At 39.1% G+C, this 71,513-nt stretch overlaps 6 protein-coding genes across 9 annotated transcripts in view; 4 read left to right on the top strand and 2 right to left on the bottom strand.

The window, feature by feature from the left end:
• LOC127635384 (eukaryotic translation initiation factor 5A-1-like) overlaps nt 1-19 on the top strand; it is a 5,898-nt gene extending 5,879 nt beyond the window's left edge. For both annotated transcript variants that reach the window (XM_052115379.1, XM_052115378.1), the window contains exon 5: nt 1-19. This exon is cut by the window's left edge and continues 2,504 nt beyond it. The gene's annotated coding sequence lies outside the window, so the exon portion shown is untranslated.
• Nucleotides 20-801: 782 nt separating this feature from the next.
• LOC127635385 (60S ribosomal protein L22-like 1) lies at nt 802-2,889 on the top strand. Its single transcript, XM_052115380.1, has 4 exons — nt 802-854; nt 1,788-1,892; nt 2,427-2,548; nt 2,633-2,889. The coding sequence occupies exons 1-4, from the start codon at nt 846-848 to the stop codon at nt 2,775-2,777; spliced, it is 381 nt and encodes a 126-aa protein (XP_051971340.1). The 5' UTR covers nt 802-845; the 3' UTR covers nt 2,778-2,889.
• Nucleotides 2,890-17,199: 14,310 nt separating this feature from the next.
• Nucleotides 17,200-28,480, top strand: LOC127635368 (probable cationic amino acid transporter). The gene is made up of 7 exons (XM_052115352.1): nt 17,200-17,497; nt 18,733-18,969; nt 19,911-20,128; nt 20,250-20,396; nt 23,038-23,246; nt 25,711-26,561; nt 27,711-28,480. Exons 1-7 carry the CDS (start codon nt 17,200-17,202, stop codon nt 27,917-27,919), a joined length of 2,169 nt encoding a protein of 722 aa, XP_051971312.1. The 3' UTR covers nt 27,920-28,480.
• Nucleotides 28,481-28,623: 143 nt separating this feature from the next.
• Nucleotides 28,624-35,009, bottom strand: LOC127635382 (claudin-11-like). Its single transcript, XM_052115375.1, has 3 exons — nt 34,656-35,009; nt 32,875-33,039; nt 28,624-31,623 (listed from the first exon to the last, which is right to left on the bottom strand). Exons 1-3 carry the CDS (start codon nt 34,879-34,881, stop codon nt 31,358-31,360), a joined length of 657 nt encoding a protein of 218 aa, XP_051971335.1. The 5' UTR covers nt 34,882-35,009; the 3' UTR covers nt 28,624-31,357.
• Nucleotides 35,010-35,731: 722 nt separating this feature from the next.
• Nucleotides 35,732-54,500, bottom strand: LOC127635102 (polyhomeotic-like protein 3). 3 transcript variants are annotated; one of them, XM_052114889.1, is made up of 14 exons: nt 54,367-54,500; nt 48,873-49,079; nt 48,252-48,341; nt 47,920-48,075; nt 47,192-47,305; nt 44,421-44,670; nt 42,789-43,624; nt 41,671-41,830; nt 40,846-41,096; nt 40,571-40,703; nt 39,672-39,786; nt 37,695-37,803; nt 36,992-37,262; nt 35,732-36,738 (listed from the first exon to the last, which is right to left on the bottom strand). In XM_052114889.1, exons 2-14 carry the CDS (start codon nt 49,050-49,052, stop codon nt 36,578-36,580), a joined length of 2,826 nt encoding a protein of 941 aa, XP_051970849.1. In that variant the 5' UTR covers nt 49,053-49,079; nt 54,367-54,500; the 3' UTR covers nt 35,732-36,577. The 3 variants fall into 3 exon arrangements, with proteins under 3 accessions (XP_051970849.1, XP_051970851.1, XP_051970850.1); XM_052114891.1 differs by lacking the exon at nt 48,873-49,079 and adding an exon at nt 48,744-48,814 and having other exon boundaries at nt 54,367-54,479; XM_052114890.1 differs by lacking the exon at nt 47,192-47,305.
• A 10,214-nt stretch (nt 54,501-64,714) lies between these two features.
• On the top strand, nt 64,715-66,722 carry zgc:194621 (uncharacterized protein LOC795037 homolog). Its single transcript, XM_052114892.1, has 5 exons — nt 64,715-65,019; nt 65,185-65,243; nt 65,437-65,520; nt 65,854-65,927; nt 66,012-66,722. Exons 1-5 carry the CDS (start codon nt 64,715-64,717, stop codon nt 66,054-66,056), a joined length of 567 nt encoding a protein of 188 aa, XP_051970852.1. The 3' UTR covers nt 66,057-66,722.
• The last annotated feature ends 4,791 nt before the right edge of the window (nt 66,723-71,513 follow it).

Below are 71,513 nucleotides of genomic sequence, written 5' to 3'. Positions count from 1 at the left end.
GGTAGCAATTAATATGAACATCATATCAGAACATCAATCTTTAGAGTCATATTAGAAATATGTGCCTGTTTAATTTTTTTCAGTGCAAGATTTCTGCTGCAGGTAACCTGCAAATTAACTGGCAAATCAGGTTTTGCCCACGTTGCCTACTGAGGCCTCACCCAACTTTGTCTTGGTATGTCTGCTCTGTGATGTATGATTGAGTCATGCTTTGTAGAAATGCAGAGCCTAGTATCTGCCTTTAGACTGTATTAAGTGTTTGTATACATGAGAATTTTCCATATTTATGGTTAAGTGATTGTCTTGGGGAGGTAAAATATCTGTTTGAAGAATCATCATAACAAAGACTGGGTTTAAGACAGTTGAACGCATGGAAGCAGGATTAATTTCATTGTGCTTAAATATGACTCTTTATTCTTCTACATGTTTAAATGGGAAAGTTAGTGCTACACCAAATTATTTTAAGTACTAGTGACATACAGTGAACTAGTACGTTCTAGATAATGTAATAAGTTCTAGATATTGCACGAAATATTATGGGAAATTAAATTGATTTAACTCGTTTCCAAATATTTCATAAGTGACTGTTGAATACAGTGTAAAAAAAATAACATTCAGATGCACTTGCATAACAAAATAGCATTGCTATATTTAATTTAAACATTGTTTAAAATTACGTGGTTTCAACATATTTAACAAACCATACAAAATAAACCTGCAAATCATAACTACTCAAAAGTCTACGTTGAAGCCACGCCGGCCGTCAGCCAATAAGAGGTGAGGAAACTATGACAAATTCATCGCACGGACAACGTCACTTCCTCTCGCAACTTAACCTCACCAAAATGGCACCGGTACGTGTTGTCTGGTGTCCGGTTTTTACCATTAAATGGGTTTAAAGTGTTAGTTTTTATTAATTGTATGTCAGATGTGTGAAATTTGAATATAAAATGTATGCCCAAGTTGTTTATTGGAGATTTACTAATGTTTACAAATTCATTCAAAGAATTTGACTTCCTGTGGAAAGACACGTGGATTAACCTTTTAGCGTGACAGAACCATTTAAACAGACTTTTATGCCTTTTACAGAAATTACAGTAACTGTTGACAACGGCAATAAATGAGTAGGTTTGTAAAACAAATATGAAGAGTGCAATATTTAAATGCTTCATTTTAAAGAAGTAAATATCTCGTTTCCCATCGCACCAAAATGCAAAGAGTTGCATTTTAAAATGATAAATTATGTATACAAAACCCAGTAATTTTAGGTTTAATGTTTGTAACTTATTGTAATTTAGTGCCGAACTTCTGGAATTATGTTTATAAATGAATGATACAAATTTTATATTATACATATTTATTTGGATAGTGTGAACTTTGATATAATAAGTGCAGAGAAAAATATCACCTTGTGGTAAACTTTTTTTTTTTATACATAAATGGTTTTTTTTTTTTTTACTTTTAAAATACCACACGCTTTTAAAATGGAACTTGTTACATTCTGATGCATTAAAAGTGCTGGAAAATTCACAAGCCAAAAACTTAATTTTTATGTTAGACAAACATGGTTCTATAGAACCCTTATAAACTTTTATTTTATCCTCTTTTATTGAATCTTGTCCTGTTTCCTATTTTAAGTTGTAAGCCTTTGATTTTTAATTTTCTCAGTAGGTATTTAACAGATTAATTATAATTTAAATAATAATAATTAAAAATACTTAATTTAAAACAATTTTACATTTAAGTGTGTTATTTATAGCTTGTACTATTAATTGTTTCTTACTTAGAAAAGGCAGCCTGTTGTGAAAAAGAACAAAAAGGGTGCTTGCTGGAAGTTCACCCTGGACTGCACTCACCCTGTGGAGGATGGAATTCTTGATTCTTCCAGTTTTGTAAGTTGGATTAAAGAAAATAATCCATCATATTTACAGATAGAAACACAGCACCTATATTGATGATCAGGGTTCCCACAGTCATGGGAAAAACTGGAAACATAAAGGGAAATTACATTTCCTGACCCAGAAAGTCATGGAAATTAAAAGCATTTCTATGCATATTCATTTTTATTTCATTGGCTAGACATTACTCTTTGGCCAAAAAGATCCTGGTATATGGCACATTTGTACACTAAGAATTAAATAAATGTAAATCTATTCTAAAAATTGTTACCTGACATATACATTAAAATCTGCCCCAGCAATATTTATAAAATTAGTCTTTACTATCCTAATGTTTAAATAACTGGCAAATCCATGGTCAAAAAGATGTGGGAACCCTGGATGGTGCTATAATTAATTTGTGAATTGTTTGAAATGCATCCTGATAGTAGCATCCCTAATGTCGTGTCACAAACTAGGGTCCCCTTCCCTAGTTTAAAGCCTAGGGCTCTCTTCCCTAGTGTGGTCATGTTGTTTTATCACTAACAGGAAACCTTTCTGAAAGAGAAGGTGAAGGTAAATGGCAAAACAGGCAACTTGGGAAATGTAGTGCACATTATGCGTCAGAAGAACAAAATCAATGTCACGTCGGAGAAGCAGTTCTCTAAAAGGTGAGATCGGGTTCATCAACGGGTTCTGTTGTTGGCTTTCAGTATTATTGTTCTAAAAATAAATGGCAACCCCCTATTTTGTAGGTATCTTAAGTACCTCACCAAGAAGTACTTGAAGAAGAACAACCTACGAGACTGGCTAAGGGTGGTGGCGTTGGATAAGGAAAGCTATGAGCTGCGCTACTTCCAGATCAGTCAAGATGATGAAGAATCTGATGCTGATGAATGAAGATTCTGTCTTGAAATGTTTAATGGATGTGACAGGGTACTGTATAATCGATCACATCTTCAAATGCAGGACTACATGTTTTGATATACCTGTAAATAAACAATATAAACCCTGAAATGTAGTCTTTCTTGTAATTCTTGTACATTACTAAGTCATGGGTTAAATGTTTAGAAATTTGGTCTTAAATTAGTTTTCTTCATCCTGAGTGAACGGTTTATGTAACAAACTTGATTGCAAATTTAGGTGCCATGCTGCCAGTAGTGTCTGATAAGGGAGTGTGACTATATCACCTATGTAATTATGAAATTACCTGTTAATAATTGCTCTAGTAAAACAATGCATGCAGGAGTGAGGTTTCTTCAGTATAATCCACACATGCAATATTCATTGAATGAAGAAACAGATGCTGCAGGTATGAAGGTTAACATAGGTTTAGATTGTAAAGAGTTTTATTAAAAAGTAAATGTGATGAAAGTTGACATTTTTAGTTTAGAAGCTTTGGTCCAGATATAACAATGCAAACTACATTTAATTACTTATAGGCATTCTTAGAAGTCAGAGACTCAACAGCATCTTTGTTCTTTTGTAATTCATAGTTTGGGACGGGTCTTTGATGTTGGTTTCAGGAAATAATATAAAAAATCAATTGTTGCTTTGATTTTTATTAAACAGAATCAGAAATACTAATTTCAAATGTATTTATATGTATATGTCTATTCATATAAATTCATCTATATTCACAGGGAGTGATGATCTATAGTTAAACATAGTGTTAACTTTTGATTTCAAGTTTACTCCTGCAGAGATAGCTTTCAGATCTTTCATCATATTCTTCACCTAAGGACAAAGGTTTCAAATCTTATCAGTAGATACTGTGTAGTGGTAGAGCAATAGAAAGGTCAGGAATGAAATACATTAGCATTGTATAAAGTCCTCTGAAAGCAGAAGCCTGAGAAAAAGTTGAATAACACAGAGCACTGCTTGTTTCAAGTATGTTAACTACTATTGAGCAAAAAGAATAGACTGAAGCGCCGCTATGTACCAGCACATGGAGGAAAAGTATTAGAGAGTGATTTCGTGCCACTTTAGCAAGGCTCCTGGAACTGGAAGTCCTGGGGGTAATACACAAAATAACAGCGGAGAAGGTCCTTAGAAAATCTGAAGTCCATCCCAACCCTTCTGAAGATGTAACCAACTCAACAAATATGCAACAGTGACAGCATCAATACCTGTGGATACAGACTCTTATAGACTAAAACTCAGGCGCAGTGAACCTGAAGAGGCTGTCCACGTCACTAGGAAGAGCCAGTGGATTTTGGTGATGTTCAATTCATTCATCTTGAGGATCTGCTTTATCACCAGGAACTTCACACAAATATGGAAATTCAGACAAGGATTAGCTCGGGCTTCAGTGAGAGTGGCTTTGGGACGTTTTTACCCTTGGTGATAACGATACTGTCAGCTCTCCTTCCACCTCCTTGGCCTCTTTAAGATCCAAGAATTCCTTGGGAGAGGCAGAAAGTTTAAAGGGTGATGGAACTTTATGGCCCCTACCCATATTATTGCATAACAAAGAGGAGATGAAGTCAAGCCCCATTTGTCCAATCAGGTGATTCCTGAAGCTGGCTTCCTATTTGTGGCAGATTTGTATCCAGACTCACGCTGGCTTGAAGTTTCAGACATTCTTCAGCCCAAAGTTGTTTTGCAACTAACATACCGTTCTGATCTTCTAGGGCACCAGGGCATGAAAGTGTATCGCTATCCAAGTTCACTGCATGCTGTGACCCTGCAATGCCCCCTTTATGCTCCTCATAGCCCCCAGAACAACAGGGGAAAGAATGAAAGACATTTTTGAGGAAGTTCAAACTCAAGTTTCTTGAGTTCGTTGAACTCAAGCTCTTTGCTAGGACAGGGCTCTGCCCATCCCTGGAAGATTTCCACAAATTGCTGCTGCCATGCAAAATCCACCTATTTATCATCCAACCAACTCTAGAATCACAGATGTGAAGAGATCATTTTGAAATGGCCCGAATTCAATGCCATAGCCATACTGCTGCACCAAGAGATGGATGGATACATTCACGGCTAAAAAGAAGCATGCACAGCACAAGCTTCATAGGCAAAAACAAATCATCCATTTATTCTTTTCAGTCCACAAGTCTGCAGAGAAACAGAAGATGAAAATGCATGTTAGGCTTTAATGACCACTGCATCCATCATGGCAACCAGACAGTCTGCAGTTTTGACCAACCTGAACATGTACAACCAAAACATTGATGATGGAGTCCAATACATTACTCTTCAGTGGAAGTTAATCCATGATTGGGAAAGTACCCAGCCAAAGAGCTGTACTGAGGAGAGACATGCAGTATTAGAGCTGTTTTATGGACAAATGTAGACTTAAGTATTGACTGCAACATTGTGGATTATGAATCCGACTGGAGTTAAAAATGTATTAGCAAAGAGCTAATATGAATTATGATATAAAGCAGCAAACTACAGAAGTATTGCTCAGCCATGCTGCATCACAATGTTTAACATAATTATCAAGAAACTGATTTAACACTGTTAAAAACAATCATTGCCTAAAAGTGGTTTGTGAAACATGTTTGTCTTCTGAAATAGTATTTTATCAATTAAATTAATATTTTGATGATGAGTCAGTTGCATTTTAGATCCTCATACAGACTTGCCCATAACAAAGACTAGAATAGCTTCACTGTCCTTATTAGAAAAATCGCATTGTCCTTTCAGCTCCTAACTGGAATATCGAATATTTTGCTTATGCTTTCAAATTAGCCAGAAAAAAAAGGCATATTCACGTGCATTATTTTGTTTTAAAAAGTAGTGGGGACAGTTTGCAGGGTGGGTTATGCCGGTTGTAACGTCACGAAACTCATGAATATTAATTAGGTAAAAAAACTTAAATAAATATTTCACATTATTAACTTTATCCATAAATCTGACATTGTTTGTCCTGGGATTGTGTTAGTCAGTGGATAAATACATGGATCAACAACTTGTTACACAGGGTGACTGATTGGTCTCCAGGCAACATTTTTATGCCAAGATTAGGCTACATCAGTGGATGCATATCATAACGACAAAATGAAAAATAACTTTTCAAAACATAATAGTGTTAAAAGCATAGCCACAAAGCCTAAGTGCATCTACAAATAAAGCACGCATCCATTGTTTCCAGAACACGTTGTGTATTTTCAGTTTCAATCTTTATTAATAAATGATTTATTTTTCAGATAAAAAATAAAGAATAAAATAAATCACAGAAGAAGTGAAATTGCAAATCCTACTATGGCGAAAGCATAGCCCATAACGCCCTGTCACGCAACCTGATTAATATTCATGAGCCAAGTTAATTCGCCACCAGCAGTAGCACATGCTCGTGTTATCCACCAGATGTCGGCAGAAATCTAAATTATAGTTTCTATAATTTCAACAAGTATTCTAACTAACTAAGTAATACTGCAAGGAAAAAAACACCGACGTTTAGGCATTTTGTCTACTTTCAAAATCGAACAAACTTTCCCGATCTATCTCACATGCAGTTGATCAGACAAGGCTGGAAACCTTAAGCTTTAAAATGCCCAAAATATTTCCCCCCCTTATCTGGTCTGTAGTGGGCAAATAAACAGCTTTTCTTTTTTTTTTTTTTAAACTTTTTTTTCTTTTTTGTAAATGAATATTTTTCTCCTTGTGGCAAATGTATTATATTATAATAACAATACGCCAAACTGAAAATTCCCATCTGACTACTATAGCTGAATGTGGGAATCAGGGACTCAAACCAAAGAAAGCATGAACTGTTTTTTCCAAATATTACAATAATTGTGTTAAAGATTAAGGCACTTTTATTTGATTTTACATTTTTATTTATATTTATTGAGTCTATAAACCCTTGATCAAAACTTCCATTGCTAAAATGTACCCCATATCACTGCTTTATCAGAAACAAATCAAAATAAGTTTGGTAATCTACATTAGCCTGTAGTGTGTGTCCAAGAAAGCAATTAACTATGTCTACTAACTAAGTATGTCTATTAACTAAGAGTTTTTATCAGCAGCAATTTCCTAAATGCCTATAATTAACCCCTTCCCGGATGTTGATGCTGTCTAACCAAAACCAAATTTGTCTTAACACATTTAATAATGCTTATGATTAATTGTCATAAAAACACATAGGCTATGCAGTTATGAGCATGTTTGCTCATTTGTGCTAATCAGGTTGAAATATTGTCTGCACAATTTGCATTTGATTGCCTATGCCTTAAAGGAATAATCCAGGTTCAATAAAAGTTAAGATCAATTGACAGCATTTGTGGCATAATATTGAATACCACAAAAATGTCCACTCATCCCTCCTTTTCATTAAAAAAAGCTAAAATTTTTATGTTACATTGAGGCACTTACAATGGAAGTGAATGGGGCCAGTTTTGGGAGGGTTTAAATGTAGAAATGTGAAGGTAATAATTTTATAAAGGCACTTACAGGTATTCTTCTGTTAAAAGTCATGTATTATTTGAGCTGTAAAGTTGCTTAAATCGTAATTTTTACAAACATTTTAGGATTTGTTGACCTTATATTGCCATGGAAACAAAGTTGTAAAATAACGTTGTACAGAAAAGCTTAGTAAATGATTTTATCACACTAAAATCGTGTTAACACGCATATTGTTTATGTCTTGTGGCTTTTTAAACAGTGAGTATTACATGTTTACGGGTTGGCCCCATTCACTTCCATTGCAAGTGTTTAACCCAGATTTGTATTTTTTTTATAAAGAGAAGGAGGAGCAAATCAAAACGATTTTTTTGTGGTAATCAGTATTATGCCACAAATGCTTTCAATTGAGCTTAACTTGTACTGAAATATTCCTTTATGAGTTGAGAAGTACTTAATATTACATTGGCTCCCTTTTACATCTTAGCATTGCACTTATTCTTTAAAACTAAACTTTACTTTACTGTTTAAATACTTTTATTTGAAGGTAATTCTCTAGGACAGTGGTTCTCAACCCTGTTCCTGGAGGCCACAACATGGACATTTTGTATATCTCCCTTTTCTGACACCAATTCAGGCTTTGGAGTCACCACTAATGAGCTGATAAGTTAAATCAGGTGTGTTTGATTAGGGAGATATACATAATAAGATGTGCTGGGGGGTCTCCAGCAACTTTTCCTGAAAAAGGACAATAAAGTATACAAACAAACAAACAAACAAACAAACAAACAAACAGTTGCGTACCACTCCAGGAGGAGCAGAGGAACATTAAACACTATGAAAAATATTGGCAATATCATTTCCCATTAACTTATTTAATATAAAATACTACTAATCTCGATCCCCCTCAAACATTCTATAAATCCTCTTATTCATAGTTTTCTTGATGAACCACTGGGCGCCGCCATAATGATTCTGATTGCCGCTGGAATGACTTTGGTTCAGGTGATCTGTATGGGGATACAGTATCTGACGGTAACTTTCTCCGCTGTCAGAATGCTTTGCCCCATGCACAAACGCAAGCCTAACACTTCCCTACCATACCATACCCGTACCCTACCCTAACACTATTCTATACCTACCATAACCCAAACCCCATACCCTATCGGGACTAGGGGAAAATGACTGGGAACACAATTCGATAAAACACATTGTCTCTACATAAACGAGTGAATCAGATGAAGAACAGGAATTTGAAGTGTTAATTGGAATAAAAATGTGTTCTGCTCAACATGTGCAGATTCATTGCTCTCATAATTTCTCCAATTCCCACTCCTTGATTTGTATGTCTTGGCACTGTCCAAAGACGGTCATCAGGACTGTAAAGATGACACTATGACACATCATGACACTATGTTTTTTATTTAATTATTTTTTTTTGCAAATATAATAAGCATCATATTATCCAGTCCTCGAATCTGATTGGACCAGCTGTGTTCGAAGATTGCACTTGGATTCTTCACAATTATTCACAACCTTATTCACATTAGTGCCATGTTTGATTCTGAATGGGAATGAAAACGAGGCTGTGAGAAATAGACTTACCATCTCTTCAGTGGTATAATCACACATGGTATAAAACTGGATAAAGATCCTAGATGTCCTCATGCTGTGTAGAGTTTTTTATCTACTAAATGTTCTTGGAAAGATGTTTTTTCAATGTTTTGTCCACGGAATGATCAAGATACACTTTAAACTAGTCAAAAAGATATGATCATGTATAAAGAGATACATATGGTATGATATACAATATTGAATGTATTAATTGGTTAACATGAATTTAATGAAAAACATTGCATTGAGATGGATGTCCAATGCTGGTAAATTAATTGCAATCATAGTTGGTTTTATGGCTCTAACCGCAGAAACTCAGTGTATATAGTTCGACATGAATTAGCATGGGACCACTGCAGATGTCAAAATTGGTTTGTTTTGTTCAGTGCAACTGACCTATTGTTGCTAAAACTGGTTATGTTTGCAGAATGAGCATGTCCATTGAGTGTTACCACACAACTGCAAACATTTGTTGTGCATTGTAACAGTCAGTCACCATGGCAATACTTTTGTTTCCTGTGGAACCTGAGATCCACATGAGTCTCAGCCACTGATACTGAGTGGCCGGGTAATTAAAAATTAATTAAATGGCAAAGAATGATGCATCACTATAAAACTCATGGCTTTGTTGACTTATTTCTTCTTCTTGTATTTTTATGAAATGCCATTTTAGGAGGCTATTCAACCTGATTAAAGCTTAAATTGGTTAAATAACTGTATACAGATGGCCTGTTTCCTATTTATAATAATGCATTAATATAGTGTAACAATATGGTGCCAAGTAGACTAATTCCTCTTCAATTTATTAATAAAAATGTTTTTCAATCCATTCACATCGATAAGGCTCACTTTCAGGGTATGCACTTTTTTTGTGTTTGTATTAAATGAGCACACCCATAAGGAAAGACCCTCATCTGAACTTAAAACATCTCAGGCTATTTGTCTTGGTAAAATAGCCCCCAGATGCCATATTTAATGTGATATCCTCAATCTCACCAGGGAAATTAAAGTGTAGTCCACACAGACCACACAACCAGGGAAGCTTTGACGTAGGCAGCTGTTGAATGGTGGACGCATCTTTTAATAATGAACTCTTCTCTGATCACACGGAGAAGCGGTTAAATAATTCACAACATCTCCACGTCATGTCCCCTGCTGTCTCCACAAGCTTTGCCTGGATTCTTCCCTTACTGCTGGACATAATGGAGTATACAGTTTAAAATCCCCACTGGTGAGTTTTACCCTTTTTTTTTTGCCAGGGAAAACTGTTTTCAATTTGAAACTGGACACCTCTGTTTCTTTTTCAGAGAGTACAAATGTAGAGCTATTTGTTTTACCACTAAAGCATATAAAGCAAATGTTGGCTTGACTTTGGGTCTATGTCATGTTGGAGCAAATTGTACTCGTTATGTGTGTTTTAAGAACTCAATTCACGTCTTACTGCTAGCTCAGCACTCCACAGTGTATTGCAACTTGGGTCGCCAAAAAATTCCAGCTCTCAATGGACAAACCTCATAAGAACCTCATCAATATTTTATTTGGAAAAGTTGAACAGGTTTGACCTTTTAACTTATTTAACATCCCAGATAGCTAGCTAGCCTACTATTTAACTGGATGATTTGGATTAAATTAAAAAAAGAATAAAAAAAGAGGTTTTTTTTAAATGTTTTAGTTTAAATTTGGAATTTGTTGGAGGAAAATGCTAGATATATCTGTGCTAGTAACCTGTTGAGGATAAATGGGAATCATATTTGTTGTCACAGGAGTTGCACGACGGTGGACTTGGAACTGACCAAGGTGCTGAAAGTCGGTCCAGAGAAGTTCGGATGTGATAAACAAATGTAATTGCAATGTTAATTAAGGAATTTTAATTGACTTAATAAATATCAAGTACTACTAGTCTCGATATCCCTCAAACATTCTATAAATCTTCTTATTCATAGTTTTTCTGACCAACCTGGCACCGCCATAATGATTCTGATTGCCGCTGGACAGTTTTTGAATCAGGTGTTTAAAAACTGTCCCCCCCCCATCATATCTGTATGGAGGGAACAGTATCTGATCGGTAACATTCTACGCTGTCAGACAGCATTCCTCCATCAAAAAAAAAACTAAGCCTAACCCTTCCCTACCCTACAGTACCCTATCTACCCCTAACCCTAACCTACCATACCCTACCTACCCTAACCCTACCATTAAACCTAACCCTAACCTACTATACCCTACCTACCCGAACCCTATCATTAAACTTAACCCTAACCTACTATACCCTACCTACCCTAACCCTGTCATTAAACCTAACCCTAACCTACTGTACCCTACCTACCCTAACCCTACCATTAAACCTAACCCTAACCTACTATACCCTGCCTACCCTAACCCTGTCATTAAACCTAACCCTAACCTACTGTACCCTACCTACCCGAACCCTGTCATTAAACCTAACCCTAACCTACTGTACTCTACCTACCCTAAACCTACCATTAAACTTAACCCTAACCTACTATACCCTACCTACCCTAACCCTGTCATTAAACCTAACCCTAACCTACTGTACCCTACCTACCCTAATCCTACCATTAAACCTAACCCTAACCTACTATACCCTACCTACCCTAACCCTACCATTAAACCTAACCCTAACCTACTATACCCTACCTACCCGAACCCTATCATTAAACCTAACCCTAACCTACTGTACTCTACCTACCCTAACCCTACCATTAAACCTAACCCTAACCTACTATACCCTACCTACCCTAACCCTGTCATTAAACCTAACCCTAACCTACTGTACTCTACCTACCCTAACCCTACCATTAAACCTAACCCTAACCTACTATACCCTACCTACCCTAACCCTGTCATTAAACCTAACCCTAACCTACTGTACCCTACCTACCCTAACCCTACCATTAAACCTAACCCTAACCTACTATACCCTACCTACCCTAACCCTATCATTAAACCAAATCCTAACCTACTGTACCCTAACCCTATCATTAAACCTAACCCTACCGTACCCTACCTACTCTAACCCTACCATTAGACATAACCATAATCTACAGTACCCTACCTACCCTAACCCTACCATTAAACCTAACCTACTATACCCTACCTACCCTAACCCTGTCATTAAACCTAACCCTAACCTACTGTACCTCCTACCTACCCTAACCTCTACCATTAAACCTAACCCCTAACCTACTATACCCTACCTACCCTAACCCTATCATTAAACCAAATCCTAACCTACTGTACCCTAACCCTATCATTAAACCTAACCCTACCGTACCTTACCTACTCTAACCCTACCATTAGACATAACCATAATCTACAGTACCCTACCTACCCTAACCCTACCATTAAACCTAACCTACTATACCCTACCTACCCTAACCCTGTCATTAAACCTAACCCTAACCTACTGTACCCTACCTACCCTAACCCTACCATTAAACCTAACCCTAACCTACTATACCCTACCTACCCTAACCCTGTCATTAAACCTAACCCTAACCTACTGTACCCTACCTACCCGAACCCTATCATTAAACCTAACCCTAACCTACTGTACTCTACCTACCCTAACCCTACCATTAAACCTAACCCTAACCTACTATACCCTACCTACCCGAACCCTATCATTAAACCTAACCCTAACCTACTGTACTCTACCTACCCTAACCCTACCATTAAACCTAACCCTAACCTACTATACCCTACCTACCCTAACCCTGTCATTAAACCTAACCCTAATCTACTGTACTCTACCTACCCTAACCCTACCATTAAGCCTAGCCCTAACCTGCTATACCCTACCTGCCCTAACCCTGTCATTAAACCTAACCCTAACCTACTGTACCCTACCTGCCCTAACCCTACCATTAAGCCTAACCCTAACCTGCTGTACCCTACCTGCCTAACCCTACCATTAAGCCTAGCCTAACCTACTATGCCCTACCTACCCTAACCCTATCATTAAGCCCAATCCTAACCTACTGTACCCTAACCCTATCATTAAGCCTAACCCTACGTGCCCTACCTGCTCTAACCCTACCATTAGACATAACCATAATCTACAGTACCCTACCTAGCCTAACCCTACCATTAAACCTAACCTACTATACCCTACCTACCCTAACCCTGTCATTAAACCTAACCCTAACCTACTGTACTCTACCTACCCTAACCCTACCATTAAACCTAACCCTAACCTACTATACCCTACCTACCCTAACCCTACCATTAAACCTAACCCTAACCTACTGTACCCTACCTACCCTAACCCTACCATTAAACCTAACCCTAACCTACTATACCCTAACCCTATCATTAAACCTAACCCTACCGTACCTTACCTACTCTAACCCTACCATTAGACATAACCATAATCTACAGTACCCTACCTACCCTAACCCTACCATTAAACCTAACCTACTATACCCTACCTACCCTAACCCTGTCATTAAACCTAACCCTAACCTACTGTACCCTACCTACCCTAACCCTACCATTAAACCTAACCCTAACCTACTATACCCTAACCCTATCATTAAACCTAACCCTACCGTACCTTACCTACTCTAACCCTACCATTAGACATAACCATAATCTACAGTACCCTACCTACCCTAACCCTACCATTAAACCTAACCTACTGTACCCTACCTACCCTAAAAGGCGCAGTAGTTACTAAGGTCATTTGCATCACTCTGCTTCTCATGGCTTTCCAAATAGTGGTGGGGATTTTGATTCATGTTAATTTTGATTTCATTCACTGATTGTTTCAGAGACCATTTCTGGAGATTGCATATTTAATCCAGTAGGTGACGACAAAATGAGTGTCTTTTCTCATATAAGTAAGTCAACATAGAGTCTTTTAAATGTACAGTGTTCAACATTGAAACGATGAGAGAGAACAATTTGTTGACTTAAAATAATTTTGCTATAGACAGACATGGCAGAAGTAGTTGGAGTAGTATGGGAAGCATGCCATTGCAAACTCACCCTATAAGAGCAGAGCAGAGAGAAGAGTTGTGCTTGATACTGTAGCATCTTTTGGAACTGTTTTCCCAGGTGGAGAAGAAATGCACAAACTAATTGGCCATTTTTTGTTTGAAACATACAGTAAGTGGTTTATTATTATTTATTTAATAATATTATGCTGATATATTACTTGTATATATATGGAACAACAGCTCTCTTGCTTCTGTGATATTGCTTAAATATTTTCTTCATCTGTGGACCAAATGTAATCTGGTGTTCTTGTCAAGACTTCTAATTATTCCTACACACAAAAGATTAGAACTGATCTTTATCTCTGTCTATAATCTGGGAAAGGGTATTCACTTTGGACATACTTGGTAAATCATCATGGGCTGCTGTGTAGAATAAATTGTTGATTGCATATTTTGCTTTCTTGTTCTATAATTGACCATTTAGGCCCATGTGGCAATGCACTGGAAAACACAAGCTTAGTAGTACACTATGACAGAGACATGAGAGTGTTTGACTTCTGGTCTCTCTCTTTCCAAAAATAGGCTGTTGCAGGTCTAACTTCCTTCTGTAGTCGACATAATCTAGTTGTAAGGTTGCATGAAAACCTTGCAGGCACTGACAAAGCGATGGGTCTGGTAATTACAAACAAACACATCCAGCAGATCTTGTGTCTGTGATGGCAACTGCTGCTTGTCAAAATCAGAGGCAGGCCTGCATTAGATTGTTAGAAACAAGAAATCAAGATGTGTCCACTAGAAAACCCTTGCAACAACATAGACATACTAAACACTACTCAAAACTCCTTAGCAAATTTATAGCAATCCCCTGGTAACAGCCCACAACACCTTAATATCATCATGGTAAATTTGCACGGGCAAGCACAACACAGATTTTCTCCAGAAAATGTAATATTCTAGGACTCTTTAGGATTTGTCTCTATTTGAAATATATATATCTTGTGAACTCACAGCACCAATGTTGTTCAGTTTTCAGACCATTGCACTGTTTCTCCTTTCGGAAATGCGTCATTCTATTCACATTGTTCTTCCTATTAGTATATCAATGTCCACTGGATATCTGCTGCTCTCCATATGCTAATCTGCAAGTTTAATGAGATGTGCCACCGTAGCAACATTTTACCTAAGTGAATGAGGGGTTACTTTCTATTGTTCAACTATGGTAACATGTTTCTCTTTGGTAGTAGATCCTTCATGATGTTGCTGTGTGTCTAGACTGTTTGCTGCTGTGTGGTTGTTTTGGTATCATCAATGTGGTTTGTCCTTATTCACCTTATTATATATACAGTTTTTATATACAGGTTATATAAATGTTTTTCAAAATGTTTTTCTTAAAGTGTCAATCTTAATAGCTAGAGGCCTTCTTACAAAATTCGTTCAATTCATCCTAAAGAATTATAAGGGTGTACCACCTTATTAGGTACACCTGTGCACCTATTTATTCATACGATTATCTAAAAAGCCAATCGCGTGGCAGCAGTGCATTGTATAAAATCATGCAGATACAGGTCACAAGCTTCAGTTAATGTTCACATCAACCATCAGAATGTGAAATGAGAAAATAAAATTGATTAAGGTGTTTCTGTCCTCAGAACTGCCACGGAGATCACATCTGCTGCAACTGCTTCCTTGAAAGCCCAACAAAGATTTTCAATGGTATTTTAATGATGTACTAAAATGGCCATTCAATGACATTCCATGACCCATCTCTGAATAATATTTTGGACAAATTGGATGTATCCTTGGTTTTATTGTTTTGCTTGAAAATCCAGTGATCACCAGCTTCAATTTGCACAATGAAGGCATAATTTTTCCAAAATGGCCTGATACCTTGGCGCTGGTCACATGGTCAGGATAGTCATTTATTGCAGCCGCAAAACACCGCCATAACAGGACTGACCCACCTCCATGCTTGTCCACAGGGCTGGTATTGTTCTTTTCATCACCTCGCCTTTCTTACTCATGACATACTGCTGACCCATGGGTCTAAAACTCATTTTCAGTTTACAATTTTCAGTGTCATACGTCCATAAAACCTTCGTTCCAAATTCCTTTTTGAATATTAAAGCCTACTTTTCCCTTGGTGAAGTTTTGATTTCTTCCAACCCCAAGAAGTTTGCTGTTGCACCATTTTTTTTTTTAAATGTATGAATGGTACTGCCAACTTTGTCGATTGGAAATTGAAGTGCCTTGGAAATGTAATTTTAGCCATGGCCTTTTCTTGTGTAATGGCATAATCTCTTCTATTAGCTTTTGTGAAAGCGTATTTTTAATTGCATTTTAATTTTTTTTTTGCATAGAAATACATTTTTGCTTATGACACTAAACTAAAATTGTAAAACTTAAATAAGTGTGAGTGTAGAGTGATGGCTTAATTTTGTTTTAAAACAATTACATGTGTAGCCTTATATATTTAATCAACAGCTACATGTAATAGGGGTTAAATAATTATGAAATGGCTGTATTTAAAAAATAAATTAAAAAAATCCTGCAATTTAGGAATTATAGGTTATATATTCACACTATGACTTTGAATATGTCCCTCAACTGATAAGTGTGCCAAATGTGACAACCTACAGAAGAAGACATTTTAAGATAAAAAAATTTGCTTTATGGTTACATCTAAATTAACTTGCTTGATTAAAGTCAAACTGAACTTATATAATTTGTCTTTATCATAAGATTTTCATGAATCAGGCCCTTGAAAAATTAAATAACACAATATAATAACTACACACATTTTATGGACTTACTCTTCCATATGCCACAAAGATATGTTTTTGCTACAAAGTGAATAATTGTAATAAAGGCCATTCTAATAAATGATAATCCTACATTAAGTATAATAGTATAAGTATGTGCTAACAAGGACCACATTTATGGTTTGGTGTCAAAGACTGGTAGTAGACCCAACATGATGTTGTTGTGTGTCTGCCAGACATATTGAAATGATAATGTCTCAATTTAGGAATTCTTGCTATTTCAGCCTTACTGTTGGGGCAGTGAAAGTATGTAAAACAAAAACACTGATATGTGGGATATGTTTTCCTTGATTTAATTTTTGTAGGATGCCAAAGTCAATCCAATGCCATTGCTGTATAAAGCACTATGCTGATTGATCAACTCATGGATCTTTTCTGAGAGAGTGTGGGGAAGAGAGAGAGACAGAGAGCACGGGAAAGGAGGGAGCAACAATTAAGCAGAAGACAGACATACAAGACAAGTTTAGAGGAAACACCTGGAAAGAGGGACAGCGAGATCCCGATTGGGGAGGTGACACTGACATAGAGGACAAACCTCACACTTCTTTCATCCGAGTCTTCCTGTTGTGAAGGATGAGTGCTGTTTTTGCTAAACTGGACCCCAGGAGGATTGAGTGGGAGTCGTATTGGTATAGACTCCACTCACGAATCCTGCGCACTAAACCTGTGGACTCCATGCAAGAGGGCTCAGATGACCTCCATGGCACCAAGCTTGCCCGAGTGCTCACGACAGTGGATCTGGTGTCACTTGGGGTAGGCAGCTGCGTGGGTACTGGCATGTATGTGGTTGCCGGGCTTGTTGCTAAGGAAATGGCAGGGCCTGGCGTGATCTTGTCCTTCATCATTGCAGCTGTAGCATCCATTTTGTCAGGTGAGACTTTGTGGACAATTATTTCATATATGAAAATTTTGCATTAAAGTTTTTTAGCTTAAAAAATTCTATTAGTCCTGGTGTTCCAATATTTATGTTTTAGGCCTCTGATCTTTCCAGTCTACTTTCCAGTCACATGTTTTATGTTTTTCAAATGAACTCCAGAGAATGTTAGATAAGCCCACATGTCTGTTATTAAAGATAGCTTTTGCCATTTCTGACAAAGTATTTTTGAAATGCCTCAGAAAGTCAACCTCTGTTGGAGTTAAAGGAATAGTTGTCCCAAAAATAAAAATTCTCTCTTCAGTTTCTCACCCTCAGGCCAGTCTGTCTTCTGTAGAACACAAATAAAGATTTTTATAAGAATATCTCCGCTCTGTAGGTCCATGACAATGGAACTAAAATTAAAAAAGGAGTTGGACATTGATTAGTTTCTCACCCACGCCTATTCTATAGCTTCTGAAGAAATGGATTTAACCACTGGAGTCATATGGATTACTTTTATGCTGCCCTTATACGCTTTTTGTAGAGTCAAATTCTGTCCTCCATTCACTTGTATTGTATGGACCTACAAAGCTGAGATATTCTTCTAAAAATATTTGTTTGTGCTCTGCAGAAGAAAGAAGGTCATACACTTCTGGTATGGCCTGATGGTGAGTAAATGATGAGATCAATTTTAATTTTGAGTGAACTATTCCTTTAAGATCAGACCAGCAGACCAAAACTGGACTCATTAAGACACAGCTCCAGACCAAGACCAAACCACAAGACCCATACCAGGATCTTTCAGTCCAAGAAACAGGCTTTCCATTTGACACTCAATCAAGTTTTCACTCTATTTCTAATGTTTCCAATGAGTCTTCTAAAATAAATTAAAAAGAAAACCACCATAAATTATAGAAAATTTATGATTTGATATATACATGGTAAACCTGACTATAAATTCCTTTTCTAATGAAAAGGAAAAGCAAGAATCTTATACTCTCATGACATTTTGAGAAGTCTGATGTACTACATCATAGAGGACTAGATCCACTGAGACATCTTTATCCTATGTGGAGTTATTAAAAGATACTCAAAATAAACAGCAGTCTTTGTCTTAGACCATAAACTATGACCCAGATCCAGGCCTCAATGGTCAAAAGTCAATGGTCCAAGACAAATTTAAGAGACTGGCTTTAGTGTGTTTTCCTTATGAACTTGTCAAACAGCTAATCTCAGGGATTTTCACACAGGGGTCTGCTATGCTGAGTTTGGCGTGAGAGTGCCTAAGACGACAGGCTCCGCCTACACCTACAGTTATGTCACAGTGGGAGAATTTGTGGCCTTTTTCATTGGCTGGAATCTCATCCTGGAGTATCTGATTGGTACAGCGGCAGGAGCCAGTGCGCTAAGCAGCATGTTTGACTCTTTAGCCAATCACACCATCAGTCGCTACATGATCAACCATCTTGGAACGCTAAATGGCCTGGGTGGGTTTCTTTCATAGGAATCACAGCAATCAGATGCTTAAACTAATGGCAGTGACGGAAAGGTGCCATTGCACGCTAAGCCATTGCATGATGATTGGGAGTGCATTTTGTCTGATATCTGTGTTTCCACCTGACTACTTGAGTTTAATTAGCCGTGCTGTGTGGCAGGTGCTATTTTTGGGGATTTTCTCCCCAATTTGGAATGCCCAATTCCCAATGCGCTCTAGGTCCTCATGGTGACGTATTGACTCACCTCAATCCAGGTGGTGGAGGACGAATCTCAGTTGCCTCCGCATCTGAGACCGTCAATCCGCGCATCTTATCACAAGCCTAGTTGAGCGTGTTACCACAGAGATCTAGTGCGTGTGGAGGCTTCACGCTGTTCTCCACGGCATCCACGCACGACACACCATGCGCCCCACCGAGAGTGAGAACCACATTATAGTGACTACGAGGTGATAACCCAACGTGTCTCTACCCTCCCTAGCAACCTGGCCAATTGGTTGCTTAGGAAGCCTGACTGGAGTCACTCAGCATTCCCTGGATTCGAACTTGCAACTCCAGCGGTGGTAGTCAGCGTCTTTACTTACGGAGTTACCCAGGCCCTGGCAGGTTCCATTTACACCCAATGCAAATAGTCATTCTGTAGAAATATGTGTGAAAAAGTGTATATTACAGAGATATCTCATGTATAGTGGTCTCAGAAATTATTAAGCCACACACAGAGGTTTATCTTGATTAGATAGTTTTCCTGAAAAAAAAAGTTTGCTTGTGCTATCTCTTTAAAATAAATGCGTGTTGATATTTTGTCATCTACTACAATTACATTTATACATTTTTTATAGGTTGCTAAGTTTTCAAATACTTGTGTGGCCACTGTATTTTATTCAATAACAAATATACGTTTTGAGTAATTTGTTTCATCATGCTTCTCATGCCAGGTAAAGGTGAGGAATCTTACCCAGACCTGCTGGCTCTGTTGATCGCCATGATGGTGACTGTGATTGTGGGTTTAGGGGTGAAGAACTCATTGAGCTTCAATAATGTGCTGAATGTGGTTAACTTGGTTGTGTGGGTCTTCATGGTGCTGGCTGGCCTTTTCTTTCTTTCTGGAGCCAACTGGGAGGATGGAAGGTTTCTACCCTATGGCTGGTCAGGGGTAAGAATGTTGACTATTAGGTGTAAAAAATGTATTACTCTACCTTTCTGTTTTTGAGTGTGATGTTTGGCAAAATTACCATTTTAACATAAGATAACAGTAAATAATGTGTGCTCTGTAGGTCATGCAAGGAGCTGCAACATGTTTCTATGCCTTTATTGGCTTTGACATTATCGCTACCACAGGCGAAGAGGCCAAGAACCCCAACACTTCCATTCCATACGCTATAACAGCCTCTCTCATCACCTGTCTCACAGCATACGTCTCTGTGAGTAAATTGACTCATCTCATATCTGAACATTGCATTGTCTGCTGCTATCTTAACTGTGTTTATCTCAATTGACCTGTTTGTCTATATAAAACAAAAAAGCAATATTTAAAAGATGCTTTTTTTGAAGCAATGTAAAGTGAATAGCTGTTTCCCAAATGATGCACTATGCACTAACAATATACACTACGCACTCAGCCATGTAGTGTATGAATTTTTAAAGCGTAGTATAGTTCAAAATGGAACACATAACAGATGTTTACTTCAAGGAAGCATTGCCGTTTAACAGCTGATGGAAGTGTTGTTTCAAACATATGCAATGTGTTGCCTCTAGCTTTACCTCTCAGCCAACCTCAGTTCAAAACTTGCATCTCAAACAACATACATATTCACACAGCGTGAGGTGATGGTTAATCATTCAACTTAGATTTGTAAGGTGCTGTCTTCAAGTTTCACTAGTTGCTACATTCTTCATCATTTACAATGGTTTTGTCAGACCAGCAATGCAGCCAGGTCACCCTGCCCCATCCCCAACATATGGCAAGCTGCGAGCATGGAGTACATTAAGTGTCCAACATTCCACACTTGTTTTGATGGTTGAGGAAGTGCATCATCCGGGTACTCATAGTACACTCCTTTTTGTTGCATTTGGCAAATTTAGACCACATGAAATTGTTGCAAATGCAATTTTATTTCCAGGTGCTGTATTTCGTATTGTGCATATAGACATATTGGTGCATCAAAACGAGAAATTTGGGCAAGACATATCAAAGGGCTTGTCCTTTTTTTGACAAAGCTAATACAACCTTGATGTCACAGCCCAGAAAATGCATGATTCATTACCAGTTAGCTTCTTGCTATTGCTGGTACATTGCAGATGATATTAGTGAGAGGGAAAATTCTCATTCTAGAGGGCATTTTTTTTTATTATATAAATTACTATATGCCTCTGTGTACAATATGAGACACGTGATTAACTTTTTGTCCATTTTATTTATGTCTGCTAAAAACTTGCAGAACACAAGCATATAGATGGCCTCAAAGCTAACAGACATTAGCCTAGTTTCCATCCACTTTTTGCACTATTTGATTATTGACAAAGTGAAAATGCATAAAGAAAGTTTGGGAAATGTGCCGCCATCTGCCTGTTTCCATTTAAATGGCCTTTCATCGATAAAAATGGTGTGCGTGATGACATCATGAAAAACCACTTTGTCGCATAAGTTTTGGTTTATCGCAAAATAAATCTGCCCTGAAGCCGTTTCCATACAGAAATGTGTGATTATCGCTAATTGTGTACCTTTCGCCTCCCAAATGTCCCTAATTTTTTTCCTCCGAAGTTTTGTTAAAATGAGGACAGTATTGAGAAAATTCATTGAAATTATTCAGCTTACTGTCATTTTAATTTCACAAATAAATGCAATCAGAAGAGGAGGAATTGCAATCAAAAGGGAACAGTTGCCCTTCTGATAGGACTGTAATATTGGTCCTCCTGATGTTGCGTCTATCGCAGGTTGCCTCCAGTTCTGACCCAAAAGTGAATCACCATGGCCCTGTTCAAGCTGGCAATCTGCACCAAGTAGTGGGGGAAACTTTCAGGGTTAGTATAAGGTCCATCCATCGATGTGTATATGCTGTGTGCACAATTATTAAAGAAAAATTTCATTTGTTCTCCGTGCACTTGTCGATGTTCACTCCTGGAAGTGTCATGTTTGCAGCATCGGATCTATTTGCCGTTAAGATCAATCCATAATCACGTACAATAAATTGGCTTTCAAGGATGTACACGTCGTCATGATTAACACAGGCTAAGGATTGGGGTAAATTCTATCATGTGACAACATTTTTGCGTTAATGCCAATTCTCTCGACAAAAAGTTTTTCCAAACCAGTTTTTCGCTACATTTTAAGATTCTACATAGAGTTTATGCACTAGAGTTAAACAGAACTTGTGAAATTTTTGCGATAATTTGTGTTTCCATCAGCTATATTTTAATGAGCTAAAACTTTTTTGCAAAAAATCCTCGGATGGAAACGTAGTTAATGACAAAAAGCCACAAAACTCAATTCTGATTTCAGGGGGTCAACTCATCGATTTCAACTCATCTTCTATTGTTAAAGTGCCAGATTTGATAGAATAAATATTTACAGGACATTGCATAAGAATATATGCATGAGAGATATTAATTTTCCAGTCTACACTACACATTCAAATGTTGCAATAAATCATTCAAGCATTTCACACCTGGATTATGATTTATTTAAATCCTCCTCCCTAGAGGTCTAATCCTGACCCTGGAGCTGAGGTGAGATCTGAAGACCCATTTCAAATTTTAATCTGAAACCTACTTCCCTCTTGCTCTCTCAAGATTAAATGTGTTTTAGGACAGTTCTTCACACTACAGTGCACGATAGAATTGAATTAGTCATCCTACAACTCCCAACCATAGTCACACCTATCAATTGGCAGATCTGGAATGAGAGGAATTCTAGGATGCCTTTCCTTTCCAAACCAGCACTAATCATCATAAACCAGCTTGGACCAACATGGAAATTCATGCTGGCCTAATCTGGTCTTTTCCGCAATGTATTGTGACAAACTGCAAGGTAAAATTATTTTAAACAGTTTTTTTATGTCTTAGGTGAGTGTGATTTTGACATTGATGTTGCCATACAACCTAATTGATGAAGATGCTCCGCTAATGGAGATGTTTGCAGTACATGGCTTCCTAGCAGGGAAGTATATTGTAGCTGTGGGAGCGGTTGCAGGACTCACAGTTAGCCTTCTGGGATCCCTGTTCCCTATGCCGAGAGTCATCTATGCCATGGCAGGAGATGGTGTGCTCTTTAGGTAGGTGTGTGGCAGTGCTGGGTCAGAGGACGTTCACACCAAATGCATTTTTGCATCTGTCCGCGCTGTTTTTCAATTGTTTTATTACAGATGGACGTCCTTGACTGTTGCAGCGCTTCTCTGTTTTTTTTACATCCTGTCTCATAGTGAAAACTGACTCTACGTACATTTTTGCTAAACTTATTATACATGTCTCCAGGTACAATTCCCTGCCATTTACAGGAGAAATGAACACTAGAGGCGCAACAGCAACTGTGTGTTTTATTCACTTTCACTCAAATCATGACTTCTCTATTACTCAGAACCTGCCATTTCATGATATCGACACTCTAACAATACATTTTAATGCTTTTATTACAGACCCACCTACATAAATAAATACACTTATTCCAACATGATTAGCTTGTGTCATGATTAGCTCACCTGATAGGCCATCCGATTTAGAGACAATCACGATTCAAGTCCAGCCATGAACTCATAACAGTCATAGAGGTGGCACGAAATGATGTGGTTCAGAAAATAATATTTTTTATATGATATTTTTCATATAACACTTACGATTAGGTTTAGGCCTTGATTTGGAAAGGGTGTCTTTTTTAACGTCTCATTTATATTATAAAACACTATTGGTTAGGTTCAGGTTAAAGTATAACGTTAAGGAGGTATGTTTAAAAGAACATCCATCTAAAATTCAACTTAAAACTTCGTCTGAATACGACACCATTTTACTCATTTTTGGCGCCCCCAGCTGGAAATTTCACTGGAAAACTGCAGCCATACATGTTATACAGCAAGTGTATTATTAATTGCAAAAATGTTGTCATGTTCACGTAAATTTCATGAGATCAGGCTAAAAGAAATGTAACTCTTAAAAAGCATCTCAAGACATTTATGGTGCTGCAAATAGTTTTTTTAGCACGAGGACACATTTGGTGTGAAGTTGCTCAAAAAGTGTAATCCTCTACAAATTACTAATTACTTATCTACAAATTTTAATCAGAATACTTTACTGTTTACTTCATAACTTAATACTTTATAAAACTCCTAACATTCATTATTTGACTCTCCAGTGCTGGAACAGGGCTAAAACAAAGTGTGAATATAGGTCTGACTGTGCAAGACTGTAGTTTGAAGTAATCACTTTCCTTTGCATGATACATTGACTGCATTTATACAATATCCTATCTTGGCATTAGCTAGCTAGCCAGCTTTATCAATAGCTGTTAGCTAAATTTGGTGGATGATGACAGTAGCTGTTTATAAAATAGACTGTACATTATAAATATGTTGACACATTTCAGTATTGATGTGATTTCATCACAACTGTCATTTTGATACATCGATTCGCTATAGTTTTATAATAATTGAATGTATATATATTCTGTATAAACAAGTGACGTTACACTAATGAATGGAGCTTTTTGCATGATCTTGAACATTGTTTAGCATTCATTTAATGTCTTATTGTATTTTTCCTTGCTGAATAATTACAGATTAACATAGTTTATGAAAGTTACTGTGCAGGCAAGTTGAAGTTAACTAAAATTACACAGATCAATCGTTATGGCACTATATTTCACATGCTTTGCAGTTATGTAAGCTTACCTGTCCAATAAGAAGAATTCCAATTCAGGGTCAGTTGTGATCCCCAAAACTGAATGAAGGTTCCTCCAGGAATCAAATGCCCTTCTGATGTTCAATCTAGTTTTCGCTCGACCACGATAACGGTCCCGTTAGCCAGACGGGATTCAGTAGATAATTTGTCTTACTTTTTTTGGAGTTTGTATAGGAGTCGGTGTTATGCTGGGTGCCGAACGTGTGCTGGATTCCATCTCTAAGACAATATTACCTAGTGCTGCAGTTGGTTGTCGCTTTTGAATAGCGGAAGAGAAGCTACTGTCTGAGGCAAGGCTCTCAGGAGCGTGCATAAACGTCACATTCTTTGGATTTTCCCAGCAAAACCGACCCGCTCCCTTCGCATGAAAATCAGTCTACAGGCTTTAATAGGCTAGGAAGTCCGGGAAGGGCTAATTTTTTTAAGTCGCATTACAAACCGTTCACACATTGGCAAAAAAGGTGAATATTACATGAAAATTGTTACATATTGCACCTCCAATATAATTAATTTCAAGTGCTTTCCTTATTATTTTAGTTCATAAAACTCAAAATGTGTTTCAAAGTGAATCAAAATGATGGAGCAGGTCACATATAGTTTTAGAAATAACTGTAACTCAAGTAATATAAATGTAACGTACCTGAAAGTCATGAATTGTAATCTAATAAAAGTAATTTTAAATGTAATCATTTCCACTTCTTTTGACTAAAAAGTAATAAGATTCAACAAGTCACTTTCTAATCATGTTATACCAAACACTGGTGTGTGGGTTCCTTTTTGTCCAGCTTGTAATACTGGTATCTTCACATTCATTTAATCCCTTATGAAGTCCATTTGTGTGTATTTCAGGTTCCTGTCCTTTGTGAGTCCCCGCACAGAGACCCCCGTGGTGGCCTGTGCTATATCAGGGTCTCTGGCTGCTCTGTTGGCTCTTCTGGTTAGTCTGAGGGACCTGATCGAGATGATGTCCATCGGGACACTTCTGGCCTACACGCTGGTCTCGGTGTGCGTGTTGCTTCTACGATATCAGCCTGATAGAGATGATTTCACCAGCTTCCTCACCGAGGAGGAAGAGGTAGAAAGAAAGAGGAAGGAGGAAATGATGGAAGCTAGTGAGAAGAACATGTACTCACCTATGAATGATGGTGGGGAAGAGTGTGGCAACCTCCCCTCAAAGGGAGATGATGAAACGCTAATTGGAAAGTCAGACTCTGGGGGCTACCAATCAGAGAGCTCGGAGTATGGGGCTGGAGACAACGGTATAGAGGTAGACGACTCTGATGGCGCCCTGACTAGACTCTTGAAACGTGTGTTGGGATCGCACTATTACACTTTACAGATGCGCTTAGGCCTGCCGAACTCGGCCGATAGGCCCACGCCTGCAACAGGACGCACTGTCACTTCCTGTGTCCTCCTTTTCTTTGTCCTGACCTTCTTCCTCTGGACTCTAGTCATTTATGGTTTCGAGCGGGTTTCAAGAGGAGCTCGCTGGGCTCTAATGCCTTTTATACTGATTGTAATTGTCATCATGGTTACTTTGTTTATTATTATTCTTCGGCAGCCGGAGAACCCTAAAAAGCTGCCATACATGGCACCTTGTGTTCCCTTTGTGCCCACAGCTGCAATGTTGGTGAACATTTACCTCATGCTAAAACTGTCCAGCATCACCTGGGTGCGCTTTGTAGTATGGTGCTCACTAGGTATGCCAGATCTCCTCTCATATTCAAAAAAACACTCCAAATGTTCCTGTAATATATCAACTGTTTGTCCCGAAACATACTCTATGCAAGTTGGTGAGTGCAAACCATTCTAACTCCATAAACTTTATTGTAAGCGTTTCTAATATTCTCATTATTAGCCAGAATTCCTCCAAGGTCACTTGTCTCATTCAGGTTAACTGCAGTCATGGTGAAGCAACAGTTTGAAGACTTTTTAAATCTCAGCAAGTTAGTTAAGCTATTGAACTGTTTAAAGTTACCTGAATAATTACACATCTGATGAGGTGGCAGACATTTGAAGATCATTTTATCAAATTTTTGTGTATTGACATTTGTTAATGCCATGGTGACATAAGGCACACTGAGTATGTACAACTGCATTTGAGTACTTGCATAGTGTATTTTTCTGGCCTTAAAGGAATATTCAACCAAAAATGAAAATTCTCCCATCATTTACTCACCATCATGCCATTAATACAAACGATTTGCTTAATACAAACTTTTAAAAGATTTTTAGAGGAATATTTCAGCTCTGTAGGTCCTCACAATGAAAGTGAATGGGTACCATAATTTTGAAGCTCCAAAAGCACATAAAGGCAGCATAAAAGTAATCCAAACAACTCCAGTGGTTAAATCCATATCTTCAGAAGCTATATGATAAGTGAGGCTGAGAAAAAGATCAACATTTAAGTTTTACTCTAAGTCTCCACTTTCACGATTTACAATCTCCATGCATATTGCCACCTGCTGGGCGGGGGGGTAATTACTAGTTAAAAATGACTTAAACATTTTATCTGTTTCTCACTCAAACAACATTTTTATTTTTGGGTGAACTATTCCAAATGATGAACACAGAATTTTTAAACAAAAACAGATGGGTGGTTTACTGCTCACGTCTCTGTAGAACCGGTAAGTTCAAGGAATTCTATGGAAGCTCCGACTTGAGTGTCGTGATGTCATGTTAAAAGAAACAAAATAGAACTCTTTTTGTGTCCCACAGAAGAAAATAGTGGAAGTCACAAGGGTTGGGAACAACAAAAGGCTGAGTGAATAATGACAAAATGTTTATTTTGGAGTTGATTTTCCCTTTAACTTTGCACACTGTCTCCTCTCTGCTTTTCCTCCTCACAGGTGTACTGATCTACTTTAGTTACGGGATGTGGAACAGCAACCTGGAACTCAGTGCTAGAGAAGAAGCAGCTCATGCCAGCTCTTACCAGAGGTATGATGCAGAAGTCGATGACACCTTCAATGTGGATGAAGACTTCCAACCTCAGGAGGACGATAGAGAGAAGGAACAGTACCAAGGTTGGGCAGCTGAGGAGAGCAGCTATCAGTAACAGAATCAACATGACGAACAGAGATCCTCCTACAACAATCACAATTACCGAGGCAAAGGCAGGACCAACAAAGGCTTTGACGAGCTGGTCAATGAAGAATATTCACCTGAGTGAGAATTCTAAACTAAGCTGCTGTCTCGGAAGAGGATGGATTTAAGTGCCTATGATTTTTCCAAAAAGGATGTGTTCCTGGTTCCTTCTATCAACTAGTCAGGAGTTAGAAGTTAGTTTTAGTTCTGGGGTTTGGGGAAAAAAATACGTATTAACCTATCATTTCCCTCTGATTTTGACGTTCCCAAAATAAAAATTCTGTCATCATTTACTCACCCTCATGTTGTTCCAAACCCATGACTTTCTTCTGCGGAACACAAAAGGAGATATTAGGCAGTATGTTAGTCTCGGTCACTATTTACTTCCATTGAATTTTTCTCCATACAATGAAAAAATCATATGGATTTGAATTCCGTGGGTGTACTCTCCCTTTAATGGTTAGTGTTTGTTTGACAGGAAAGTTATTCCAAAGAAAAACAAAAAGGAACTAATCGTTATTGGCAAAATCATAGTCACCAGATTTGCTATGATTTCCTAATCATACCTAGTTATTACATTTTTTGTGTATTTCTTAGTGTATTCTAAGTGTCTAAATACACTTAGTGTATAGTGTATTTCTTCCTCAACTCATTTTCAAATTTGTATTGATTTGATTTTGAACATGTACTCCTCAAATATACTTGCACCTTTGTGACAGATATGTGACATATCTTGAAGGAGGTTTAGACATGCAAACAGTATGCTGTTTCAATGTTGTTTTAATTGCGCTGTTAAATTGAAATGTTCACCCAGTTCTCTTGAGAGCATTTCTTTACTTTTAGAGCTGTTGCTTATTGTATGTTGTACAGCTCTCAAAACATAGTGTCTTATTAATGGAAAACTCAGGATGCCTCTACATGAAACTTTCTCAAAAGATGCATTGAATGGACTTTTCACCTTACACCATCTCCACAGCTGTGTTTGATCAAAAATCTCAAGCTCTCCCTAGAATTTGGAGGGAAATATTATGATTGGCTCCCTGCGAAAGCTTAATAGCTCTCAAAATATTTTGCAACACTGATATCAAATTCTTTCTAGGTTGGTTTGTAGAAATGTATTACTGATGTGGTTTTCCCCCTTGTTTAAGTTTGCATGAGGATATTTACATTTCTTCCTTTCAGTTATGTGCGTAAAATCATTCCGATTCAGAACACACACTGAGAGATCAAGAGCTACATTTGTTTGGAAAGAATATACAAATATATTTAAAATGAAATATTAAAATTATTTTACAAACACAAATGGTGTCTTTTTGTGCCATCAGCCATAACCATAGCAAGGACTTAAAAGAGTACTTTGTGGTCTTATGTTTTCATTTAAATGTAGATATAACACGAGGCAGCGTGTCACAGCTGGAGCAGAAAATTACATTCGTTTTAAAGCATATCACTTAACAACACAATCAAAATGCATAACACAGTGGATATTCCAAGAACTGTTAAGAGCTCACAATCCCAATTAAAAGCACAGGGAGGATACACTAATGCTTTACTATAATGAATCATTCACTGACCACATGAGTAAAATGACACATAAATGATGACAAGTTTTCCTTTTGCAGATATCAAATGCTGAAGTTCTGGGAGGTTATGTACAGGATGCTGAGAAGAGCTTTCCAGGAAAACAGTGCAAATGACATCTGGTCATTCATCCTCACTGGTTTCCTGTCTTTCTAGTCTGTCTGTCTATCTATCTTTCTGTCTGACAGAGCAAGGGTTCATCTAACACATGCTATGCTAAAGGACATTTGTGAAGGCTGTGAGCTAATAACTCATCTTATTATGCACAAGTTTTAGTTTTTTGGTAGAATTTAATGTTAACACATGGGTAGTTGACAGCAATGCAACTGCACAGTGTGCAGTGTTGGATAAGTTACTCAAAAAAAGTACTACTTTAAAATTGTAATCAGATTATTGACTTTACTGGTAACTCAATTTAAAAAGTAATCACATTACTAATTAATTACTATTAAGTTACAATTTTCACAGAAACGTTTTTGCTTTTACCGCTCAACAAATTCTAAATAATGTCTATTTTTCCTTCTTTTACATTAACACTTAAGGGGGGGATATGCCCTTAAAGGAATAGTTCATCCATTCAGCACATACCCATAACATTCTCTCATCATTTACTCACCCTTGTGGCATCCCAGATGTGTGACTTTCTTGCTTCTGCTAAACACAAACAAAGATTTTTTGAAGAATGTCTCAGCTTTGTAGGCCCATACGATGCATGTGAATGGTGACCAAAACTTTGAAGCTCAAAAAAGAACATTAAGGCAGCAAAAATGAAATCCGTAAGACTCCAGTGGTTAAATCCATGTCTTTTGAAGCAATACGATAGGTGTGGGTGAGAAACAGATCAATATTTAAGTCTGTTTTACTTACAAAGCAGAGATGTTCTTCAAAAAATCTTTGTTTGTGTTCAACAGAAGAAAGCCAGTCATGTATCTGGGATGGCATGATGGTGAGTAAATTATGTTTTTGGTTGAACTATTCCTTTAAGTTGCCACAGGAATGCAAACAGATGTTTTAATGAATGAAATTCATGTTTTAAATGCATTCTACATATTATTATAGAAATACTCTATGTGTAACCCAAGTAATGAAATGTAAAATAATTATCTTAATTGACAGTCTGTAACTGTAATCTGATTACAAGAAATATAATGTGCTACTTTTATTACTTTACTTTGTAACCAGGCAGTGACATGCATCAAAAACTACTTAAAAAACATTTTCTAATTCAGCTGTAACCACCATAGACATCAACGGGGACATGTCCTCTCCAAAATTCAGATTAGTGTTTGAACAATATGGGTTTTTCAATGAAAGATTGTTAAAATTTTTACATTTGGCCTACCCAGTATTGAACATTTGGTTGCATCCTTGATTATAACCTACAATATTAGAATTAAAAAGTCCATTTAATTCTAATTTGTAATTTGTCAACTACCCATATACTGTAAATATTCAATTCTTGTCATTGGATGCAAACATAGAGGAATATGTTGACTTACAATCAACTGAAAAAAATGTGCTGAGGAAAGAGGGAACTGTATTTCCCCTTGGATTGATTTCAATGTCTGTTTAAACAAAGCCTTTCACGTTCAGACGTCTGAGAATTTTAGCCAAAAAAAACCCAAAAAAAAAACAACAGTCTCAACCAAATTCTGTTCCCTCCCAATCTTCTCATGACTGGAGTCAAAACATCGCAAAGGAAAACAAATTCCTCACATAGTGTATTTCATTGGTGTGTGAGTTTGCATGTATGTGTGTATGTCTGCCCAAAGCCCTTTTTGAGGTATAAGCCTGAAGTCTTATCCAGTGTGTATATCTGTCTCCAATCTCAAACATGTGCACTCTTGGCATGACTGTTATATATAGGAGGGCCGGAGTTGGTAACTCCACTGTGTTTTGAGTAGTAGTAGTGGTGGTTTTCAGGATTCTGAGTTAGGCCATCGCCCCTTGAACAACAAGTCATCACCGCGCCGCCAAAAAAACAGAGGGCTGAACCGACCCAACCAGCATACAGAGAGAACCCAAATGACATCAGACCGTCCTCGTGTAGTGCACCAATAGGGAACCACACAGTCGACACCATCCCACATAGAGCTAAAGAGAGAGGGAGTATGCACATAATATCTAATCATATTTTTTTAAATAGCAACAGTACCATATTTTTAGACCACATTTACATGCACGTGAAAATTGGTATGACTGACTGCCATAAACAGATTAAACCAATATACTGGTTTCAGAATAGACAGTTGGTATATGCTTGTATTAATCGTAATTATGCATCATCCACTGTTCATTTCTATCTTTGCATGTCTAAACAAAATATAAGAGTGTTACGTCAATTTTGAAAATTCAAGCTATCGAAAAAAAAAAATTGAGTGAAAATGACAAATGCCAAAACAACAAAATGAAGACAAATGGGTGAAACCACCTTAAAGTGATCCAGTTTCAACAAAAATGAAAATTCTATCATCATTTACTCATCCATTGTCATACCAAACATGGATGACTTTCATTCTTTCGTGGAACACAAGAGACATTGTTTTAGGCAGAAAGTTATCCTCATTCATTTACTGTACATTCTTGCTTTTTTTCATACAATGAAAGTGAACGGTGTCAGAAGATAAAATTCTACTTAATGTATCCTTTTGTGTGCCACAGAAGAAAAAATGTAATGTGGGGTTTAGAACAACATGAGGGAGAGACACATCATTTTCCTTTTTGGGTGAACTATCCCTTTAAGAGTATCATTTTTGTTTTACTAACAATTCATTTAAATAAATGGCATGAGCGAGCATCTTCAGTATTTCCACAAGAGAATAGTGGAAGAAAGAATGTGCATATCGTTGTTTAATCAGAATTGCTTTTATCATGTATTCAGAAACATAAAAGCCTAAAGCTGTTGAACACGTAAACATGAAACATCCCTCATTATAACATAACAAATTCTAATGAATATAGGAATATTATTATGCATGCAAATATAGATCAGAATAACAAACTACCTAACAAGCCATCAAAAAATGTGATGGTCTACAAAATTGTAAACCAAATGCAAAGAACCGACTGTTTAGTTAACGTAGAAACAATTTAATATTGGACAGCAGACCATGTCAGACTCTTCCCACTGTAACAGGGTAAAGGAAATCTCTGGATGTTTCAAAATGACATCAGTCAAGGCCTTTTAAGCCCTGCTGAAATGCAAGTTGAAAGCAGGACTGCAGGGAGGATGTGAGCAACCACAGGATAACCTGTTGTAGGCCTATCTTTCAGCTCTTTTATTTTAGCTTTGGGGGTGCTCTATAATATTTCACAGCAATATGATGGAAATGACCGGATACTCACATATAAACAGTATAAGGAGTCCTCCAAGGACTGCTCGTTTGCATTTGGTGTCCTCGGTCTCTTCGCTCAGTTTGACGCATGGCATTGCCAGGAGCACGAGCGCCAGAGAGGGCAGACCGAGCAGAGAGGCGGAAACCATCAGAGCGCGAGACGTCTGGATGTAAGCTTGCAAAACAAGAGCCAAATACACACAGTAAGACATATCCACGAATAATGGATCAGCAGGGGGAATGCTCTGTAAGACCATAAATTGAGAATGTTATTTTATCTGTGACTGTAACCCATTCATAGCACAATTTAATTAATAAATATGGGTTATTAAAGAAATTACAGGTAATTAATGGAAATAATAATTTTGTATATATATATATATATATATATATATATATATATATATATATATATATATATATATATATATATATATATATACACTTATTTATGTATACATTTTTTCTTACATGTTAATACAATTTGTATTCAGGAAATGTAGAAAACAGCAACTGTGAATAATGATACAAATACAATCATCAGTTTTAATAATTAATGTAGAAAATAAAATTTGGCCAACAACTGCAAAAACTTTAAGGGATAGTTCACCCCAAAATGAAGGTTCTCTTATTTACTCACCCTCATGCCATCCCAGATGTGTATGACTTTCTTCTGCTGAAGTCAAATGAAGATTCTTAGAAGTAGATTTCAGCTCTGTTGGTCTGAATGGGTACCAATATTGTGAAGCTCCAAAAAGCATATAAAGACAGCATAAAAGTAATCCAGTGGTTTAATCTTCAGAAGCAATGTAAGTGGTGATGAGAAACAGATAAATATTTAAGTAATTGTTAACAATCAATCTACACTTTAACGTTATTAAATGTGGGGGCATTCACATTCTTCATGCATATCGCCACCAACTGGGCAGCGAGGAGATTTTACAATATAAAAAGCACTTAAATATTGATCAGATTCTCACACAATTATCACATTGCATCTGAAAACATGGATTGACCCACTGGATTTGTATGGATTACTTTTATGCTGCCTTTGTTTGCTTTTTCTAGTCATCATTCACTTGCATTGTGAGAGCTAAAATATTCTTCTAACATCTTCGTTTGTGTTCAGCAGAAGAAAGAAAGTCATACACATCTCAATCAAATCACTTTACTCTCACTCAACCATATACACAAGTGCAACAGTGTGTGAAAGTCTTTGGTGCAGTTCTGAGCAACATAGCAGTCATGACAATTACAATAAACATCTGATTTACACATTAACACAGTTTACACATCGGTTACACAAAAAGACAAAAAAGAATAGAATTAATCAGTGTAATCATGTTATCAGTGGAAACAAATATTAAGTGTTGTGTTGACATTCACCTGTAGGTTGATAGTCAGTTGCAAGTGAGTTATTAAGAGAAGTATAAAATGTGAGTCCTGTCTGAGGCTAATAAAGTGTGGTGGCATGAGGGTGAAAAAATTATGTTTGGATGAACTATCACTTTAACACTTTGTGGCATTTACGAACAATTTAATTAACGTTAAACAATAAACGATAATCAAATTATTATTAGTTTATATAAAATGCAACATTTTAGACCTTTGAAAAAAAAAACATATCTGAAAGTTAAACAAAATCTAAACCAACTATTGATCTGTTTTAATGTTTCGTGCATTTGGAAATTCATTTATATTACGCCAAAGATTAAATACAAATTTCTGTAAAAATAAAACGTAAAGGTATGGATATAAACGGGTTACCATGGAATATTCACTGTTGCTCACCAGGTATTTCCAGGATCTGATTGAGTGAGATACAGTGGTAAAGAGCGGTCGAGATGACGCACTCTGTCCACAAGCCCTTCGTCTCCAGCTCATCCATCTTCCTGCAGGTGTGCATGCCATATTTACAGGTCACCACCCAGTCATTTGTTGAGGTCGCAATTATAATACAAGTCCAGCCGATGCAGCTCATTAAAAACCCACAGAGCAGACGACAGCTATGCGACATTCTGCAAAAAGGACAATGTAAAAAACTACTTCTTTAAGTTTAAAAGTAATGCAAAATCTTAAAACAAAAATGCGCTGTTTATATAAAGATTAATCGTTACAATTCATGTAAAAAGCTGGATACGTTTAAAATTCAACCAGTATGAAAATGCAGTTTAAAACACAAACCCAATCGTAAATTCACTTTAATATAGTGGGCATGTGAGGCGCGAGACCCCAGAGAACTTTCAGCCAATCAGATGATGATCAGCCAGAACGTCACAATGGCCTTCCCTCAAAGCCTCGAGAATAACACATTTTATTTATTGCGATACTAATCCGTTTCTGTTGTAATTTATCTCTCATTTTTTTTTTTTACAATTGTTAGGCTCTTCGTGATATAAAAAATCTACCAAAATTCCATTTGTTTTCTTCTTCCGGTTCAAGTCAGCCGACCATAACAATTTAAACAGGTTGTCTGTAGCAGCTGGAAATTACTGTTTTTGCTGTGCATGCCATCTAGTGGGTTGCATGAAATTATGCTGCACAGTGTACTAGACAGATGTTCCCCGAGTATGCCAAAATTCATGTTGGCAAATTGACATCAGCTTTCTTCACTTTAGGAAAAATTGTAAGCTTCACATTATGATTAAAAATGTTGGGGTTTCTCTCCTTTAGTCAGAACCGTTTCCCTGTTCTGACTAAAGGAGAGAAACCCCAACATTTTAATTCTTAATCTAGGATGTCATATACAGTACACATATTTTATAACCTGCGAAGTTGGGCAAGCCCCATTGGCACCTGTAAAAGCACAAAAATGAGAAGGAAAAAAGACAACAAATATACAATAAATGATTGATTCAAGGTTCTGTAACAAAATGTAGTTGTTTTAATTAAATAATCAAAAGTGGCACAAGAAAAGTAATGTAACAATGAGAAACAACACTTTTATGATGACACTATCTAGTACATAGTTTGCTTCTGCAAAATGTCTACAGTAGTTTCATAAGGTCTCAGAAAAAAGGCACCTTTTCACTGCCTTGATTAAAATCGGGTACCTTCTCATCTTATTCTTTGACAGTTTTACACAGTACCACTGCGGAAATGTCAGTATCTCAAACGTCATTTAAAAATGTTTAAAAACTTGAAATGATTCGCATTTGTACTTTCTAGAGCCCTAGAAGACAAATATATTAAATATTACAAATCCTTCACAAAACATTTGTTTCATTTATACACACAGAACACTGCATTGTTATACATGTATACATATGGAATACAATAGGAAAATATATACAATGGGACATGCACACAATAACAGCACTTCCGTTCTTGTCAAACCTCTCCACATGGACACAGGAAGCGATCTCCTTTGTGCCTTTGTCAAAAATATAAAATCATTGACCCTGATCATGATTACCATACAAAAAAAGGAGACACTAACAGTTCCCTCCTACTGCGATTAAATATACATCTCGTAAAATGCTCACAGACTGAGACCATTATATTGCTACCATGCTTTCAGACAGAGTTTACAAGTACTGTAAAGTTTTGCTAGTTTAGTTCAAGCAAATACATGTAAGCTTTCTCAAAACAATGAATTTATCGCATAAATCTCTAAAGATTAAAGTGCACAAATTGGCTCTATTCTATTGGCAAGTGCTCTTATGGTCCACAAGGGTATACCTTCTATTTTTTTTGTCTCTTTTTCATTCTCTTTATCTTCCACCTTCTTTCAGAGAGTTGATGCGGGCACATATTTTCAGAGCGGGGCCGAGTTTGACATTCATGGCGCTCATCAAATGGTCTTCGGTCAAGAGAAGCAAGGCCTGCCCGTCAATCTCTTGGGCTCTGAAGGATTCTGCAATGTCTTGACACCCTGAGACGATTGAAGTGGGGTTAAAACAACGGGGAAAAAAAACATTCAAATGTCATAATTTAACATATATGTATAGAGGATAATGTACAGTCATCTGCTCATTATACAAATAAACCCTGACAGGGTGATCAGGAAGTGGATGGATCTAAAGGGATTTATTTTGCTATAATCATTGGATGATTGCACATTATATAGCTTATTAAGCAGATACTTACATGTCACATGTCATATGTGTGCATGGGATCATATTTACCTGGTAAGTTGGATATAAAGCTTGACACTTGATCCACAGACCATTGAGCTGGTTTGGGGCAGGAAGAGACATCAATGGGGGATACAGGGTCTACAGGTGAGGTGGGAGCACTTCTAGTCTCTTCCATCGGCTGCCTTGTTCTCACGTCCCTCACTCGCTCTTGTTCTGTGTGCCTGCGGAGCCTGGTCTTCATCGGAATGGCTGTCTCATCTTCACCTTCCTGTGGAGGTTGCTGAAGGATTCTCCATTGCTCCGTGATCCCATGTCTTGCCTGGAAAATATCATTTTAAAGGCAACATGCATGATAAATATAGACAACAAACATAGACTTCAGTTGACAGACAGTTCAATTATTCCAAACCTGTATGACTTTCTTTCGTGGAACACAAAAGTAGATGCTAGGCTGTGAATGGTGACTGAGGCTAACATTCTGCAAATATCTCCTTTTGTGTTCCACGGAAAAGAGAAAGTCATATGTTGAGTAAAAGATGACAGAACTTTAATTAGGGGTGAAGTATCCCTTTAAGTGAAACGTAATACACAAGTGTTACAGAAATATTTGGCATATCACATTTCATAGCCCGAAACATAGATGAACTCACAGAGTATAACACAAATTGCGGCAAGTCTTAGATTTCAAAAGATTGACCATTTAAGGCTTCATAGATCTAATAAGTTCTGCAAAGGCCATTCTCGGACAAACCTGCTTGAAGTTTTCCTCGCTGTTGTCCTCAGCGCCATTGAGCTCAGATCGATGGCCACCTTCGCTTATACAGCGCCTGAGCGCACGGAAACGTTTGGTGTAACTGAATCTGCAAAGAGATCGAGAGAAGTTAAAAAGACAAAGGCTGTCTGCCTTTAAAGGCAACACAACACACTGACCAAAATCATGGTGCAGCTTGTAAGGTAACATAAAACATCGATGTGTGTCAAGGTTTGGTGTTAATCACAAACCAAGACCACATCCTGTCACAGCCTTTTTAGGACAATGCTAATGATTGACTTGACTTGCATGATTTGTTGTTCAAACATACTTAGACTACCAGAGAATTTGTTTTATACTATTCTGAATATATGAAATGTTTCTCCTGATTTTAAATCTAAATGCTTAACAGTAAACGAATGAAATTAGTTTAGCAGACAAATATAAGTTGTGCCTACATATGAATGATCTTTATAAAATTTAATTATGAATACATTATAACCATTTTTAAATGGATGACTTCGACAAGCTAGTAAAGGGAACAGCCAACATGTGGACAGCATACATGGAAACTCGTTCAAGACAATCTAAAAAGTATCCCAGGTGGCACATCATGAAGTTGGTTGAGAGAATGCCCAGAGTGTGCCAAACTATAACATAGGCAAAGGGTGGCTACTTTGATGAAACACTTTTATTAAACTATTAATTAGTTAGTTTGAATTTGTTTAACATTTTCTTGGTCACAGCATTATTGAAAAATAGTAAATATTTGTCCAAACTTTTGATTGTTTTTGAGGTACATGTTTATATGTATGCATGTTAGTTTGTTAAGTTGGTGATGGAAATACCGCTGTCCACATCATATAGAAGTATGTATTTGAGTCAATACAGCACTAAGGCTGACGTTATTCTTAAAGGGTAACTAAACACCTGCTCAGAGTCTGACTCCACCCACTAGAAATATTTGAAAATGCAGGAAAAGTGGGCAGACCCCGGCGGGGATAGAGGGAACGAACCGAGTGCGGGGGCTGAGCGGGGAGGGGGGCACCTGAGACTCGTAGTGACGGATTAATTGACAGCTGCTGTCAGACTCTATGTTATTATTATTCCTCACACGGTCGCAAGACGACATGTACATGAATCTGGCGTGGTGAGCTGGAACCTGCTTACGTCAGCTGTCACCGCTTACGCTTGAAGTACCGCAACAGCCAATAGGAAAATTCAACTGCAGTAGCCACCGTTCAACCTGCAGAGGGCAGCACTCAGACGTTTTTACACCATATATTGTAGAATTAAAACACTCTATACACAAATGTCAAAAAAATTACTTGAATCAATGACCAGTACTAATAAAGCCCCATGCTTACAGATCATTAACTAAAAAAAGTTGGTTTAGGGTTTAGTTACCCTTTAAAGAGAGCTTTAGATATATGCAGGAAATCATGCTTGGGCCCTTACAGTTGTGGTTTCTCATACCACAGCAAGAGAGAGATATTTGTAGATGTTGGTGGTGAAGCTTTTGAGCCCAATGCTTTATGGCTGAGACAAAATACATAACCTACACATCTTAAAGGGACAGTTCACCCAAAAATGAAAATGTTGTCATCATTTACTCACCCTCATGTCTTTACAAACACATATGATTTTCTTTCTTTTGTGGAACACTAAAGGCAAGTAAGACTTGTAAGTAAGAATGTTTGGCTGTCAACATTCACTTTCATTGCATATTCTTTCTATATAAGGAAAGTTAATGTTGACAGAGGAAAACATTCTGCCTAACATTGCCTTTCATGTTCCATGGAGAAACGAAAGTCATGCGTGTTTTGAACGACATGAGGGTGAGTAAATGATGACTGCTTTTTCATTTATGAGTGAACTATCCATTTGGTAAAATTTTCCTTATACAAATGGTTTATTTTTGGTCTAAATTGTGCTATTATTTGATGTGTTATTGTATGTTATCTAAAGGAAATGTACCTCTTGGCACAGGATTTGGAGCAGAAGCGTTTGGAGCGTGCAAACGTTTGGGCGGTGCCTTTCCTCTTGCAAAACTGGCACTGCAGAACAAGTTTGTGGACCCCTCCAACACCATCTACAGCGAGAAATAAGAGGAGCAATCCAGGTTTCATTTTCTCACAAATAAATAAACAACCCTACACACCTTGGTGGTCACGGGTAGTTGTGTAGGACATAAATAGGAGTAAATACAAGGGAAAGAATAGAAAAAGTATAGAAAAATACCTTCTTCAGGCATTTTAAAGGAACAGTTTACCCAAAACTGTCAATTCTATCACAATTTATTCAGCCTCATGTCAATCCAAACCGGTATCGTTTTCTTTATTGTGCGGAACACAAAAGGTTTATGGTTTCCTGAATTTTCTGTGTTTGTACTAGAAGTTGTGTTGTTTAGAACTAAAATCAACACATCTTGTATGAATATGTGCCACTGTGAACAAGCTTGTCTCATGCACTCATGAAGATGAAACGGATGTCAAGATTTTCACTGAAAAAATTACATTTCAGAAGATTTGGAATATGATGCATGAGTCACATGGACAACTTTTATGATACTTTGTGTTCCTTTTTTAAGCTTTAAAGTGATTCTCCATTAACTGCCATTGTATTGAAAAGATAGACTGACATATTCATTAACATTTATTTTTATGTGCTCTGCATAGGATAGAAAGTCATACTGGTTTAGAATGACATGACAGAATTTTCATTACATGAAATATTGAAACGATATGATACATGTTTCCAAACAGGTGACACATGGTGATATCTTTGCTAAGTTTAAACTCTTAAGCACCTATCTTATTTATTGAACATACTGATTACACAATATTACTTTAATCAAGACACCATATTCTACTCACTATTTGTGACCTCATCTTCTGAGTCTGTGGACTCCTCTGGAGGATCTGAGCTGGAAGGGATTAGTCCTGGTTCCTTCACCCCATTTATCCCAGACTCCCTGACAGGACCTACCATTAGAGATGACCTGTTCACCTATGGGATTTGCAAGATAACAGTTAATAATACATCACAGTCTACCCAACTTGACTAAGACTTAAATATTACAGTAATTTTACAACTAATACAAATATTTCATTCATGCAATGATTGGTGTCACATCTATTTTTATTTTTACCGGGAATGGCTCCAGTCCTTCCTGTATGATAAATCCTTCTACCAGGTGTGTTAGGACCAAAGATTTGGCTGCTCCTGATGGCTGCTCGACCTCTGTGGGCTTCATTTGGCTGAACGTAGGAGGCTGAACTAGTGGTCTCTCCAGCATGGGGTGAAACTTTGGGGGAGTGCAGCTGTCCACAGGGGACATGTCTAAAGGTTGAGTCAGGGAAGACTGGATGGGTGACATGTCAGAGGAGAGGCTGGAGATGGCTAGAAAGATAAAGAGTCTGTGAAGTTGAGTTATGTTCATCTCTGCAAACGGTTACTGATACTACAGTCCCAGTTCTAGATTTACTGTCATATTTTACTCACCCTTGTGTTGTTTCAAAATAATTTTTTCCAGCAGAACATAAAAGGAATTGTATGGCAGGGTGGAGGGCGGGGCCGGGTTGTGTTTCCACATATCCAACCCCTAATTAGGCTGATGAAGCCCGAGAGGGATAAAGGCGACCAGAGACAATAGTGAGACAGAGAGAGAGTTGCGGCCAGCTGCCCGACACCTGTGTTTGTATTTGTCTTTTTTATTAAGTTTATCATTAAATTATCATTTATACTGTCAAGCCGGTTCTCGCCTCCTCCTTTCCATTGAACTGTGTCACAAATTGTTAGGTTGAATGTTGACAATCCACTTTCATTGTGTGGGAAAAAGATGCAATGAAAGCAAAGGACAACTCTTTCTGTGTTCCATGGAAGAAATGTTTTTAGAACGACTTTAGAGTGAGTGAATTATAACAGAAATGTCATTTTTGGGTGACATATTCTTTTAACATAAATATTAAAGTACCTGAGTGATTGTCCGACTGGGTGGATGTTTCCTCACATTGGTCGTCTTTCTCAGCTTGCCATGGTGGGACTGAGGGCAAGTGTGACTCATTCTTTTGTGACATCTTCATCTGTCCATCAGTCCTCGAATCCTCCGTGCAGACTGTCATTTTATTAAAGACCTGAAATGCAGAGATTGTTAGCCTCGGCATAACTGTAAATAGTGTCCTTTAAAACTTTAGCCTACCTCAGTGTAATGTGTCAGTTTGATGATGCCTATATGATGTGTAATATACAGTTAAGTAGTTTTTGGACCAATCAATTTTCTCTTTGGATGGAGCTACCCAGCCCAATGCCACATAAATAGAAACCAAAATGTCCTGTTGCTCATTGCTTATCATGTCACGGCTTGTAAGTACATAAACTCAGATCAAAATGAATATTCCTGGTTCAAAAACATAAACAATATGCGTGTGTAAAGATTTCAACAGGAAGTAAGCGGGAAGTGGGTTGCCAGTCCAGGTAAAACAGCTTTTATTCAAGCGTTCATCTTCACAGATAAAGTATAGGCTTTTCAGCTTCATAAACAAAGAGCAGGCTTTCAGCTTCATGAACACTAAACAGACTTCACAGATACAGAAGTGGCTTTTCAGCTTCATGCAACTCTCGCCCTTACTGGCATTCTCTGCTGCCTTTTCAAGCCCATCTCTGTCATCACTGTAACGAGAAACAGGTGTTATGCATCAATCACCAGGTGATGGCCCCAGGTATGGATTACCGACCAGGCCAATGGGGCCAGTGCCCAGGGGCCCTTGACTACCATGGGGCCCTTGACTGCCTGGGGGTAGTTTATGATCCCCGCCCCAGCTTGAAAACCCCTTTTGGGCATGAACAACAAAAATTTTAACCATCCAAAAATTGGGCATATTCACTTCCATAGTGAGTGCCACACAGTAACCTTGACTGTTTTATTTTTTGATCAAATAATCAAAATAATTTTATGTGGTAATCAACATTATGCTTCATATGTTTGAGCTTAACTTGAATTAAACATGGAATGTTTCTTTAACATTGTAGAGATGGTTGGGACAAGGTGGGTTCAGTGGCAATGTTTGAGCAGTAATGCATTTATCAACACACCGTGGTCTTCTCTGAAGCTTCACTTGACTGGGTGATTTGGTTTTGTCCTGGACTTTTCCTCAGGAGTGCTGGACATTTGAGATCTTGAGGAGTCTGCTCAACTCCATCTCTCTCCTTACGCTCTTCTTTTCTGTCTTTCAGGTCTTCTGATGTCTCGGCCGTTTGTATGGGATTCTGTGAGGTCAGGGGTGACTGTGGCGGTGCAAGAATGCTGCTGGTGGACATCAGGGGCAGCACTGGTGATGGAGGAGACGCCCTCTGTGGAGACGCCAGTGGAGGGGTGGTGGCCAAAGGTGTGGCAACTGTAGTTTGCCTGGAGGGTGACAGCTGCACCAGCTGTGGGCATTGGTTTGGAGTCCGCAGTGGCTGGGTGGTGCACTCTGGTTTAGCAAGCACAGGTGAAACAAGAGGCTTTGATTGAATGTGATCGTCGGGTGGGGACACAGTGGCTGTCTTTGATTGGCCATTGGTGCACTGGGCAGACGAAGAGGACAGAGCGATCCTCAGCAGCTGTTTTGTAGCCAGTAAGGACCCACCCGCCGTGGAGGACCTCAAGGGTAGGGTTAGGGTACGGGGTGTAAGGTGAGATCTTACAGGTGAAGGAACTGTGATGGGCACAGAAGAGCTGGCTGACACACTCTGGGATGGCTGGGTGGACGGGCAGCGACTTAACTCTGGAAGAGGCTTCTTTGGTGTGGCGGAGGGAGAGTTGGGGGGTGTATGCCTCTGATTGAAGGGGTGCTGGGGGATGCTGATCTGGCTATGAGGCCTCTTCAAGCTGCTGCTGTTTAGTTTCTGTTTGGCTAAGGCATGGGCCTGTGCAGGCGCATACAGGGCTGGAAAAGAAAGGATAAACAAGGATATCAAATAAGCAAATTCATCAGACTGGGACTCAAACAACCTTTCTGTAATATGTTAAAAGCAAAGAATTCTCTATGTTTTATGCATAGTTCTGCCTGAAATCTTCTTTACAAATAAATATATGTATGATAGTATTCATGGAATTCACTAAAAACAGGCATTTTGTCATATTAAGAATATTTAATTAATATTAAATATTAATACCCTGGTTAAAAATTGTTATTAGATTTTTTAAGGAGCAATATTTGACCTCTGAAGTTGATTTTCAGAGGCATTTTTTTACATAAATGAGCCCATATTGTTTTCTGTTCCTAAAGACTACTACTTTTATGCTAAACCCAATACCTAGATAGATAAGATTATTATGAAATGCATTAAATATTCACCCTAAATTGTATCCTGGAGGATATTTTGAGAAAATATTGAAAAGGGGGTTTTGTGCTATTCATATGTCTCCAAGATGTAAAATGTAAAATAAAAACAATATTTTTAAAATAAATAAATAAAATATGGAAATCATTATTTGGGCCATAATGTGTTAGAAAATATCTGAGGTATTTTTATCCTCATGGCCTTTTAGGGTTAAATAACGTGGGGCATTTTTGCCCTCATAAATTAAATATGTGGGACATTTGGTCATTTGGCATTTTTTCTCCAAGTCCTGATTAATTTCTGTCATGGGCAACATATATAAATTTCTAAATGTGATGAAAACATCTGAAGTATAGATTGCTCTTGGAGAACAAATTTATGTTTGTGGGCCAAACTTACATGGTGGTGGAACCGTAAGATGGCGCACAGGTGGTGCTTTCGGTGGAGCTGTTTGAGAAGTTGAACCTTCAGTTTTAGTCTGTCCCTCCTTCCCTGGAATGTTCGCTGGCTGGCTGGGCCTCAGATGGAAAGTTTGTAATCTTGGGCATGAAAGCGGAGGGGGTTGGCTTGAGGTTGTGGGCTTAAGTGGTAGGTTTGGAGGGATGGTGAGTGTGCCAGGTGGTGGTTGACGAAGAGTCAGGCTCTGGAGCTGGAATAGAGAGAGATAAAGGTGTCATAAATTGTACATAAATTACATGTCAAACGTTTTATTTGTATAGCGCCTTTCACAACATGTCATTTCAAAGTGGCTTTACAGAAACCATGCATTAACAGACACACTTAGTCTTAATTAGTCACACTTGTGAGTGAATTTATGGCTCTCATGAACTTTAAAACGGTTTGATCTAAAGGGGTATGCTTGAAAGTAGTTTTGTAGATAATTCTTGAAAACAAAAAAAAGAGTTGGAATGGATAGCAGTGTTATTCTCATCAATGAAATTACTAAACAAATGTTCATTAGTATGAAGACGAGATGAAAAACATGCATCAGGACTACTAAATTGATTTTAATTAAGGCTGTCGATTTAACGCATTAATTCAGTGCGATTAATTTGACAAAAAAATTACAGTAATGCAACTTGTAGTACCACCTGTTTACTCCAGAGGGCAGTAAATAAAATTTCAGCTGTATGAGCAACGCGCAGTTTATACAGTGACGAAAACACTTCAGTAGGCAGAACAACACAAACATGCGTTACGTTCTTGCGTTCAAAACACTCGGAGCGCAGATGCGATCTAAGGGATCTCAAGATGCGTTTAAAGATTGAGTATTAAACTATATTTAACTTGACACAGTGACCAAAACATTTTATGTTGATGACGCAACAGGGTGTTTTACGTCTGACGTAGGTGTAAATTGACGGGCCCTTAAACAAGCCCTCATAATAAATCTCCAATTGATTGACAAATTGACTTGTGAAATGGATTGCTGTGAACTGTATGCCAATGATTGACTTATGATCAATAATATGGTAGTAAACAATACATTGTATTCTAAAGCCGCTTTTTGTATGGCCTTATCAATGATTAACTCTTCTGCTACAGGAATGCAATGCATTTTCATTTTCTGAATATTTATATACAGTATCTCACAAAAGTGAGTACACCCCTCACATTTTTTAAAATATTTGATTATACCTTTTCATGTGACAACACTGAAGAAATGACACTTTGCTACAATGTAAAGTAGTGAGTGTACAGCTTGTATAACAGTGTAAATTTGCTGTCCCCTCAAAATAACTCAACACACAGCCATTAATGTCTAAACCGCTGGCAACAAAAGTGAGTACACCCCTAAGTGAAAATGTCCAAATTGGGCCCAATTAGCCATTTTCCCTCCCCAGTGTCATGTGACTCATTAGTGTTACAAGGTCTTAGGTGTGAATGGGGAGCAGGTGTGTTAAATTTGGTGTCATCACTCTTACACTCCCTCATGGTCGACCAAAGAAGTTGAATGCACGTGCTAAGCGTCATATCCAGAGGTTGTCTTTGGGAAATAGATGTATGAGTGCTGCCAGCATTACTCCAGAGGTTGAAGGGGTGTGGGGTCAGCCTGTCAGTGCTCAGACCTTACACTGCACACTGCATCAAATTGGTCTGCATGGCTGTCGTCCCAGAAGGAAGCCTCTTCTAAAGTTTATCACAAGAAAGCCCTCAAACAGTTTGCTGAAGACAAGCAGACTAAGAACAAGGAGCACAAGGTCTCTAACATCCACCAGCTCCGTGATGTCGTCATGGAGGAGTGGAAGAGGACTCCAGTGGCAACCTGTGAAGCTCTGGTGAACTCCATGCCCAACAGGGTTAAAACAGTGCTGGAAAATAATGGTGGCCACACCAATCAATATTGACACTTTGGGCCCAATTTGGAAATTTTTTCTTAGGGGTGTACTCACTTTTGTTGCCAGCGGTTTAGACATTAACGGCTGTGTGTTGAGTTATATTGAGGGGACATCAAATTTACACTGTTATACAAGCTGTACACTCACTACTTTACATTGTAGCAAAGTGTCATTTCTTCAGTGTTGTCACATGAAAAGATATAATCACATTTTTACAAAAATGTGAGGGGTGTACTCACTTTTGTGAGATACTGTATATATATATATATATATATATATATATATATATATATATATATATATATATATATATATAATTTTTAAATATTTAAAGATAACTATGTATAATTATATATTGATATAAATATGTATAATCATTATATATTGAGTTATTGTTATATGAGGGGCTTTCTCAGCAATGAAAAAAATAAAAAAACTGTTTGAAAATGAACACTGGTGGATAGTGAAAGCCAGGTGCAATGCAATAATATAGGCAAGTGTGGTTACTTGGAAGATCAAATATAAGTTTTGATTTGCTTAACAGTGCTTCATCACTACACATTTGTCATGCTTCCATTTCTGTTTCACATTTTTTATGACTTTTTATTCTATAATTTGAAAATAGTAATAATAAAGAATGAGTAATAAAAAATTAGTAGGCGTGTCACATTTGAACAGAAGCCATATAATCTCAGATTCAAAAATCCATTTGAAAAGAAAAATGTAATCGTGTTTAACAGATTTTGTAGTTATATAGTATATTAAATTTGCACATATTCAATTCAGATCTATAGAATCCACTATCACAAACCCAAACATACTCAAGCTCACCTGCGCGGAGGTAAATCGAGGTGAGGAAGAGGAAGGGGTGGAGGAGGAAGAAGAGTAGGAAGAGGAAGAGGTGAGGGCAGGCACATCAGGCCGCACAGCAGACGTTAAAATCAACTGCCAGATGGCAAGCATATAGAGACAGAGAGAAATGAAAAAAAGATTAAGAACAAGTCCCACGGGTGCAAAATAGAGGGCTGTTATTTCCTGCGTGTTGTGCTTCTGTTTTGTAGGTGTGATGGTGAACTTAACAGCACGATGATGAGCTTTTGATGTGGTAGAGTAAAATCTGTCCTCATAAGAGACATGCAAACATGCACCGAGTGCAGACGTCTAGACACTAACCCTCTGTGTTTTTAACAAACATCCCAGCTTGTCACACAACACCTTTAGGCACAAGTTCTGTGACTAGGATGGGAGCTTCTTCACTTTGAAGCAGTTAGAGATGGATCACTAGTTTCAAAATTAACAAGTATTGTGAGTAAACAAAGGACTGGGTAAAAGGACAGACGTTTAGATCTCAATTTACTTAGACCTGAGAAACCGAATGTTTCCATGAAGATCTGAGTGCAAAGGGAGGTACTGCTTCTGTTGCATTGAGGGTAAAATCTTTATGCTCAAAAGGTCTCTCTTATGCGAGTTTGTAGTATGCGAAACAATCTGAACAATGGTGAGAAGTTTCAAAATGCAGCAGAACAGGACATGGCGCAGAGAGTGGAGGGCCCGCCTACCATCTGGGCCCTCAGGAGCATCTGGGCCTGGCTCGTACATGGGCTCTTCCCCAGAAGCAGCGCTTGAGGAGAGATCTTGCGGGGGGCCGCAGCAGTGCACTGATTCTGATTTCCTCTGACAAGGGGTGTTGATCTGGGAGTGTTAGGGAGAGAAATCTGCAAGAAAAAGCGGTGAAGAGAGAACAGAAAACTTGATAAGTCATTGTAGGAAACAAAATAGAAATAAAGTTTAGATGAGACAATAGATGTCATGACAACACTAATACAACAAGCACTATTTCTTTTAAAGTTAGAGATGTATTGTGCTACAAAGTTGTCGCACAGACACATACCGTTTTTGAGGTCTGCTGTGAAGATGAAGCATGGCTGACTCGCTCACTTGGTGAGAAGGAAGGAGCCAGTCGGTCACCAGACAGATTGATCTGAAGACAGTGATGGAAAGATTTTACAGTGATTTTACAAAATTCTGAATGATTAAATTGACTGGAGGAAAAGTGAGAGATGAAACAGCTGAAACAGACATCTGTAACAAATTAGAAACTAAAAATATTTTTTTTAATTTACACTAGCCCCAAAAAGTATTCGGCCAAGTAGTGGTGTTTTGACATTATCTCGAATGATAAAACATGGCATATATTTTAAATAAGTATAACAAAAACACATAAGCAAAGTATTTTTTTAAAAGTAGTAGTACACAAGTATGCACACACATGCAAAAATTGGTTAAAAGGCGATATTAGATCTGAGAAAATGTCTAGCATCATTTGTTTGCAGATGCCACTTAGTTTGATATTTTTTCATTTAATGCAAAGCATTATGCTTACATTTGAAGTGTGGCTAAAGTGTTCAAAATAGTCCAAATACTTTTGGGGACCTCTGGATTTGAGGATTGCTTCTGTGAGATAGGGCAAAAGAGAGACAGTCATGTAGCAAGTTTAAGCGAAGAAATTCACCTGAACTACTTTTCTGTCGGTGGGGCTGGGCTGACTATGGAAGGTAGTGACAGTTGTTAGTGCAGGGGGGGGTTTGGGGGTCCCATTGGCCTGATGGGAAGGGTTCACCGCTGTGGTGGTGGCCGTGGTGTTGACTGTGCTCTTTGCAGGTTCTGCTTTAGTTTGGGGCTCCTTGTCCATTGTTCCACAGAATTTGAACACAAGAAGCTGAAACAAAGTCGTTGTAAATACGATGTACTGTATGTGTTTGAAAAAGTCTTGGGTGATTATTTTTCCTTTTTTTTATTTATTTCCTTTTTCTTCCAATTTGGAATGCCCAATTCCCAATACTTAGTAGGTCCTCGCGGTGGTGCGGTTACTCACCTCAATCCGGGCGGTGGAGGAAAAGTCTCAGTTGCCTCAACTTCTGAGACAGTCAATCTGCGCATCTTATCACGCGGCTCGCTGTGCATGACACCGTGGAAACTCACAACACGGAAGGCTCATGCTACTTTCCACGATCCACGCACAACTTACCACGTGCCCCATTGAGAGCGAGAACCACTAATCGCGACCACGAGGAGATTATGTGACTTAACAGCAACCGGACCAATTGGTTGTTTAGGAGGCCTGGATGAAGTCACTCACTGAGCTACCCAGGCCCACTCTTGGGTGATTCTTGATAATTCTTCTAAAGTCAATTCTCAATTGGTAACACCCTTTTGCTAGTACAGTGACTGTAGCAACCTTGATATTTCTTAGAGATGTGCAAATTATAGATCTCAACCACAGGCAGGTAATTTGTCTATAGGGACTTAATTTGTAAATTCAAATTTCCAACAGTTTTCTCTTATTTGCCTACAGGGCCTGGCCTCTGGCCTTATGAAAGGTGAGACTTAAGTCAACCAAACAGTTTGAAACTGAACATGAACACATGTTTCTTTTTTTTTTTGCACAATAATGTAGCATACTAAATGACTAATGTTGAAACTGACAACCTTACAGAGAAATCAATGAGAAAGTGGAGTCAAAAAATTAGCAGTTGCATTTTAATAAGTAGGTTTGCATGCACGTGCCTAAATATTACATTAAATGTTAACACATATACATGAATAATAAGACTGTAGCCTACCTTGAAAGAAAGAAAGATTGATTGTAGGCCTATAATTAAAGCCTAAACTATGGCAGTATGTTAAAGAAAAAGACATTTTTAAAGAAAGTAGGTGTCAGGCCATAACTAAAAGGATGTAAACAGCCTACGTGAGTTATTAAGGCATATAAACATGGTCCAGTAGTGTAGTCTAGTGCATACGCCGTAATATGCCACCTAACTTTCTTAGGATTTTGCATATGCCCATCTGAAATAAGTTATGACACATGGCTACCAGAACAACGATATTAGCACCGGTCAGTGAATTGTGTTTTTATTTAAAAAAGTGTAGAGAGATTCTTTCTAAACGCACACGGAGCACACTGTTAGCCCAAAAGTTGTTTTTATGCAAACAATATAAGTATATTTTCCTTTAAAAAAGATTTTTTTTATTGCATTACTTAACCAGTCTTAGTATATTGTACTTTTATAAGGTTATCACTGGTTGCACTAGTATTTTTAAGTTGAATAAGCTTAAAAATTCACTGTTTTGAAGGAGCACCCCCTGTTCAGATTCTCATTGGTTAATTCACTCAAGACAAGCCTGGCCTTGTCTAATGGATGATAACCAAAAATTAAAATGTTCTCTTTCCCATGGTTACCGTTTTCTGTCTTTATCAAGATGCCTTCTTCATTGACAAATACTCTGGACTAGACAGGGAGTTATTTGCAGTGACATGATTTTTATTAATTTTTGTATTTTTAGATGCCAAGACCCAGTAAATTCAACAGTTGGCCGAAGTAAACACCATTTTCTGCCTTAACATGTTTTTCATGTTATGAAATTTCGACAGTAATGGAATGAAATTATTTTATTGTTGTTAAAGCGTATGTAAACCAATATAAACTTATATAAACCAATTTTAATGTTTGTTTGAATTTAATGCAACTGAAATGTTAAACTGCATTTGAATATTACCATCAACATCGCATTAATACAGTACTGTAATCAGCATTATTCATTTAGTCACTATTGTCACTTTACAGCCAGGTCCTGACAGAAAAAATATATCAGACAAACCTCTAACATAAAACTAACACAAGTCTTTTACTTTTCTGTTAGGATCTAAATGATGCAGGCCTCTTAAACATTTCAGTGGGAATCACCTGCCTTGAGGATAATGTGCCCCCCAAACCCGGTGATTCCTCAGCTGAACACATCAAGAGTAGGGGTTATCCTGGAGGGCAGTCTTGTCTATTGCACTTGGAGTACCCAAAGTGTATGATAAACACTTTTACCTTTATTAAGCAGGTCATGCTAAACCTGGGCAAAAGTGAGCTATCGTCCAAACTTCAAAACCTGAAAAGTAAACTTGTTGAGATTATTGCTCACCCGTTCTTAATGTTCCTGTTTTGTTGGGTGGCACAATTAGACTGCAGTGATATATTTAAATAATCTGCTAGTGCTATTTTTGTTTAGTGTTCATCTGGTCAGAAATGTATTTTCTCAATCTTGAATTTGGTTTTGTATTTTGTAGTTGACTCCACCATTAAATTTACCCTGCTAAAGATGTAGGATAATTTACATATACATATATATACATATATATATATATATATATATATATATATATATATAGATTATTTATTTATTTTTAAATAAGACTTTTCTTTAAGACTTAATAGAAATGTCTACAAATAAGTGAAATTGAGCCGTACCAGGTTTATAGGCTGCTGCAAAATATTTAACACTGTTAGAATAAAGAATAATATTAGAATAGAAAAAACTGCACACTAATGAAGTTTTTTCCACTTTCAGTGTTCAAATGTGGTTCTAGATCTGGTTATTCACATCAAGCAACAATGTAAACATTTTGTTGATATGTCATCTCTAAATAAACACCGAAAAAGGCATTGTTTTGTGTTTATTACTCAAGTTAAATAATTAAATAAAGTTTTCATAACTTAAACATTTGGGTATTATAAATACAATAAAGAAAACTAAAAACCAGCAGGAAAAATTTAGTCATTGTAACTTATAATCATGAGTTAAACAGGTGAGCAGCAGGGCTGATTTTACAGCAAGTTTTGAGTACTAATAATTTGCCTTTTAGTAGACTAAACTTAAATCTTTACTTCCAGTCCAAACTTTAAACTTTTTAAGTCGATTCTACCCAAATAGATCTGTGTTGTTTACTATGCATTGCTTACAGTTTCAGTTTCAGACAATCAGTTGCTTTAAATACACTCAACTTATCTGGGTTTACAGTGCAACGGGAGCGCAACTGATGGCACTGGCAAGACAGACTGAGCCGATCCACCAATCAGAACGTTCATTTCAGACGCGATTGGATATTTGATAAGCAATCATATTTTCCGTTTCAGTAAGGGGCGGGACATTTCAGCATCTAACGCTAATGCACAACCCTCGCGTGACTATAATTTGAGCTCTACGTTTATTTCCCTGCTAAACGTAAATATATACATTTAAATTTAACGTGTGCAATTAAACTTGAAAATACTGCATGTTTTTACACAAGTGCTAGTTTTTATGCTCTTCGCAGATGCTGGACAACTGTGTCCCTTAATTATATAAAATGTCTTTTTTTCTCGCTGTCGGTGGTGCCTTTTCCTCGCGATATCAAATAATTTCAATTTATATTTCTAAAAAGTTATACAGTTTTACTATACACAGAAAAGCACATTATAGTACACAAATAACCATTAAAGTATTAACAATTTTCATAGCAGCCAAATTAAAGGAACATTAATGACACCTATTAATTTAAACACATACTTAACATCAAGTTACCATTGTTGACTATTATTACAACAGCCAATATAATTTTTTTATGAAACACATAAATAAAAAAATTATATATATTCCTATATATATATATATTTAGCCTATGTACTTTGTTGCACGTAAAAACTAGTGATAAATTAATATGCTAAATAACAAACAACATAGCACATATAGGCCTATACTACATATTAGATTAGATAAAGCCTACATTATTTCACGAGGATAAATGAATGAATAATAGAAGATGAGAGTTATTTGTTATTACCGCAGTTTATACAGTAAACCACAGGCCTATAAAACAGAAGTCGCAACGAGGCAATCATATGCTTTGCTTTGTTTAAATGTAAAGGTCACATTTGACTGTTTTGTGCGTGTGCCGATTACAATTAAAAACCTTACATTGTTTCGTTAAAACTGTAGTTTGAATGAAACGGGCAATAATATTTCAACCGGTCTCGTTGCAATCAGGGTGATGAAAGTGGTCAGATTATATGAACATCATTTGTGTTCATCTAATGTAAAAACTTCTGTAAATAACATATTACATACTAAAATGTAGCCTTTGTAGAATAACTGAAAATGACCGCATATAAATGAAAGAAGATGGTCACAACTGGTAGAAATATGGAATAAAAAGCCGGTATCTGCAGAAACAAATGACCTCTGAAACTGTGGAAAACGGACACATCAGATCGTCATTACAGTCGAATCGTATATTCATTATATTAATATTATTAAAAGTCCTTTTGGTCCACGCCAGCTGGATCTCTCAAATCATCTCTGCCCGAAAGAAGAGAAAACTACATTCATAATGTGAGAGTGCGCCATTCCAGCATTATGAATATGAATTATGCGTTTTCTTTGTTTCATGCGAGGCACAGAAATAAAACTTAATAAAGCAATACGTCGATCATGTATATAACCATACTGTCCGTTTAATAACTGTGCAACCAGATCGACATACCAGGAAGCGCCGCGGGCAGGTGCCAGAATGCCACGCGTGTTTTCAATGTGTATGCACGAGCCGCCGAGTCTAACGCTGCAGTCATTTCTAAATAGACACCCAAAAGCGATTCGCCAAAAAAACTAAACAAACAAACAAACAAACAAACATAAAACATTCCTGTGTTTGTCATAACATTTCCATGGCCTAATCCGGAGCGTCGGAAATCGCTTTTAAAAGAAAACCCGATGGATATCGTTGCGACGGCGTCATGCAATGTCGTAGCATTTACGTCTTATATTTTCCCCTTGGGTCATTATTTTGATCTGTTCATAGGTTGAAAATGGGCGTGTGTTCGCGCAGTGACAGCTAGAGCCTCACTGTCCGTCCGTGAAGACCTGCACGCTTCCCTAAATTATGGCGCTGTGCGATGGATAATAGCAGCTGTATTTCATTGAGCAAAATTGTATCTCACGAAATGCACACTGTGACTATAGAATGTAACTTGCTGCGCATCGAAATCCCAAAATGAAAGTCAAAGGGGAAAATGATGATGCTCTGTGCGCGAGCGTGCACTCATCAGCGCTCCTCCCAGCAAACAGAGCCGCCGGTCTCAGACCTGCCCAAGACATCCACGATTTAACGTTTAATAAATGACCACTGAAGGCAATCCTACCTGTCCGAAGTCAACGGGGGAGTTCTCCCATCACACAGTGACCGTTTTCAGCGACTGCTACAATCCCGTCATGTCCTAATGCGTCAAAGGTAAAAGTAGAGACGATAGCAATTCATCAGGGCTGTGAATGTTACAGCACCGCTTACAGTGTAGGAGGACCGTACACGTTTGCTGTATATGCTTCTGGAAAATCTGAGAACATTTATCTACACACTTTACAAAAGGCATAAAATGCTTTCAAACACATACATCATAACCATGCCTAACTTTACTGTGTGTGCATGCATGTACAACCTTTTTTTACCTTTCAAATTATGCTTCATAAATCATAATTCTTGAACTTTAACCTCAGAGCTTTGGTTTGTTTTGTTTTTGGAAATTTTTAGGTAGCTATATTAGGTCATCTGTTAAGTGGACAATGTATGCATTTTGTATTATAGTATATTTATAACTAGCAAAGGTAATTACAACAATGTGTAACTATTTCAAAAAATAAGTACATTGATTATGGGTAAAGTGGGACAGTTAAGCTTTATCCCCATCCATATTTATTTACTTAAACAGTCAGGAAGAAAGAAAGAAAGAAAAAAAGCATTCTAAACTAATCTTTTAGGAAGTAAACAATTATCTTTTGGATTTTCTTCTGCATGGCAGAACTCATTTTCCCACCACCATGACAGAAATCTGAGGTAATTATTGTTACAAAAAAGGAAAAGTTGACTCAATATTTGTAAATGTTATATGTAATGATTTATGGTGTAAAAGAAATGTAGAAATCAGAAAATGTAGAAAGTAATTCCAAATAATTTGTAGATATTTACTTTAAATAAACACACTGCTGGCGAAAATACTATTTCATTAGTAGGTTTCTTACTAATTAATCTGTTTCTAATTAAATTGTATATTCACAAGCAGCTGCAGTGTGCAGGATCTTTTTCTTGTTTATTTGCTTTAGTTTTTTGTTCCTATACACACCTGGTGATAATTTATCAGGTGCCAATAAAGGAAATATGGAGCCAAGACATGAGCATGTAGTAGGTGGCAAGTTTACTGAGAACAGAGTGAGTGAGTGTGTCTCACACACACACAAAAACATACAACAGAGAGAGAACACAATAACCAATGAGAGAACAGATATAACCCAGTGCTGCAACTCAGTACTGGTGCATCCTTTATCTTTTCTTTTTTTTAAGGTACTGAATTAAGCATAACATAACACAAACATGAACACATTAATGCCTCTTAAGGGTCAAGAACGTAGTCCTTGAGGTGAACCGATGGGCGTTGGGAACGTGACGACTGGTGTGGGCTATCAAAATCCGTCCGGGTCTGTGCTGCATGAGGGAGGGGCCAGTGGAGAGCTTCCTATCAGGTGGTATGTCAACCTAATAGAGAGGGGGGTGTTGCTAACATTGGTGTGTCAAGACAGATTCTGATATAGCTGAGGGGATATCTGGTAGCAAAGGTAGGGGGCTTTGCACTGGAGGCAGGTCATTATCATCGGATGAGATGTCAAAGTCATCCGAGACTTCAGAAGGATCCCTGAAGCAATCAGATTGTCTTACACAATAAGATGCTGGGACCCAAAAAACTTTCGGATGTTATGGGGGTCCACAGAGATGACAAGATATTGATGTCATGCCCGTGACTTGTTTCTGTCAGAGTGAAGATAGACCATGTCACCAACATGAAGTAAAGGGTGTAAACTAAAAAAGTACGACGTCTCCATGCAAAGGGGGCTTTGGAATGGTCATTATATAAGTGATTGGTATAGGCGCTACTGGTGCTGAACTGAGACAAGAGTGTCATCACCCAAGGGTATTTGGGCATTGGAAAACTGATCCTATTGGGTCCACATTTCCCTGGTTGACAAACCACATGAGCAGAGATGAGAGTTCAATGCAGCTGTGGTGACCACCAGACTGAGAGGAGAGACAGCACCACCCAAAGGATTTAGATGTAACAACTCTACCTCCAGCTCTTGAATAGCCCTTTCAGCAACAGGGATAATATAAAGGTTCTTTGCATGTCCCAGTTACAGTGTGAGTCTGTGCTGGCACGGGAAGTCATAATTTACAAGAGCCTTAAATCCAGGTGCAGAGGGCCATGCATGGGGTGCATCTGAATTCAGAGCTGTATCAAGGCGTCCTACAAGGTCTCATGCCGCTCATCCATAAGAAGTAGGGTTGAGATGAGTTATGTCACTGTCTCACTGAGAATAAATATGACTTGACAGTCATGCAAGGACATCAATTGCAAATGACAGCCCCAAAACCTTAGGCAGGGTGGAGGTGGACTGCTCAATCCTTGCACTCTCTGGCACAGGGGCGTCAACTATTCACAGAGTCAGCAGTACATAAGATGATGGAGCAAATCTGGCAGCCATTGTCTTACGACTGGCAAAGTCAGAAGGAAGAATAGCAGAGCCAGAAACATCTCTTACAGAGGCCTGGTATCTGCTAACTACAGATAGGAAGGTCGCAACACGTGGGTCTTGCAGAGAATTCCCCATGGCACAGCTTTTCATATGCCTGTACACATGGCTTTCTGTCAGTAAGCACCCAAGCATTTTTATCAAACTGGATGATGTATGGACTTAAGTGCTTAGTGGCTGCAGCAATAGAAAGGGCCTCCACCTCACACCACAACCACATTATCTGTGAGCCTCGCAACCTAGTGCTAAAGAAACCATGTGATGACCAGTGATGACACATGGAGATGAGAGAGCACGTTGTGCAATCCGAAACGACTCCAGCAATTCATCAGTCCACATAATGACCTCCTGAGTTTGACGCCCAGCAGTGATGTCCTCTAATGGGGCAATGTGTTTTGAACACTGTGGGATCACCTGTGATAGAACCTTGTATGCTCCAATGAAAGATCGGAGGTGACCGACCATATCTGCAGAAGGACAAGAGGCCAGGGTATTGATACGATGGGGACTGGCTGTGATAGTGCCAGCACACCAAATCCAGCCATGACTGGATATCGATTTAGGGTTGATGATCATTTTTGAAGCAGATAGACGAAGGTCACACTTATACAGAGCCTGGAGGACTTTCTTCCAGTTGTGTAATAGTATGTGTGGTGTATTGCCCCCACAGTTCAGATCATCAGCAAGCTTAGCCACAAGGTCTTCCTGAAAAATTGACCTAAGACACGGCACATGTTTCTGAACCCGACATGCCCATAGCAGAAATTGTATAAATTGATCAAACTTGGTTTGGAGTTCCACAAGTTTGCCCCTTGCATGAACAGGGAGACGGTCTTTGCGCTGCGGGGGTTCTGCAGGCCCCATATTGACTTTGGCTTTGAAGGGACCGGCGGCATCATTGTAAACTTTAAAGCAAGGGTCAAAGACAACTGTCATACTCCCTCTGCAGAGACTGAAGCTGAGTCACTATGTCCGAAGGGAGAAGGTGTTCAGGGTCAACTTGTACAGGTAACGAGTGAAGATCCTTACTTGATTGCTCCACAACCTGGCACAATATGAACTTCTCTGAGTGCTCTACCTGAGGCTCAAAAACAGGAGTAACCTGACAGAAGTGTTATTGACCCTTTAGCTTGAGGGGTTCGGTAGGCAAGTTAGGCATGCCTATTTTGCCCACTACACTAGAAATTATACTTGGTTGAGGCCACACTTGTGATGACTTACAATTCTGCATACTTGATGATTCATAGTGAGGCTCAATGGCATAATCTGCATCAGGAAGCATGTTATCAGGGAGCTGCACTTCAAGGATACCCCCAGGCTAGATTACTTTTGAGGGAGTTGGAGCATGAAGCACACAGGCACGTTGTGCAGCTTTGCAGGGCATTGCAGCAGTTAAGCTGCCATACATGTATGTTGTGCTATCTCCAATGGTCACCTCATGCCTGGCGGGATGAACAATGACATCATTAGCTTCCACAAAGGGCGTGCCAGCGAGTATGTCAACATCAAGGCCCTCCACAACAAGACCGAGTGAAGGAGATCCGAGTTTCACCAACCACTTGAAGCGGAGAGGAACCATCAACCTGGTGGACCGACTGAGTACTAGACACAATCTGGGATCCAAGACACTTAACAATGATCTGTCAGATCATATTATCTGTTGCCCCATTGTCAATAGTGATGTGTACAACATGATGCCCACAAAACATCGAAAGATGGGGACTGACGTGTCTGATCCCTGTATGCTACGGCACACTGGGGAGCTGCTTCTGTGATATTGTCGCATGTGCTTTGATCATCCTGCCCATCATCTTCATCTGTTGTTCCCCATGTTATTCAGCAGCAGTGCACCGACCGCTACATAAACAGAAAATAGACAAATATTACTTTATCGGTTCTTCCTGTTGTTTTTAAGATTAAAGGCACAGTCACTTTTCCCAAATAGGCTACAATAAAGTGGCAAACACTGAAATGCGGGGTTCGAGAATGTTAACTTGGTGATCTAATCCAATGACATTTGGAATTTTAAGCTATAAAATGGTGAATGCCTGTTTTAAATTAACATTATTTTGGGGTGTGGTGGAGTCATACAAAGTATTCACTCTATTTGCATATTCAAAAACGCCTTCACAACTGAATGATTCTGCCTTTAATCAGACCAGACCATAGCAATCAAATGTAGCTTTATGTAATTTTAATTTCTAAGTTAGTGACTTAATGGTTTGTATTTATTTTTTAGGCAGAATTTAGTGGAAAAAATAATGAATGAAAAGGGTCAGACACAGCAGTGTCATGAATGATTAATGAGGCAGACGAGGAGATTTGGATCCAAACGCAGTTTTGAATTTTATTGAACCAAAACACCAAATGAACAACCCACGATGGGGAAAAGAAACATAAACTGAATAAGATGACCAAGGTGGACACGAACAGGGCACTAGGGAGAGAAGTACACGCCAGGACAACATCAAACAACGATCGACGAAGACTGAACAAAGACACGGGTATAAATACACAAACATGGGAAAAGGGGCCAATGAAAGAACAGAACTCAAACAAGATAACAAGGTGATTAACAGAAACCAAAGGCAAATTAACAAGGGCAGGTGCAAACGATGAACAGTGAACACAAGACTATGGAGGTACAAGCGTGACAAAAGTGAAAACTAAGGAATACCAAAAGTGACAAAATCACAAACAAAGGGCAACAGTGAGACAAGACAGGGTAACCGTTACATAGTCCCCCCCTCAAGGATCGGATACCAGATGATCCTTGACAACAAACAACAAAAGACAAAAATCCACAAGAACAACATGAGGGCACCAGGGGCAAACAGACAGTACAAGTGGGCACATGGGCAGACAGGCAGACCAGGGGGGCACACTGGGCAGGCAGGAAGTCCGGGGGGCACAGAGGGCAAGACAGGCAGGTCTGGGAGGTGCCAGGGGCAGATAGGAAGTCCGGGGGGGAAATGAGACAGTCCACGAGGGCACGAATGAAGATGAGGGTTAGGGGGCCAGGGAGGTATCGACCGGGCAGGGACAGGTTTTGATGGTCTGGGAGCTGGCCACCGGGCAAGGACAGGTTTGGGGAACCTGGGAGGAGGCCACTGGACGGGGACTGGGTCAGGAGGCCAGGAGGGAGGACTCAGGACGGGAACAGGGTCAGGAGGCCTGGGTGGAGGCCACAGGACAGGGACTGGATCAGGGGGCCTGGGAAGAGGCCACGGGACTGGGGCTGGGTCAGGAGGTCTGGGGAGAAGCCACAGGACAGGGACTGGGTCAGGGGGCCTGGGAAGAGGCCACAGGACGGGAACAGGGTCAGAAGCCCTGGGGGGAGGCCACAAGACAGGGACCGGGTCAGGAGGCCTGAGAGGAGGCCACAGGATAGAGGCCGGCTTTGGTGGCCTGGGAGGTGGTTGTGGGCCAAGGGCCGGTTCAGGGGACCTGGGAGATGACCACAGGACAGAGGCCGGTTTTGGTGGCCTAGGAGATGGAGTGGCCACAGGGGAGGCCGGCGGAGCCGCGTGAGGCGGAGCCAAGGAGGACCTCTGAGGCGGAGCCGAGGGAGGTGATGGCTCAGAAGGCCCAGAAGGCGGAGCTGAGGGAGGCTCAGGAGGTGGAACCGAAGGAGGCTCAGGAGGCGGAGCCGGGGTAGGCGGCGCCGTGGGAGGTTCTAGGAGCGGAGACCAGGAAGACTCTGGAGTCTCTGGGGGCAGAGACGTAGGAGGCTCTGAGGGTGGAGCCGTCGAAGGCTTGAGTGGCTTGAGAGGCGGTGCCGGAGGAGGCTTGGGAGGCGGAGCCATAGGAGGCTCGGGAGGCTCTGAGGGCGGAGCCATCGAAGGCTTGAGTGGCTCGAGCGGCGGAGCCGTAGGAGGCCCGGGAGGCTCGGAGGGCGGTGCCGTCGAAGGCTTGAGTGGCTCGAGAGGCGGAGCCGTGGGAGGCTCGGGAGGCTCTGAGGGCGGAACCGTCGAAGGCTTGAGTGGATCGAGAGGCGGAGCCGGAGGAGTCTCGGGAGGCGGAGTCATAGGAGGCTCGGGAGGCTCTGAGGGCGGAGCTGTCGAAGGCTTGAGTGGCTCGAGGGGCGGAGCCCTGGCAGGCTCGAGAGGCTTGAGGGGCGGAGCCCTGGCAGGCTCGAGAGGCTTGAGGGGCGGAGCCCTGGCAGGCTCGAGAGGCTTGAGGGGCGGAGCCCTGGCAGGCTCGAGAGGCGGAGCTCTGGGAAGCTCAGGGGGTGAAGCTCTGGAAAGCTTGGGAGGCTTGAGAGACAGAGCCCTGGAAGACTCGAGACTTGAGGGGCGGAGCCCTGGAAGACTCGAGGGGCTTGAGGGGCGGAGCCCTGGTAGGCTCGAGAGGCGGAGCCCTGGAAGGCTCGAGAGGCTTGATAGGCGGAGCTCTGGGAAGCTCGGAGGGCGGAGCTCTGGAAAGCTTGGGAGGCTTGAGAGGCGGAGCCCTGGAAGGCTCGAGGGGCTTGAGGGGCGGGGCCCTGGTAGGCTCGAGAGGCTTGAGAGGCGGAGCCCTAGAAGGCCCGAGAGGCGGAGCTCTGGGAAGCTCGGAGGGCGGAGCTCTGGAAAGCTCAGGAAACTCGGACGGTGGAGCTCTGGAAAGCTCGGGAAACTCGGAAGGCGGAGCTCTGGAAAGCTCGGGAAACTCGGAAGGCGGAGCTCTGGAAAGCTCGGGAAACTCGGAAGGCGGAGCTCTGGAAAGCTCGGGAAACTCGGAAGGCGGAGCTCTGGAAAGCTCGGAAACTCGGAAGGCGGAGCTCTGGAAAGCTCGGAAACTCGGAAGGCGGAGCTCTGGAAAGCTCGGAAACTCGGAGGGCGGAGCTCTGGAAAGCTCGAAACTCGGATGGCGGAGCTCTGGAAAGCTCGGAAACTCGGAAGGCGGAGCTCTGGAAAGCTCGGAACTCGGAAGGCGGAGCTCTGGAAAGCTCGAAACTCGGAGGGCGGAGCTCGGAAAGCTCGAAACTCGGATGGCGGAGCTCTGGAAAGCTCGGGAAACTCGGAAGGCGGAGCTCTGGAAAGCTCGGGAGGAGGAGCCCTGGAAGACTCGAGAGGTGCTGGCTCTTGGACGATCGAGGCTTCTGGTGCTGGCTCTTGGACGGTCATGGCTACTGGCACTGGCTCTTGGACGGTCTTGGCTACTGGCACTGGCTCTTGGACGGTCATGGCTACTGGCACTGGCTCATGGACGGTCATGGCTACTGGCACTGGCTCATGGACGGTCATGGCTTTAGGCACTGGCTCTTGGACGGTCACGGCTACTGGCTCTGGCTCTTGGATGGTCACGGCTACTGGCACTGGCTCTTGGACGGTCATGGCTTTAGGCACTGGCTCTTGGATGGTCACGGCTACTGGCTCTGGGACGGTCGAGGCTACAGGCGCTGGCTCTTGGATGGTCGAGGCTACAGGCGCTGGCTCTGGGACGGTCGAGGCCACAGGCGCTGGCTCTGGGACGGTCGAGGCCACAGGCGCTGGCTCTGGGACGGTCGAGGCCACAGGCGCTGGCTCTGGGACGGTCGAGGCCACAGGCGCTGGCTCTGGGACGGTCGAGGCCACAGGCGCTGGCTCTGGGACGGTCGAGGCTACAGGCGCTGGCTCTGGGACGGTCGAGGCTACAGGCGCTGGCTCACTGACCTCCGAGGCGACAGGCTCCGGCTGGGTCACCGTGGCATGCGCCGGCCTGGGCTCGCTGGGCGCTGAGGGCGGCGCCAAGGGGGGTTTAGGGCACGGGGCGGAGGCTGGCGGAGGCTGGAGAGCAGAGACCTTTCCCCTTCTCCTCCTCCTCCGGGCTGAGGCGACTGGCGAAGCTGGGAAGCTGTTCCTGGTCAGCGTGGCTTCAGGCTTGTTGACCGTGGCTGGCGAGGGCACAGGCTCGCTGACCGGGACAGGCGTGGGCTCAGGGGCAGGCAGAGGGGTCTCCACTGTTGATGGGAAGCTCGCTAGTAGGGTCGCCTCTATGTAGTCCAGAAGACTCCAGCCGGGCGTTGGCAGTGGCGCCCGCTCCCTCAGCGAGGGGTTCAAATTGTCCCTGAAGAAAACCATCAGCATTTCGTCCGGGAAGTTGGTTAGGTTCGCCAGGGGGAGGAAGTTGAGGATGTGGTCTACTATTGGGCAGTCTTCTTGTTTCAAGTTGAGCAACCGGTTGCTGGCCCAAAGAGCTGCTGGATCCATGATGTTGGGTCGATCGTTCTGTCATGAATGATTAATGAGGCAGACGAGGAGATCTGGATCCAAACGCAGTTTTGAATTTTATTGAACCAAAACACCAAATGAACAACCCACGATGGGGAAAAGAAACATAAACTGAATAAGCTGACCAAAGTGGCCACGAACAGGGCACTAGGGAGAGAAGCACACGCCAGGACAACATCAAACAACAATCGACGAAGACTGAACAAAGACACGGGGTATAAATACACAAACATGGGAAAAGGGGCCAATGAAAGAACAGAACTCAAACAAGATAACAAGGTGATTAACAGAAACCAAAGGCAAATTAACATGGGCAGGTGCAAACAATGAACAGTGAACACAAGACTATGGAGGTACAAGCGTGACAAAAGTGAAAACTAAGGAATACCAAAAGTGACAAAATCACAAACAAAGGGCAACAGTGAGACAAGACAGGGTAACCGTTACAAGCAGCAGGATATATATGGTTTCTTTAACCATGTCAGAGGCAGACAGATACAGTGCAGGTCATATCCAACAAACTATAGCAGCCATGGACCTGCCAGCACAGAGCCACATTCTCTGTCTCTGAGCAGGCTTTGCAACAGAATTGGTTCAGATTCCAAAGGTGACAGTGACAGAGAGCACCGCCCAGTTAACCCACATGAACAGACACAGATTTCAAGCTCAGAACATGGAATGCAGAACACACACACACACACACACACACACACACACACACACACACACACACACACAATGCAATGTTTGTGTTGAGAATAAAACAAGAATAATAAACATGAATAATAAATGCCTGTGATGTTTTTTATTTAGAAGAACAGAATAGTGTTGTCCTATCCATGCAAAAGTTTTATTCAATACAAAATTAAATACAAAATCGTACCCAATGTTTTCTAAGGCAGTATTTATTTCTGATATAATTTTCAGATTTTCCATGGACTTCCCTGACTGTTTCTTGGTCCCCCCTGCCACCCCATTTAAAAAAATCCTGGAATCGCCCCAGCAATCCAAATGTCCCACTTTACCAGTATTGCTTGAATAAATCTGACCAGAGAGGCATGCTAACTTTCTATAAAGATATAATGTCAAGTCATGTGGCATCTGGATCATGATTAAAAGTGCCAGGAAAAGTAACATTTCCAAAAGTGTCCCATATTCCCATATTAAGTTGACTATGGTGTTATTAATTAAGCTACAATTCATTATTAATATATGGACACTCTAGTGTCTTGATATTTTAACAGCAACCGTGCTTTTGTTATCCAAATTTCTAACCTCCTAAAGAAAGCAGATGGATAAATTAAGCTATAATTGAGAATGCTTCTCCGTTCATAATAGGTCTACACCACATGTTATCGAGGGATTAGCCAACTCAACCTAGCTCAGATAATGCTGTGATCTCGTGTGACTAATTGTTATTGATGATTATTATTAGGCTATAGTCATATAATAATATATTATTATTATTATTGGTTTTCCACTATGAGTTAGCTAATCTGAGGTTTCAGCGGCCAGTGTACCTTGCGTGTGCGCACTAATAGGATCAAACTGTGTTGCTGTGTTTGTCCAGCTACACCGGCTTTTCGACTGTCTCTTATTTGAGACGTTAGTTATCTTAAATGAAGCTAAAAATCAGTTCAATCAAGACATAAATACGTTTGAAGATCGGTGAGAGACAAGCGAGGGTTTGCATGCCTCAGAGGAAATCTATCACTGCAAAAAAATGCCAGACACGAGAGTTATAAAGCCGAAAGTCTTTGAAATGAAACCTAAAAACCAGAACAGGAAAGCAAGTATAACTGAAGCAACACCAGCAAGGCGAACCAGAGATGTTAATCCCCGAAAACAGAGGGCGTCAAGTTGCTCGAGATGCACCTATGGCACCGAAAGCAAACCCAAAGCTACGGAGATGAAAAGCAATACAGCAATGAAGCCAAAAACATCGGCTAATTTAAAACCTGCAACAAGTGCGCCGAAAGAACCACCAAAGCCAAACTCATATTCTCATGTCCTTTATGAAATTCACAGGTAGGACTTTTAGAGTAGTCAGTGGCCTCTGAACATATGGTGACTTTTAATCCAAGAATCAACCGTAAAATGTGTAGTTAGCTACCATCGTAAATCTTTACAGCTTGTTTTGTTCATTCAAATAATTAATTTGGTTCCTGACACTTTCCGATCTGTTTGTGGCAGTCAAAAGGCATTTACTGTCTTCGCGCCAAACCCAAAGAAAAGACAAGATATTCAGCAAAGTAGGTATAGCTTGTGTCTGTAGCATCTGTTTTCTGAAAATTGGGTTAGTACTTTATATTCAATATCTCTCTCTCTCTCTCTCTCTCTCCTCCTCGTCTCAATATATATTAATATATATTTTTTTTAAGTTTAAAAGGCCATCATAGAAATTCAAGTTGTCAATAAGCACTATTTGACTCAAACCTTTGACAGAGGCAGAGGCAGAACTGGCTGCTCTGGAGGACCTGCGCCTGAGTCGGGCTATGGGTTACATTTCCATACCTCCTAGTACTGTGGGTGAGTCATTCAACCCACAATAACAGAAAACAAAGTCAAGAAGCTGACTGATGAGTCTATCCGAAATTATTATTATCCCAGGATATGTGTGCTGTTATGACCGCTAGGCGGAGATAAAGTCACTTTATGACATCCTGATTGGTTCGCACAAATGCATAATCAATCATTGTGGTTCCTCTGATTGAATTTTAACAAGGACAAGTACTACACACTACGACCCATAAGTTACCACAGTTCAAATCTGTTTATCTCTGTTAGTAAAATACAGAATGCTACAGAAAATGTAAGGGTAATTGAAATCCTGAGCTAAACATAATCATCCTTCTTCTCCAGGTGGATGCTTAACTCTGGAGGAGGTCAGAGCAAAACAACAACAAGAAATGCAAATCAGTAGAAGACAAAAGCAAGTAAGACCAGAATGGCAATGTGAGGCCAAACTTCTCCATACAGAATTAGCATGATGATATAATGAACGTCTTTTTTCCTTTCAGGTTAAAAAATGTATTTTAGAAACTGCTCCAGCAGTGCAAGAATAATGAAGTGCAGACAACAGACAAACATTCTACATATATAGCTTTATATAAAAAAGTGCAGCTAATCACAGTTGAGTTCCTAATGTGCCCATATATTCTAAATGTACGGAAACATTATACACAATCTTATATTGAGAAATGCACCTTGGTGTAAAACTTTTTTCTCATTTCTGTGTAGTGTGTTTGTGTGATTTGATGAGATTAAAATGCAGAAGGCTAATTAATTCATGGATTCCCCACAAGTAATTCAGCAACTGGCTAATACTGTAATTAGCTTGTTATTACAAACAATCAAATCATTTACAGAATATAAGGAATTCAAATGACAGTGTCAGGACTGTTATATTCAGTGCATTCAAAGCACTAAAATCTTTCCAAATGTTCTGAAAACAGTTTATCTATGTTTAATGTCTCTGTCTTCAGTGATAAAACAAATTGTGTTATTACAATTGCAATGCACTGTGTAGTAATATGATTTAATTTGGTCTATTATTTCATGCAAGCGGTCCTCCTGGTGTCATGTTTTTCCTGTTTCTTAGCAACAAGGATTTTTCTCTCTTTGTTTTGTCCTTTATGTATATTCTGGGAGCTGTCTGCTTTGAAGGTTCCAAAAATATGAACAGGGGTCTTGTTGCCTTGGCAAGGGGAAAGTGACTACATAACGAGTAGTAGATGATAGAGTGAGGCAAGAAAACTAATAAATTTGGTATTATGGTTTAGCTCCACTCTTCCGTTGTGATGTAAATAAATCAGACTCTGAGTTTCTCTCTCTTTAGTTATCAATTGCATCATCTAATGCAGCACATCATGAACATGAACATTTCCTATCTAAACTCTTAATATGTCAGTTCAGCTATATTGATTTATCAAACACATTTTATTATTTGTTTTTTCAGCACGCTGTACATGCATAACACAAAAACCAGATCAGGATTATTTTAAGGTTCTGAAAAATATTGTAAAAAATTTATCACATGGATAATTTTTGACAATAGTGCAGTCATATACTTACACAGTTGAACATTAGTTTTTCCTCCAGGTTTGCAGCCTCACCTATTGATTTTCTGAAACCTTTTGCGACCTTCTGATTCAAAAGGCCTAAAAGGACATGAAATAACCTTCTTAAAAATACAACAAAAATAGCGTCCCTGGAAAGTCTAACCTATGATGGCCTGCTTCTAGTGTTACATAAATGTTTAGTGGTGGTGACAAAAACAAATCTGCATTGGCTACTATGCAAGATTTTATGATATAATATATCCCAAACCCACATAACCTAGGATACAAAGTCCATCCATCCATTAAGGTATTTTTCCACTTGACTGAGTCATCTAAGTACATATCAGGGTGTGAATATAGCCAATGATAGAGGCTAAGGTATAGAAATGAAAACCTTGATGCAAATTAAAGTAAAATTGTATCTATTTGCATTATGCTAATGTCCACATGACCCATGACAGAAAGAAAGAAAATGCAAATAGATTTCTGAAGGTATCATTACACAACAGCAAAACAGAAAGTAGTTTAGACACACTAAAACAATAGTCGTGCTCAAAATACAAAATACTGAGGTAAACTGTGGGTGGATAGGGACTTGAAGATGCTGTTCATTCACATCTTGTATCAAAAATTAAATTTTTTTTTTTTTCCAGATTTGTAAATAATCCTAGCAGTTATTTTAAGGACAAAGTATGATGTAGAATGATGGTACTAATATTAGAGATTAAAATAGCATACATGAAAAACTATGCAATTATTACTTGCCATGAGTGTAAAATGTATTAATAATAAGTCAATTATAAATTAGTTAAAAAAAATATACATTTTATTATGACTAGCTTGTAATACTAAATAGATACATTTTAAATAATTTCTTATTTGCTGTATTCAATATTAATACTCAGACTGTGGCTATTAAGAATCAAACAATCCCAGGGAACAACCTAACCAGTATATCATTTGTTTTTCAAACTAAAAACAAAAAACTACTTGTTTTCTCAATATTCGTTTCCAAATCCAAAATGAAATAACGGATAATGACCCGTTTTTTCAATTTCCGATTTTGTGCTCAAATGAGAAATGGAAAAAACGGATAACAAGCTCTAATCCCCACAGTGCTGCTCCCCAATGCTGCAGAGGCAGCACACATGTATGAGCAGGAGTTGGGGTCCTCCCTGACTTGGGTATCTGTCTTTGGCTCTGACCCGTTTTCGGCAGAGCAAGACTGATGTCATGCTGAGCAGCTGTTCGGAGAGAGGTTTCCAGACATGTCTCTTGATTTTGGAACAGTGGTTAACAATGATCATAGTGTGTTTCAGGAGGCACTGTTCTACCTGATCAATATTACAGAAATACATGCAAGATAAATATAGTTGGGGGGGATATGTTAAACTAGGAATATATATACTGTATATTTGTACAGAGATTTGTGACAAACTGATTTTGTAAGCTCAATTGCAGATGAATAAACACATAGAAATAATAGAATTTGATCAGAACTCTGCATATTTCTTTTAATGTCAAAATACAAGTATAAAAGTATTAAAAACTTGTAAACCTGCACTGAGTGCCACAATATCTTAACGTGTGACTATAATACTGAAAAAGGTGATTTAAGCTTTAGCATTACACATCTTTACCATTACACGTCTATTACATAACATTTTCAAAAACTTGTAAACCCTGCACTGAGCTTTAACATTAGACATTGTTACATAACAAAACACAATACTCTGAAGAACTGGTAAGCTATGATAGTATTTGTATCATACCATATTAAAATTCAAGTATAACCAGTATAAAATCAGTATAGAAATATAAAAAGTGCTTTAAGCTTTAACACAGTGCAATGTTATACATGACAAAACAATACTCTAAAGAACTGTATAAACATTTGTTGCCACCATAGCAGAAAGAATAGAACATTCTACAGGAATACATTTTCCAGTGGTGCCACCGCCTCAGAGAGTCCAGCCACTTCGTGGATGCTGTTCTCCAAATCCACAGCTCAACACTTCGGCAGTAACTGTGGCTGTTGTTCCACTCAGCAATACATGCCTTACACCCGAATAGGCTTCTGCCGAGGTTGAAAACATTGGCCCTTCTAAAGTAATTATTATTTATTTTCATTGTGTTAAATAGATGGCTGATCTAGCAGTAAAGAAGCTATCTGTACGTAGAACAACTCTCAACAACTGTATTAAGATGACCAAATATAAAAGGCAATCCACACATCATTTGAGATACGTATATCACAACACAAACATACAGTAAGTGTAGTTTGTAGTGCATCTGATATCTCATTCCACCTTCCCACTGATCCTTAGTAAAACAGTACCAACCTTTGCAGACAAGACAGGCAAAGACCACTCTTAAAGAAGCTACTTCAGCCTCTGAAAGAGACAGGGTGGTTGTCAATGTGGAATGTGCAAATCCACTCAAATCCCACTTCCTTTAGTCCCTGGGGTGCTTCAACAACCTCTTCAAGGTCTGCTATAACCTCTTGCAGGCCAGTATATTCTCTTCAACTGAAAAACATTTTAAATGTACAATTTAACATGTTATTAGAACTACAGCTATAGTAAGAAGCATTGTAGCCTAACCAACATGTCGTCCAAAAGAAACCACATGAATGGTGGCCAAAAAAAATGATTAAATAATGAAAATAGTTATAAAATAATAAGCTTAAATTCAGTTACCTCAACCTCCACCTTTTGTTTACTTGTCCATCTTGCTCCATCTGTTGTTCAGGCACTGCAAATACTGTGAATGGAATTTTGCTTCCAGTATGCTGACCCTGCAATAAACAAAAAAAATAGGGCATGATTGTCTTTCAATCAAATATTTGCTGTATTTTTGATAACTTATAGGTTGGTTAAGAATTTTGAAATAGGACAACAAAGTATAAAAACCAGAGTTAAAGCATCCAAGATAGCTATGAATGCAAAATGTACTTTAATGTGAGAATAATACTTAGGTGTATGCACCTCATTCAGCTGTTAAATGAGTTCACTGTTTGTGCAGATAAGCCCCTAAAGTGATAGCAGAAAATAGCATTTACACAGCAATCATTTCAATCATACCCCTAGTTCCATCAGAGTCAATTATTTCATTGCCCTGACTATCTGTTAAAATAATTGACTCCTGCTGTCCAAGGGCCTCTTTCACCTTACTGGTGATTGTTGCCACACAAGCCTCAAACTCCGAGAAGTGGACTGTAACCATCTTGCTGGTCTCCAGCTTTCCATTCAGGACTTCAGCAATGAAGACATTCCTAAATATTGATGGGAACATACATGTTTTTATACAAAGCCAAGCATATTAGAAATAACCAATATTGAATGATGGACAGAATGATGGTAATTTAAATGAATGGTAATTTTTCTGTTGGCCTCATGTTCCTTCATATCATTATGCTACCAGCAAACAGAGTTGGACACACCTCTGCAAAGTAATGTAGCACAAGAACATAGTAACAGTAGTGCCAAAGGATGTTTTAGCAAGAATTAAAAGTTTTCTTTTATCACCTGCTGAACGTTTTGGATATGGTACTCCTTGGAACTGGACAGGAGGAGCTTGTGGCTGTGCTGGGTGGGCGTGGAAGGAAAAGCAGACAGGCTGGCCTGAGTGAAGTGGCCCTGCTGAAGTGGCCACAGTGGTGCGATCACCATGCACATCATAATGGCCTCTGGCGATGAGGTCAAAGCAGTTGAAGTCACCATCAGTTTGGGGAAATATGGCGACATTGGTGTCGTCCATCAAATATATAGTTTCCTTTTGGACCTATGACAGGTGTTTAGGTTAGAAGTGAAGCTTTAAACAGTGTTCCTAAAATAAAATTTTTACATACACACACAAAGTTTTTTTATCTTAACAATTGACTGAGGGTACACTGAACATACCACCAATAGCACGGATAACTTCAGCTTCCTGCTAAACGTGACATGGATTCACGTTTTTTAACGATACGTCTGTAACATAATTTATCTAAATCTGATCAGTTTAGTAAATGATGAAGCTGATGAACTAATTAGCTAACTATCAACCAACACTCATCAGACCCCAGACTCCTTAGACTAACGTTACCTCAGACAAGGGCTAAAGTCGAATAGTCTTTTTTGCTTAGGAATGTTCCTAACTAGCCATGATAAGAGCTAGTCAGTTTCATGTCTCTAGGTCAAACGGTCGTGGAGTTTAATAGATTTATAGTTATACAAATATCTGTATAAAAAGTACTGAATATTTAATCCTAAAAACAAGTCTTGTGCTATATGAATTAGAATATTACCAACATTTACACACTATATTTATTTGAAAAAATATAGAATGTAAATTCCACAAACAGAGCCTTGTGTCATGAAAGGGATATTTTTAAGAACATTTGACATTTGTTGTGATTTTATAATATCAAATATTTAATTCAGCTTTGTGCTAGGCAAAGAAACCCCACTCATGCATGTA

The sequence above is a fragment of the Xyrauchen texanus genome, chromosome 42, assembly GCF_025860055.1.
Source record: "Xyrauchen texanus isolate HMW12.3.18 chromosome 42, RBS_HiC_50CHRs, whole genome shotgun sequence".
NCBI lineage: Eukaryota > Metazoa > Chordata > Actinopteri > Cypriniformes > Catostomidae > Xyrauchen > Xyrauchen texanus.
Note: the sequence above shows the minus strand (reverse complement) of the source record. Positions and strands in the feature narration are given on the sequence as shown.

What these genes read in the sequence shown, in the direction of transcription:
- LOC127635385 (XM_052115380.1), top strand. An exon ending in TTCTTGATTCTTCCAGTTTT is followed by an intron (nt 1,893 to 2,426) that starts GTAAGTTGGATT and finishes TATCACTAACAG; the next exon opens with GAAACCTTTCTGAAAGAGAA. An exon ending in GAGAAGCAGTTCTCTAAAAG is followed by an intron (nt 2,549 to 2,632) that starts GTGAGATCGGGT and finishes CCTATTTTGTAG; the next exon opens with GTATCTTAAGTACCTCACCA.
- zgc:194621 (XM_052114892.1), top strand. Translation starts at nt 64,715, where the DNA reads ATGCCAGACACGAGAGTTATAAAGCCGAAAGTCTTTGAAATGAAACCT. An exon ending in GTCCTTTATGAAATTCACAG is followed by an intron (nt 65,020 to 65,184) that starts GTAGGACTTTTA and finishes TGTTTGTGGCAG; the next exon opens with TCAAAAGGCATTTACTGTCT. An exon ending in AAGACAAGATATTCAGCAAA is followed by an intron (nt 65,244 to 65,436) that starts GTAGGTATAGCT and finishes AACCTTTGACAG; the next exon opens with AGGCAGAGGCAGAACTGGCT.
- LOC127635368 (XM_052115352.1), top strand. Translation starts at nt 17,200, where the DNA reads ATGAGTGCTGTTTTTGCTAAACTGGACCCCAGGAGGATTGAGTGGGAG. An exon ending in TGGAACGCTAAATGGCCTGG is followed by an intron (nt 18,970 to 19,910) that starts GTGGGTTTCTTT and finishes TTCTCATGCCAG; the next exon opens with GTAAAGGTGAGGAATCTTAC. An exon ending in TGTAGTATGGTGCTCACTAG is followed by an intron (nt 26,562 to 27,710) that starts GTATGCCAGATC and finishes TCCTCCTCACAG; the next exon opens with GTGTACTGATCTACTTTAGT.
- LOC127635102 (XM_052114889.1), bottom strand. Translation starts at nt 49,052, where the DNA reads ATGGACAAGGAGCCCCAAACTAAAGCAGAACCTGCAAAGAGCACAGTC. An exon ending in TCTTACGGTTCCACCACCAT is followed by an intron (nt 43,625 to 44,420) that starts GTAAGTTTGGCC and finishes TTTCTTTTCCAG; the next exon opens with CCCTGTATGCGCCTGCACAG. An exon ending in GCGAGGAAAACTTCAAGCAG is followed by an intron (nt 37,263 to 37,694) that starts GTTTGTCCGAGA and finishes GATATTTTCCAG; the next exon opens with GCAAGACATGGGATCACGGA.
- LOC127635382 (XM_052115375.1), bottom strand. Translation starts at nt 34,881, where the DNA reads ATGTCGCATAGCTGTCGTCTGCTCTGTGGGTTTTTAATGAGCTGCATC. An exon ending in TCAGATCCTGGAAATACCTG is followed by an intron (nt 33,040 to 34,655) that starts GTGAGCAACAGT and finishes TTGTTTTGCAAG; the next exon opens with CTTACATCCAGACGTCTCGC. An exon ending in ACTCCTTATACTGTTTATAT is followed by an intron (nt 31,624 to 32,874) that starts GTGAGTATCCGG and finishes CTCTCTCTTTAG; the next exon opens with CTCTATGTGGGATGGTGTCG.